This window comes from Amborella trichopoda, chromosome 4, assembly GCF_054954075.1.
Source record: "Amborella trichopoda isolate Santa Cruz 75 chromosome 4, AtrichopodaSantaCruz75HAP2 v2.0, whole genome shotgun sequence".
Classification (NCBI taxonomy): domain Eukaryota; kingdom Viridiplantae; phylum Streptophyta; class Magnoliopsida; order Amborellales; family Amborellaceae; genus Amborella; species Amborella trichopoda.
The window spans coordinates 4,781,514-4,853,602 of NC_142339.1; the positions used below are offsets into that span (position 1 = coordinate 4,781,514).

Here is a 72,089-nt window from a genome sequence, read left to right on the forward strand (position 1 = left end):
TCCTGCATGCCTTTGTGCAGTTTTCTTGTCACCACTGGTGAAAAACGCTGGGGTTAACCCAGCTGTGGCCGTATCGATCCCTAAACGTTGCAACATTAAGAACCGACCCGCCGGTCACAAATGCGGACGTAAGATGACCTTATTTTGATCTTTTTCTTTCTTTCTTTCTTTCTTCTTCTTCTTTTTCATTTTTTATTTATTTATTTATTTTTTTGTTCTTCTTCTTTTTCATTTTTTATTTATTTATTTATTTTTTTGTTGTTGGGTTAGCAACCATGTTTTGGAAATTCACACAATTGAGGGATGGTCGCCAGTAACAGGTGGGGATGGCTAATGTTACTACACATGTTTTGGGAGAATGAAAAATATTATGTGTAATACTAAAGGGTCATTTGGAAACCTTGGCACCCATACCCAACCGTTATCTTTACATGTTTTTATTGGAAGCCATGAAAAGAGAAACTCTTAGATGGTCATAATGTCAATTACCAATATCCAAGTTTTTCTTTATAGTATCAAAACATGTTTGTTTTCTTTTAGGGATTGTATACTACGATACTATTTATTTTAATATAAGGAGGTTGCGATCACTTTTCAACCTTAGATGTGGTATCCAATAGATGAAAGTGTATCACAATATTCGAAAAATTTTATTTTGGACTTTGTGCCCAAAACAATGATACATCTTTAACCAACCAATTTCATTTCCAACAATCAATGATAATTGTGACTTCCTTGTCGATGTGCTGGAATAATTTTTGGGTCTTTTTTCAGCCATGCGTAAAAAAGAATTGCATTTGGCACTTAAATTGCTGAACCAACTCCAGGCAATAACCCGAAATGTTGATTGAGAACTTTGTCCATGAAGGGCAATTTTGTTCTGGATGGCCATTAAATTTCATTGGGGGAATTGATGCAAAACGATACAGTGACAAGTATTGATGCAGAAAAAACTTTAAAAGGGGAGCCCATGCGTAGGATCTCTAAACGAGAAGGTTTACGTAATTTTCCCCTATTTATTCTTCTTGTCTAGGTGATATGCAAAATTGAGTGTATTTGCAAAGGATAATGGCTTGATAGGGCTGCAGCCCTATCAACATGAGTGAAGCCTCACCTTATAACTCACTGAAAATTATAGTTTTGTATTAAAAAACATTTAAATCGATCATCTCGGCTTGACCGTTATGGTTGTGAAAAAATTAGGATTTCAAACCTTAAAAATAACGTATATTATAACACATTATCTAAACCATCCGGTTTGCCCAAAAATTGAGTATATGTGAATCCGCAAGATTTGTACTATATTTTGAACTTTAAATTTCACTGTTGGTGATGGAAATTAAATTTAGAACCATCATGGAGATTTCTGATGCCCAAAATGTTTTTCAAATGAGGACTTGAGGCGAGGCCTTACTTTGTTTTCATAAAGCATAGCCTCATAGATACGGCACCGTAGTATAAAAAATGGGTTTCTTAACCCACTCTATATTAATTTGGTCTTGTTATTTGGATTTTTCAGGATACGTGCTGCCCTAAGAACTATATGGAGGCGAGGAGGATGAGCAATATAGCATTACTCAATGCAGCATGCAGATATTTATGATACCATATTATGAGAGCGTATGTAATAAATAAATGGATTAATAGCTATTACTTACCTTATAATTCCATTTGGACTCTTTATCTTCTTTATTTGCCTTGTGCATGTGACTCATGAAGTTTTAGAAATGGACTTTGACTCATGTAGTAGAAACATTATTCCAAGTTTGAGGAATCTAGATAAAAACAACATTTAAAGGAGAAGTTGTTTTAATTTTAAGGAACCTCAACTGAATTTAACTGTTGACCAAACAGTGGCTTAACTGTTTGGATTCAATAATCGACAATTACAATTTTTAATGGGAGAGGTTTAAATGAGGTTCTATTCAATTGGGTCCCTTTCTTAATATTCACGGGCCTAAGATCTGAAATACATCTCAAGTAACTCTAGATGGATTTTTGCTTAAGATCTATGATTTTACTGTTAGTAGTGAGAAAAGATATGAGGACTTATGGTCTCACTGAAGGTATGACCCTTAATAAAACAGAATGACAAATCACGATTTGTATAATCAACTCTAGTTAGTTGGAAAATTACTTTGATAATGATGATGATGGTGATACATGATTTTGCGGTTCAAACATGGTGAAGATTAGATGATATAGGAAGAATTAAACTGGATGTTGATGAATGGTCTAAGAACAAAGTTTAAAATAATATAGTTAGAATGTTCGAAATCCAATTTTTTTGCATTTATAATTGTGTTGATGGAGATTATTGACCCTTAAAATTTTAGGTCTAAAGTTTCTCTATGATCAATTGTTGAAGGAGATCACATTTGAATAGGAGCATGGGTTGTATTTGCTCAAAATGTAAATTTTAACTTAAAAATAAATTAAAAGGAAAATACATCCAACGGATTGCTCACCAAACCATTGGGCCAACAACGTTCAATTCAGCTGAGCACACCAAGTGCCAAACAACATTTTTATTTCCATTTTAATATGTGGGTAGGCCTACACTGAAACGTTAGCGTGTAGAAAGCATTCCAAATTTTCCCAACTCAAGAATATAATTTCATGAATATATTTGTTTTAAAAAAGAAAAAATGTCTCTCTAAATTTTATTTTTAGGTTTTATTTCTCAATAGGTCCAAAGGATCAAAATATATCTAACCTTATAGATTCCATTTATTATATCTTCTAACCATTGGACGCTACTTTGACCCATCTTTTTAGCCCAAACAAAGGTTAAAAACGCATCTTTCTAAACTTCCTTCCCTTTCTTTCCGACTTTCCCAAGTTCCCTATATGCCCAAAAGATAGAGAGAGAAAAAAGGTAGTTTGGGGAAAACACCGGAAGTTAGATTTGTTTGAGCTAAAAAGTTGATGAATGTATTTAAATTTGGTCTATAGATTAGAAGATATAATAGATAGAATCTTTATGCCGCCAGATATATTTTAAAACATTGGGTCCGTTCAGAAATGAAACCTAAAAATAGGATGTACAAAAATATTTTTTGTTAAAAAATAAGCTTGTTTAAAAATACTATCTTTATTCATTTTGTAAAATTCCGCAAGGAGACCATTTACTTTTAATACAATGCAGTCACAATAACTATTCTCGGTCAAATTTCAAATTGGATGGTTGTGAATGCATCATTGATTAGACCTAAAATTTAAAAAAATTTCTCGAACTTTATGACACACCCCAAGCCATCCAATATAATATCTAATGGCTAGTAACAATTGTAACCTCTTTGTACCAAAAATAAATAATATCATAGAATACAATCCCTTTTAAAATACCCATGTTTTTGTACCCAATCACCCCAATTCAACGCCACCCTCATTTTTAAGTCTCAAATCTTTTTTTATTAATGTTATTTAATTTTGGATATTAAGTCACCCTAGAAGTAGAGAAATCTAAGTTGAACTAAAAATATTATCTTTTATATCTTAATTTAAAAAACAAAAACTTTCGCACGCCCACGCACTTGCTGCTTGCTGCTTGCTGCTTGCTGCTTGCTGCTAAGTAACTATGCTAAAGTAAAGATATTCTATATCGCTCAAAACTTAGAGGTAAAACATGAGATATACATTAAGAACTAGATAATAAATAAATTTTTTAAAATTTATAGATCTCCTAGGAAAATTTGCATTTATATTGCAGTCCATGCTACGAAGAGAGACAAATAAATATAAACTAGGGGAATGGTGTAGGAATTTGTTTGGTATGTGATTTGGATGTTTTGGAAGAGTGAGTGTCGCCCTCGTTTTTATATTTTCCTCTATTTTTTGAAGTTTTAAAAGTGCACCCAACTATAACTTTTTTCTTTTTCTAGATCCATAGTTTTTCTTTATTTTAGTAAAGCTTATTTGGAATATTTGCTTTTAGTTTTAGTTTACTTGTACTACCTTCATCTTATTTTATTTTGTATTTTTAATTTTTTTTTTGGGGGGACTAGCACAAGACTCAAGCACTTTTGAATCAGGTACATCACCCCACTAATAGCTTCAAAACGTTAACTCCCTATCTACTTAGAAAAATGGATAGGTGTCTGTCATCCCCAATAAATTATCCACAAAAGAAAAGCTGATTGAGAAATTATTTTTAAATTAAAAATTTAGGGATCTGCTTTAGAATTATCAGCCACTTATTATAAAAATATAATATTGGATTTTGAGTCATAAGTTAAAGATAATAAATTTTAATTCTTTTAAGGAAAATTTTGAATTTCAAAAGTATAATAGAAATAATGAATTGTTTTAATGTTATTGCGTAGTTGCAATTTCATGCTATTTTAAATATTTTAATTGTTATATGAAATCAATAATAAACAAATTTGAAAACAAGATTAAAATGCCCACTTTAAACAAACATATTATGTATATAATATATTATTAAAGAGAAATAATCCTATAGGATCCTCTCCCACCCATGTGTGTAGGACCCTAAAGAATCACCATTAAATTTGGTATGGATCTCTAAAAAAGTCAAATCTCACACTCATGTGATAACTATTCTAATGATCCGTGCCAAATTTAAGGGCAATCATTTGGGGTCCTATACACATAGGTGGGAGAGAGTCCTACACGATCATTACTCATTATTAAATATAAGAATAATATTGTCTTTTGTTTCTTAGGTCCCTCCTAAACCCCACCCCACCATCCTTATTTTAATTTTTATTTATTTTATTCATATCTAAATATTTCTAATGATTCCATATAGATTTGTCCACCCCGGTGTTAGCAAAACCGGCCGATCTAACCACTAACTGGCCGATTAAATCGAAATCGATTTCGATTTTAATCGATTTTGGTGATCAACTGGTATTTTAAACTTTAAATAGGATAATACTTCACATGTACGTCACCTTTTGCTTAGTTTTAATAGGAATTAGGGTTCGAACCTCGCCGCCAACGTTGTTTACATGCATTGGTTCATCGTTTGCTTTTTAAGCGTTGGTTCAAATATACTTGTGCCCACTAGAAGAGTCGACCTAAAATCCTCTTTTAATGAAGTCTTTTATGACTTGGCCCACTAACCTAACCAATACACAATAGACCTATTGACCAATAAACCATTTATTACTAGACCCACTAACCTAACCAATACACCATAGATCTACTAACCAATAACCATTTATTCATAAAAATAAGGGCCTATATTATATATAACCATTTTTTTTATTTTCTTTTAAAAAAATGATCATTTTTTTTTTAAAAAAGGTTGGTCAAATTGATTTTTTTAACAGTATTTTAATATTCTTTACATTATGGTAAAGATTAAAAAAAAAATTGGTCATTGATACTCACTTTTATATTTTCTTATCTCTTTTAAAAAAATTTAAAAATACCCTTAGACACAAATCGATTCGTTAAAATATATTTATGCCCACTAGAAGAGTCGACTTAGAATCCTCTTTTAATGAAGTCTTTTATAACTAGACCCGCTAACCTTACCAGACGAATACACCATAGACCTACTAACCAATAAACCATTTATTCATAAAAATAAGAGCCTATATTATATATAACTTAATTTTTTTATTTTCTTTAAAAAAAAATGATCTTTTCTTTTAAAAAAAAGAGTTGGTCAATTCGAATTTTTTAACACTATTTTAATATTCTTTACATTATGGTAAAGATTAAAAAAAAAAAATGGTCATTGTTACTCACTTTTATATTTTCTTTTTTTTTTTAGAAAATTTTAAAAATACCCTTAAGCACAATTGATTCGTTAAAATCCATTTTTTCATTAATTTTCAACTTCATTTGAGTGTGTTTTATTTTAATCACATTCTTTATATGTTTTTCATATTTTAGTAAAAAATTTTGTAGCTTTTTTATTTTTTCAATACTTTTTTTTATCGTTCGGAACATGCTCGGTTAGAGCTGTTGAATCGGCCGGTTTACAGGTTAGGCCGGTTAAATCACTTCTAGGCTCATGTCCAGTTAACCATTTAGGTTTGATTTTACGAACACTAGTCCACCCTACATGTACAAGATTTAAAATACAAGAAAAAGAAAAGCATAAATCGCTTGACCTTTTTGAGATGAAGTATTATTTATCTTGAAAATATTTATCAAAACTGCTTTGTGGGGCGGTGTGGTTGAAGTTGTGGAACAAAATAGTTTAGTCGTCTCTCTCAAACTTTGCAAAGTTAGATTGTAAGTAGATTTTGTCATATGTTGAGTATCGTAGAGGACTGAGAGGCGTGTTTGCGCTTTCCATTGTACTTTTAGGGGGAAAAAAAATAGAAGGAAAAAGTTGCGTTATTTTTTTCATGTTTCAAATGGTAGGGGCCCAAATCCCCTTGAGATATCACTTTTTCGAATGGTTTGGCATCTTGGCAATAGTAACCTATGATGAAGTTTTTTACTTCATTCCCACCAAAAGTAGGGGCCAAATCTTTAATGGCTTACATTTTTTTGTTTACTTATAAAAAAAACAAATATCATGTGAGCCAAAAGCGTACGTGGCAAAATATATATATATATATATATATATATAAGGATTGTATATATTGAGACCATCTACCTTTGATACAAGGTAGTCACAATTACTTACAAGCATCCGATGTAAAATTTGATAGTTTGGATGTATCACAAAGTTAAATTCTTTTGAAGTTTAAGCTTAATCAATGGATAATTGCAATTACCCAATTTCACATCCAATAGTCAAGATTAATATGACCACCTTGAACGGAAGGTAATTGTCTCATTTTATACTTTTCCTTATATATATATGAGTAGTGATCCTATGAGACACTCTAACACCCATGTGTGTAAACCCCAAAGGATCACCATTAAATTTGACACAGATCTCTAGAAAAGTCAAGTCTCACACCCATGTGATAACTTTTCTAGAGATTTATACCAAATTTAATAGTGATCCTTTAGGGTCCAACACACATGGGTGTGTGAGGGTCTCATAAGATCATTATTCTCTCTCTCTCTTTATATATATATATATATATATATATATATATATACCCATGTGCGTACTGCTATAGTAAACACCTAACAGCTTAGATCGAATCTAGGCCGATCTGACGGTCACAATTGTCCGAGAGTGTTTGAATTTTTATTTTTTTTCTACGAATTGAAATGATCTGAAATTTGGAGCCTGCATACATCTTAGTGAGGTGAACGTAATAAAAATATATAAAAAAATAATTCATAAAACTAAATTGACCAAAATACCCTTAAAAGTTTTAGGGGTTATTTTGGTCAATTTATTTCATGTAAAATATGTTTTTATATTTTTTATAGATTCGCCTATTTTTTATGAATACAAACTCTAAATATCAAAATATTTCAATTTGTAAAAAAAATAAAAAATAAAACACTATCGGACATCCGTGATCGTCAAATCAGCCCATATTCGATCTAGGTCATTCGACGTTAACTGTAGCGGTACACGAATCGGCATACCGTAGCATCTTCCATATATATATATATATATATATATATATATATATATATATATATATATATATATATATATATATATATATATATATATATATATATATATATATATATATATATGTGTGTGTGTGTGTGTGTGTGTGTGTGTGTGTGTGTGTGTGTAGAGAGAGAGAGAGAGAAAAAAAAAAAAAAGTTGGGATTAGCCCACTAGCTCATATGAACATATGAGCTCAAAGGTCCAGATTGAGTTTGGGCCAATTTGATGATCACGGATGTCTGGTAGTACGTGAATTTTATTTATTTTTTTACAAATTAAAATCACTTAAAATTTTATGTGTGTTTTGTTCTCATTAAGATGCACCTAATAAAAATATAAAAAAAGTTATTCGTAAAATAAAAATGATCAAAATACTCTCCAAAACTTTTTTAGGGTATTTTGGTCAATTTATTTCATGCAAAATAAGTTTTTGATATTTTTCGAAGATTCACCTATTTTTTATGAACACACACTTAAAATTTCAAATAATTTGGATTTGTAGAAAAAAAAAAAATTCAAGCACTACCGAACATACGTGATCGTCAGATCGGCCCAGATTCAATCTGGGCTGTTGGGCTCATATGTTCATATGAACTAGTTGGCTAATCCCAGCTTTTGCAATATATATATATATATATATATATATATATATATATATATATATATATATATATATATATATATATATATATATATATATATATATAAAACACTACGTAATGCCTATAGGCGAAAGTGAACAGTGATTTCGCCTATGCTCATCACCATTCAAAGTTCTTCGTACAGTCACAATTATCTGGTAGTATTTTAGTTTTTATTTTTTTTCTACAAATCCGAATGATATGAAATTTAGACGGTGTATTTCATAAAAAATAGAAAACTCTAATAAAAATATAAAAACAATAATTCGTAAAATATAAATTAATCAAAATACCCCTAATAATTTACGGAGTTATTTTGGTCGATATATATTTTGCGAAATATGTTTTTCATATTTTTATTAAGTGTGCCTCACTAAGATGTACACATGCTCCAAATTTCAGGTCATTCCGATTTGTAGAAAAATAATAAAAATTGAAACATATATATAGAAAAGTCTTCCCAATGTCTATAGGCAAAAATGAACAGTGATTTTGCCTGTACTCATCGCTGTCCAAAGTTCATCGCGCGGTCACAATTGTTTGATAGTATTTCAATTTTCATTGTTTTGCTACAAATTGGAATGACCTGAAATTTGGAGCATGTGTACATCTTAGTGATGCACACCTAATAAAAATATGAAACAAATTATCTGTGAAAACAAAATGATCAACATACCCCCAAAATTGTTTAGGGCATTTTGGTCAATTATTTTCATGTAAAATATTTTTTTTATATATTTTTCGAAGATTTCCCTATTTTTGATGAATGCACGTTTCAATTTTCAGGTCATTCTGATTTGTAGAAAAAAAATGAAAAATAAAACACTATTGAACAATCGTGACCGCGCGATGAACTTTGGAAGTTGATGGAGGTAGGTGAAATCACTGTTCATTTTTGCCTATAGGTGTTGCGTAGTGTTTTCCATATATATATATATATATATATATATATATATATATATATATAGTCTGGGCCGATCTGACGATCATGATCTCATTTCGTGTTTGAATTTTAATATTTTTTTCTACAAATCCAAATCACTTAAAAGTTGGAGCGTTTATTCTCCAAAAATAGAATAATCTAATAAAAATACAAAAATAATAATTCACAAGATATAAATAGAAAAAACATTTCGGAGGTATTTTGGTCAATTTATGTTTCACGAATTATTTTTTTTATATTTTTGTTAGGTGCGTCTTGATGATAAGAATGAACTTCTAAAAGTTCAAGTGGTTTGGATTTATAGATAAAGAAATTAAAATTAAAATACGAAATGAGATTGTAACCGTCCGATCAGGCCAAATTGAATCTGGATCATTGGCTAAAGGAATATATTTATTAAATTGCCTATAATTAAAAGAAACTATAAAATTAACAAAACATCTTATTATTCTTAAAAAAGAATCTTATGGTCTTTTAACCTAAAGTTTGCTTTATGGTATTCATTCATAGTATAAATTTGAGAAGATATCTTCATATTCTTTATTTTAGGTTTCATTTCTTGATAAACCCAAAGGTTCAAAAGATATTTTGTAACCCCCCAACCATTTTAAACCTATTTTTTAGCCTGAACAAATGTGAGAAAGACATGTTCTTTCTAAACTCAATCATTTCTCTCTTTACTTATACACATTAAACTTTTCTTTTTCTCTCTCTTCCCGTCTCTCACCCTCTCTCTCCTCCTGTATTTCTCCATACACCTCTCTCTCCTCCTGATAACCTCTCACCTCCATGAAATCCAACACAATCATTTCTCACTCTTCATTTATATACCTCAAACTTCTCTCTTTCTCTCTCTTCCTACGTCTCTCACTCTCTCTGGAAATGTGAAAGACATAGTGGGAGGAGACAGTGATAGGAGAGAGTGGGAGGAGAGAATGACGGGAGAGAGATGGGAAAGATGTAGAGAGAGAAATTTGGGTGCATGGTTTTTAGAAAAGATATATCTTTTTAGATTTGGTCGGCCTAAAACTGAACATGTTTAAATTAGCTTTGGGGGTTAGTGGAAAAAAAATAAATAATTTTTATGTTTCAAGATATCTTTTAAAACCTTGGATCTATTGTGAAATGAAATCTAAAAATAAAAAGTATAGAGATATTTTTTCGATAAGTTTCCACGATTGAGTATAAGACTGATTGGGAAGTACCTTTTTAAATAAAAAATTTTGCTTTAGAGTTACCAGATACTTATCATAAAAATATAATACTAGATTTTGAGTTGTAAATTACAATTTTTATTATTAGAAAATTATAAATTTAAATTTTATTTTGAATTTTAAGTAAAATTTTGAATTTAAAAAATATAATAGAAATAATGAATGTTTTATTTTATTGCATAGTTACAATAATTAAATGCATAAGCATTTATTGTCGTTGCATGATGTGGCGGCTACAGGAAATGCCAAAAGTTAGCTTTATGTTTCTCAATTGAATAAAAGGGGGTAGGAAGTAGTGTTGTTTTTAAATGTTTGAATCATGTGATAGCCAACAACTTTCGTGACGATACTCGATCGCCATGTGCGCACGAGCTATGTCCACTAACGCTATATATATAGTTCTTGTTAGGATCCTTGCACTGCCACATATTCATGCCATCCTCCACCTCCAAATGGATAGCTTTAGTTGCTCTAATGGCCTCCAATTGGACTTCAACCCATTAGATTCAGAGGAATTGAGAGAGCAAGCCCATGTAGTTGTGGACTTCATAGCTGATTATTATAGAGAAGTGGAGAAATACCCAGTGAGAAGCCAAATGGAGCCCAATTATCTCCTGAATAAGTTGCCGGAAAATGCCCTTGATTTGCCGGAAAGCCTCGAAACCATCCTCGAAGATGTCAAGAGATACATCATCCCTGGCCTGACTCACTGGCAGAGCCCCAACTTCTTTGCGTACTATCCAGCGAGCAGCAGCACTGCAGGGTTCTTGGGCGAGATGCTATGTACGGCCTTCAATGTGGTTGGGTTTAGCTGGATCACCTCCCCTGCGGCCACAGAGTTGGAATTTGTGGTCACTGATTGGTTGGGGAGAATGTTGTCGTTGCCGAAATCCTTTTTGTTTTCCGGCACCGGGGGTGGTGTCATACATGGAAGTGCAAGCGAGGCCGTGCTCTGCGCGCTGGTTACCGCAAGAAACAAGGCTCTTGAAGAGCTTAACCCCCCAAATATAAACAAGCTAGTTGTCTATTGTTCTGACCAGACCCACTCAGCCCTCGAGAAGGCAGCCGGGCATCTCCCCGGAAAACCTCCGGGTGCTCCTAACTTCGGCAGCCTCTGACTTTGCCCTCTCCCCTGGAGCTTTTGATACCGCGCTAGTGGCAGATGTGGCAGCTGGGCTCACCCCTTTTTTCTTGTGCGCCACCGTTGGGACCACCTCTTCTGCTGCGGTGGACCCTTTGGAGGAACTCGGGCATGTGGCAAACAAGTACCGGGTGTGGGTCCATGTCGATGCGGCATACGCCGGCAACGCGGGCATATGTCCTGAGTTCCGACACTATCTCAACGGTGTAGAGCTCGCTGATTCTTTCAGCATGAGCCCACACAAGTGGCTCTTGACCTACATGGACTGCTGTTGTACATGGGTGCGGGACAATGGTGTAGTGGACTATAAGGACTGGCAGATAGCCCTGAATCGAAGGTTCAGGGCAATCCGACTGTGGCTGGTGCTGCGGAGGCATGGTGCGGTGAGGTTGCAGAGCCACATACGGAGCGATGTGGCATTGGCAAGGCGGTTTGAGATGTTGGTTCTAGGGGACATAAGGTTCGAGGTGGTTGCAAAGAGGATGTTCTCATTAGTGTGCTTTCGGTTGGTGAGCGGCGGATCGGAGCTCAATGCAACATTACTCGAGGCCGTTAATGCAACCGGCCACGCCTATATGTCCCACACTGTGATTGGGGAGGTCTATGTCCTACGATTTGTGGTCGGAGGTGCATTTACTCAAGAGCGGCATGTGGATGAAGCATGGAAGCTGATACAAGAGGAAGCTGATGCCCTGCTTATATGACATCGAAATATATATTTATGTCTGATATTTTAGAAACTATATGGCACACTTACAGTGGTTAAATATTCGCTTTTTATTGGTTAAATAATGGATTTGTTACTCAGATCCACACTATGATCGGGGTTCTATGTCCTACATTTGTGGTCGGAGTTGCACTTACCGAAGAGCGGCATGTGGATGAAGCATACAAGAGCAAGCTGATGCCTTACTTATGTGATTCAAAATATATATATTTGTATTTGATATTTTAGACACTATATGGACTAAATAAATAATGGATCTGTTGCTTAAATTAGTTATTGTTGTGATATATAGGTTTGAATCCTATACTTTCTATATCGTTAGTATAAAATTCTTATATTTGTGTTCATTTTTGTAGCAATTTTAAACTTTTAAAACAATACATGCGTTTCTCCACGTTTTTAAATATGGGGCTATTGTAAGGAACACCGTAGGAACTAGTTTCAAAATTCAAACTGGCTTGAAAAGGAACACATGGATGATTGACGAGTGAAAGCACCCTCCTAAGGGTTGCTACCAAAAGAAAAGAAATGAGTGGTCGCGATTGCATGTAATACTTTATGTTATTTTTTATGGAATTTTGATCAATTTTAAATTTTAGACGTCCAAAATTATCAACGTGGAGCGCATAAAATGTATATAAAATATAATTTACAAAAATTAAATTAAAAAAAATATTTCCCTCGAATAAATACCTTCAAATTTTCATATTAATCAATTAATAGAAATATAAACTAAAATTAGAATACCATATTACATCGTGGTCATTGATGTCGTCGCCTTCTTATATGAACTGTTAGGGGGCACTTGTGCATCATTTCATGGTGGACTTTGTACTATACCCCTTGAGAAACACTGGGACCAATGGGATACTAAATAATTTGTGGAGAAATTTATTTGACTATCACCCCCAAATATCCATTATTTAGAAAGTTGCCCCCAAAAATTTCATTTCAACATTTCCACTTCAATTATTTTAGTTTTCCCCAAATTTTTTACACTTCGGACCCATAGGGTCCAAAGTTTAGCTTTATAACTATAGCTTCAAATCTCAATATCCTGAAATTAGGGTCTTGAGATTTTACACCTTCAAAGTCCAAAGTTGATTTGATAACTTAACTATCTTGTACATCACCTTTAGACCTTGAAGCCTATAAGTTGGTGTATGTGAACAAAACCAATTAGTACTTTCAAGGTCCGATGTTGATGTTTAGAATAACTTTTGATTTTCAAGGTTCGAAATAAATTTATGAGTAAAAAAACAAAAAGATTGAAATTAGGACCTTCAAGGTCAAGAACACAAACACTCCGGGAAACAAAAGAATAAAATAGGTATATGAATTTAATATTGAACTTTTAAGGGGGTTTCATTAAATAATAGTAATTTATGGGGATATTGCGTAGATATCCATTTAGATATTTGTTATTTAAAATATTTCCATCAAATTTTCTTTTTTTTTATTCAAACCCCATTATTTCAATTCGTTTTATTTTTTTCCATATTGCCTCCTACTTTGGATCGTCATTGTCCGAAATTTACTCCAACAAATAGAGTCTTGAATCTTAAGATCTTAACTTTACCGAAACTTATTTTCGACCTTTGAGGTCAGAAGTATTTTGAGACATTAATTATCGTGTACATCAACTTCTAACATAAGTATTTTGAGACATTAATTATCGTGTACATCAACTTCTGACTCTGAAAGGTTCTGAAGTTGATATTTGGATCAACTTCAAACCTTTAAGCTTTAAAATAAGTTTATGAACTTATTTTCAATTACCTAATTTCACATTTGTCAACTAAAAATGATTGTTTCATAAATAGTATGAAAACGTGCCCTCATTTATTTTCTAAAAAGAAAAAAGAAAAGTGTTTCCCAATTTGTCTGCGTGGTATAGAAGGAAGACGGTTAGGAGGTGCAACCATTAAGGTTGATGAGTTGGATCCTCAAAATCTCAAATCATTCATATATCCACGAGACCATTTATTTATTTATTTTTGTACAAGTAGGTCACAACTTTTTTTAGGTATTGGATGTGAAATCTAACGTATTAAAATGTATTATAACTTTCGAAAAAAATTGTTTCGGATTTTGAGTTGTGCATCACTACTCATCTAATTTTACATCCAATGGTTGATAATGTTTGTGATCTTTTAGCATAAAAAATAAATGGCCTCATCACATACATTTTCTAACTTTATTCAAAAAAGAAAATATTTTGATAGGACTGCAGCACTACGACAATAGCACGGCCTGCAGCCTCCACACCATCCATTAATTTGGACGGTCCGTATGCTTTCGACCAATGAATGACAAATCCCAAGTTACTCCTACCTTTAAGTTTTTTTTTTTTTTTTGTCCTTTTATTATGTAAACCTTGTGCCCTCCCACTGAATCTCTCTCCCTCTATATTTGCTCCCTGGTTATCTCTATGCCTCTCTCCCCCTTTTAAATACCTCTCAATCTCTTTGACAAATTAGAAGATTCATTACATTTGTACTCTTGATTTTCTCTCTGCCTACTTCTCTCTCTCCTTCTGTCTTCCAACTGCCCAACTCCAATAAATAGGGCTGCAGCCCAATAGAAACTGCATCCTTTCAAAAAAGAAAAAAGAAAAAATAAAACATTAGGAGGTGGATATTTTGAAAAGTGGGGTTTCAATAAGGTTGCAGCCTTAAACAATTCAATTAAGGCATATTTTTAAATTTTATTATAAATATAATTTTGGTATAAAAAATCCTTAGGATAACTTGAAAATCTATTTTCATCTCTAATTATCAAACTTTAAACTCTAAAAATGGTTCAAATCAAGTAGATCTATAACCATATGAAAATCTAGTAAATGAACAGTCGAGATAATGTGTTGCAAGATACATTATTTCTAGGACTCGAAATATTTTTTCTTTTCATATTCATACATCTCGATGTCGAGATGATCAATGAGAGGGTTTTTCAACATTAAAACGATACTTTCGATAGATTTTTGAGGTGCACATGTAATTCTACATTTTAAGGTTGCAAGCTTATATAAACTTTTTCCTATTTTGAAAAATCTAAAATTAAGGGAACACAGAACTTAAAATATTCTTTTTCTAAAATCTTTAACAAGGTGAATCATGGATAATTTAAAGGGTGTGATTTGCATAAGGTTGCAACCTTAAACAATCCATTTAAGGCGCACTTCTAAATTTTGTCATAAATATAATTTTGATATAAAAGATTCTCAAGATGGATTTGAGAATCTATTTTCATCTCTAATTATAAATTTTAAAATTTTAAAAATGGTTCAAATCAAGTAGATCTATAACACATGAAAATCTTGAAAATTGATGGTCCAGATAATGTGTTGCACGATACACAATTTCCCCGATTCGAAATCTTTCTTTCTTTTTATATTCATACATCTCAATGTTGAGATGATTGATTAAACAATTTTCCAACATCCAAACAACTTTTTATGATGGATTTTCGATGTGCATCTTTAGATCTACATTTTAAGGTTGCAACCTTATTTAAAATTTTTTCTAATTTAAAATTTTTTAGGTCGTAAAAGTCCCAAACTACCATCATAACATATGCGTTTACGTTAAAGGGAAAAGATTTGGTGGCATGTAGAGACCATGTAAACATATGGTCCTCCCCCAAAAGATATGTAGGGATTATTTTTCAAGTAAGGATGATTACATCTTTACTTGCCAAGGATCAATTTTAGGTTGAGTTTGTTGGGTTGCTGATAACATTTTTACAATGTAAAAGTAAGGCATGCCTCAAAAGTCCATTGCCTCTACTTATCTTGACAAGCCCTTACCCATCATTAGTGGTTTTTTAATGCGTTAGGTGAGAATGGAAGTCTAGACCTTAACTGAGGCACAAGTGATGCTACCATTCCAACTCAAACCCCGTTTTTTCAATAGATTGGGGAGTTATATTTTGAAAGTGTCAATTGGAATTGTCAGTAGTAGGAATGGATATCAAGATGTGGTAACTGGGTGTGGAGACATTACCACCACGACCTCAACCCCTTTCCTAAATAAATAGTGTATCTTGTAGCACATTATTTACACTGTCTATTTTCAAGACTTTCAAATATTTATAAAAATGCTCGATCTTCTTCATTGCTGAAGTTTTAAATTTCATAATTAGATATGAAAATACATTGGATCTTTCAACAAAGTTTGGATGTACATCTTACTTTGATTGTTTAAGGTTGAGCCTTATACAAACCATACCCTTTTGTCAGTTTTTACTTTCAAACTCCCACGAGAAAATGCAAATTGTAGTGGTGGAAACTGTTGTAGCAAATTTAATTTCCCTTTTCACATAAAATTCAAGGTTCGAAAGATAGTACTGATTTGGCGAACCTTTGAACAATTAAAATGGACAGCGAAACACCTTTGTAAGACTTGGGTTCCAATTTGTTTTACATCAATGATTGTTGAGCCCGAGATGATTGATTTGCATATCACTCGGCACCAGAACTGCATTTTAGAGAGACATACAAGGCCCGACTTTATAAAATCATGATCCTATAATTTTACTTTCGTAGAAATGAGGGTGCGTCCTTAGTGTGAGGGAACACACAAATGGACCACACTCTCTTCATGTTTGACTTACAACATGAAGAGAGCTGGGGAAATGTTACATCTCTTCATGAGGGGGTTACACCTCTTCATGAGAGGGCATTTTCTCTCATTATAAGAAGGGGAGGGGCGGAGGTCTATAGATACACACAACACATATAAGAAAGGTGTGAGAGCTCCTCTTGAGAGATAGAGAAAAAGTGTAAGAGAGAGTACAATCCCCCTCCCATTTGAGATCTAAATAGAGATCCGACCCTGAGTGATAAAGAGTGGTGCGTGAGAGTCGAGTTTGGACTGTGCCTATCGCATCTGTTGGAGTATTCATTAGTTTCTACCTCACTCGAGATTTACGGTGTAGAATTGATTTGGGCAACTCTAGTTGTTATCGAAATTGCCTATGTGAGTTGATCACTCCTCTCAACATTTGCTCACCAAAATTGTTGTGCGAGCACTCAGGTATGATATACCCGATTTTCGGTTATTTTATTTTGCTTTCGCTTCGTCCGTTGGACCGTATTTTTTTCAACATTGGTATCAAAGTCATCGTGGAACCGGTTTCCCAATTATGCTCGCATAACCACTCTCGCCTTACTTGTGAAGGCTTGGCTATAGTTGGCCTATGATGTTGCAAAGCGCACATAATGGTTATATTAAAACCATAAGCATGTGCATTATGCAATCTTCATAGTCGTATTGGCCTTATGCATGGGTTATGCAAGCTGAGGCATCCTAGACCATGAGGATCATGGCTAACTAATCTTGATAAACCTTATATGCTAAGTCGTGCATGGTGGGCTTTACTGTTTTTTTTGGTAAAAATGGCACTAGAAAGGTATACCACTTGCAAATTGTGAGATATTTGAAATACTAGATCCAAGAAAGAAACTTGGTATTGATTGCTAGCAAGAGTTCAATGTGGCCACGTAAAATTTTCATAATAAGACTTTTAAAGGTCAAGTTTTTTTTCAAGTAGCTAGACAATTAGCAAGCATAAAAAATCATAATTTAAGTACCATCATGTATCAAACAAACCATGTGACATCTATATTAATTGGTGCAATTTTGTTGTTTTGACTTAGAATGACTTCTAAAAATGTGATTGCGGATCTCACTAAATGTGAAAAGTTGAATGAGAGCAATTTTCCTATATGGCATCAAAAAATGCATTACCTTCTAAATGAGCAATGTACACTTGAACACTTGACTACCATTAAGCAAAAACCTAAACAACGTACCGCTGAAGAACTTGTCTATGAATATGAGGCATGGGACAATACTGACTGTAGCACTCGCTTTACTTTGCTAAGTGCTATGTTGATGACCTCATTCATGAATTCGAGGGATTCACCACGGCAAAGGACATGTGGGATGCGCTTCAGCAGAAGTATGCTGACATTTCTGCTGCTCAGTTACGAGCCTTATCTATAGCTTTTGAGATATACAAAATGCCTTCAAATGTGTCGATGGCAGACCATGTTCGAAAAATGTCTTAAATGATACATGATCTAGAGGCAACTGAAAATAAACTCGATCACGAGCAATAGATGCTCGGATTGCTTAGGTCTCTCTCAGAATATTAGAAAAATATAAAGTCATTGATGCTGCATAATGAAGTTGCAACAACTTTTTTTCAACTTTCTCATCACCTTGAGATAGAGGCTGAATCCGCTCATCTTCTGGAGCTGGAACAGATCTAATTACCCAATCCAACAGGCCTCGAGGCCATAAACCTTGAGGTAAGTTTAGAATGGGACACATCAAAGGAATGAGCAACTTAAGAAAGAGGTTGAGGAAAAGAAAAAGGCCAGACATAAACGCAGGAGACGTATAAAGGACAAATCCAAAATAACTTGCTACAATTGCGAGAAGAATGGCCACTATGCACGTGAATGTCCCGAACCTAGAAAGATACAAATTAATTCCCCTGGTTATGCAAATGTTTCCACTCAAGTGCTTGTTGCTCATTCACAATTTATTAGGTGGATTGTGGATTCAGGAGCGATAAGGCATATAGCAAGGGATCGAGAAAGGTTCGTTGAGCTCCAAACTTTGGCAGTTGGAAGTCAGAACATCTTCATGGGGAATTGCACATCAGATGATGTGCTAGGGGCTGAAACTTACGAACTCCGATTCCAAAGTGGACGGCCCTTCTTCTCCATGACGTCCTTTATGCTCCCAGAATGAGAAAAAGTTTGCTTTCAGTTCTATATCTAGTTAGAGACGATTGCTTAATCGGTTTCATGCTTAATTATGTTACCATTACATTTTCAAATGGTTTTCACTGTTATGACCAGATTTTTAATGACTAATTTATTTTGGATAATAATGATATTAATTTCTCCCTTCCTTCTACCTAGATGACATCGTCATCCTTTTTCACATCTTCTATTACATACAACTCCATAATGTGGCATGCTAGACTTACTCATATAGGAAAAGATAAGATGATCCGATTAGCTAAAGAAGGATTGTTGCCTGTATCCAAAATCGACCTATTATGTATAGCTGGATATTCAACTAGAAAGCCTTTTCCTAAAGCAAAAAGAGCAATTGATCTTCTAGACATAATACATTCTGACATCTGTGGTCCATTTAATGAGATGGCTTGCGACGGTTCTCATTATTTTATCACTTTTATCGATGATTATTCTCGCTATGGATATGTATACCTAATCTCGCATAAATCGCAGGCAATAGATTACTTTCGTCATTTTATGCTAGAGGTTGAAAATCAGTTTAACAAAAGAATTAAGGTTCTTCGTACTGATCGAGGACGAGAATACTTATTTGATCAATTTAAGAAGCTTTGTAAGAATAAGGGAATCCAAAGACAAGAGACGATGTCCTACACACCGCAACAAAATGGTGTTGCAAAAAGAATGAGTCGTACTCTGTTGGACATGATGAGGTCTATGATGGCTCACATCAACCTCCCAATATCATTTTGGGGAGATGCACTCCTCACTGCGATATATGTCTTAAACAAAGTGTCATCAAAATCTATTTCCAATACCCCTTATGAGTTATGGACAGTTAGAAAGTCAGATATTTAGCTGCACATGTTCACATCCCTTCTCAATTTATAGAGAAACTAGACAGACGGTCTCTTGAATGCATTTTTATCAGATATTCCACGCTCTCAAAGGGATAGGTATTATGTCAAGAACATGATGGTGGTGGGATGAAAGTAATAGAATCTCGCAATGTAGATTTTATAGAGAGATTCCTAATAGGAACCGGTCTCGTATGTTTGAAGAGCCTGAATCTCATACAGACGTTGAGATAGTTCTTTCATTGAAGGTAATAGTGGGAGTCTTCCCATGATTGCCAATGATAGTGGGAGTGAGCCACTGATTGAGAATGAGCATATGACCCATATTGAGTCACCGACTATGCTAGAGATACCCATTGAGAGTGGATCGCGAGTTGAACTTCGAAAAAGCCAACGTGAAAAAGTTCCTCGTAGACACTTCAAAGTAGAGGGTCTCACGTGCATTTTACTTGATGCTGATGAGCCTAGCTCATTCCAAGCGGCCTTGAATTCTCCTACTATGGACCAGTGGATATCTGTTATGAAAGATGACCTTAGTGCTATAGAGCATAATCAAGTCTGGGAACTTGTGGATCTGCCGCCCAATAGAAGATCAATTGGAAACAAGTGGGTCTTGAAAATCAAGATGAAGGCAGATGGAACTATAGATAAGTATAAAGCCCGTTTAGTGGCGAAAGGGTTCACCCAAGTTGAGAGAGTGAACTAGGATGAGACATTCTCCCCGGTGGTGAGAATGACCTCGATTCGCCTAATCCTAGCAATCGTTACACATGTGGACCTAGAACTCTTCCAAATGGATGTAAAGACTGCTTTTAAAATGATGACTTGATGGAAGAGATCTATATAGAGCAACGTAAAGGTTTTGTAGCCTCTGGCCTTGAGCTCAAAGTGTGTAAGCTCAGGAAGTCCATATATGGTCTTAAACAGTCATCTAGACAAATGTATATCAAATTTCATAGGGCTATAATGACTTATGGTTTTGAAATGCTTCAAAAATACCATTGTGTATACATTAAGAAGTATAAGAAAAACATCCAGATATTGTCTTTGTATGTTGACGATATTTTATTAGCTGGGAATGATCTGGAGCAACTTGTTGCTACGAAGGAGTGGTTGTTCTCCAAATTTGAGATGACGGACATGCCTGAGGCGAGTTACATACTTGGTGTTAAGATACATCGAAATCGCTCTCAAAGGTTTCTTATTATGTCATAAAAAACACATATCCAAAGGATTCTTGAGCGATTTCGTATGCAACAGTCAAAACCTATATATACTCCAGTTGAGAAAGGGCATACTATAAGTCTTGACATGTGTCCACAGATAGAAGTTGAGAGGAGCAAAATGTCATGTGTTCCATATGCAAGTGCAGTTGGCAGTTTGATATACATGATGCTCTGCATACGTCCAGATATTGCCTATGCAGTGGGTCTTGTTAACTAATACCAGAGTAACAAAGGATAAGGTCATTGGCAAGCAGTAAAGAGGATTTTTCAATACCTTCGAGGAACCTCAAGTCAGATGTTATGTTTTCAAGTAACGATTTGCAATTACAGGGATATAGTGATGCTGATTGGGCACTACACCTAGATGAGCATAAATTGATTTCAGGTTATATCTTCTTGCTAGGAAGTGGTATAGTCTCTTGGTATAGCACGAAGCAGTCCTATATCACTCTCTCTACTATGGAGTCTGAATATATTGCTTGTAGTTGAGCAGTACAAGAAGCCATAGGGTTGAGAAGATTCCTAAGGAACTTAGGCGTCATTGCAACTAGTAATGAGCATGTCACTGTATTTTGTGATAATACAACAACACTTGCTTTGGCAAAAGATCCAAAATACCACAAAAAATCAAAACATATTGATGTTAGATATCATTATATTTGAGATATTATTACACATGGACATGTGGTACTAACTCATATTCCTACAACTAAAATGGTAGCGGATCCTATGACTAAGGCAATTGTCAGGACCGCACATCAGACTCATGTAAGAACTATGGGACTCACGACCCTATGAGTTTATGTTACACTTAGTACCCTGTTATAATTAAATATGGAAGTTATTTTATGGATAGTCTATGCACTTTAATACACACATGACCACAATAGTGTGAGATTATCATTTAATTTGTTAGCAGGCTAAAGCTCACTACTCGCATGAGCTACCCTCAATTTCTAAGATATTGGAGGATGAGATATACACATGGTGTATTTATCGCTTCAACCAAGGGTTTGATGTGAGAGTCTATAAGGGAATTGACATGATCAGTTCAAATTGACATCTTGAATATCATGTAGCCTGTAAGTAGCCAGGGATGAACATCCAATATGTTCAAGTTGACACATGGATGTGATTGTGGGGTGCTAGGTGACGACCAGTTGCATGGCTATGAAAAGACTATAACCTGCATGGTATTGATTCTGACACACATTTGATGTGATCCACCATGACGTGTGATTCATACCACATGTGTTATATAAGTGACCAAAACATCTACTCGTGTCGAAAAAGAAGATCATGTTCCTTTTTTTGCCACTGTGCGAGACTAATAAGTAGGTGCCTCGTGATGCCCTTATGGATCTTAGACTGCATTAGGAAACTTTACTTCGATCATTCACTTTGACATGTATTCCTTAGGGTCAAGTATGAGACTCGTTTGGGACATTGCTGAGACAATAGTCGGGGTCAGAGTAAAATAATATATGTTGTAAGGGAAGACCATTTGATATCACACTCTATTTTCGTACCACAAGAAAACAGTACACATTACGCGCGCATTAACAGTGATCGTGTACGAATGTGCTAAATAACCTTTCGAGCTGGGCTCATGCGGGATTCGTTGAGAACTTAGTCCGGTGTGGCCAAATCGGGTCTAGGGCAAGTGGAGCAGTTTTTTGTTTTGCAAGTATTTGAGAGATGAGGTGTTCCATGCCAGTTGATTGAAAATTTGGTATGGTTCTCTCTGACAGAAAGTTCGCTCCAGTAGGTCGCACACCACATTTTTCCCTTTGTATAAAAGAATACTCATGATGCGATAATGAGCGACAACTCTTGTTTGGGCATATAACCCTCTCACATATAGGATGAGTGGAAGATGTAGACATGAAGATGCATCCCTAATGTGAGGGAATGCACAAGTGGACTACACTCCCTTCATGTTTGACTTGCAACATGAAGGGAGGTGGGGAAAGGCTACACCTCTTCATGAGGGCGTTATACATCTTCATGAGGGAATTACACCTCTTCATGAGAGGGCACTTCTTTCATTATAAAAAAGGGAGGGGTGAAGGTCTATAAATACACACAACACATACAAGAAATGTGTGAGAGCTATTCTTGAGAGATAAAAAAAAAGGGTGTGAGAGAGTACAATCCCCTTCCCATTTGAGATCTAAGTACCTGAGTGATAAAGAGTTGTGCGTGATAATCGAGTTTGGACTGCTCCTATCGCATCTGTTGGAGTGGTAGTGAGTTTTTACCTCACTCGAGATTTAAGGCGTTGAATTGATTTTGGCAACTCTAGTAGTTATCGAACGTGCTTACATGAGTTGATCATTCCTCTCCACATTTATTAACCAAAATTGTTGTGCGAGCACTCAAGTATGATACTCGATTTCTGGTTTTTTTTTTTTGCTTCCGCTTTGGCCGTTGGACCATATTTTTTTCAACAAGTTTTCAATTTATTATGTTTTTTTAGACAAATGTTAAAAACTTTTAAAAGAGATTACATCACAACTTTGCCTTTCAAATGTGACTACGAACTAATATCAAATCTAATAAACGCCTACATGATCATAAATGCTGCCACGTGTTGAATTGATGGATGGATGGTGATGGGAAAGGCTTGAGACCCATCACTTACCTCATGTTCTACAATGTGTAAACACCCTATACATCACCCTCTATGCATTGATTAGGCGATACCTACTAGGGAATCTTGGTAGTCCAGATTTGGCTCATTTGCTTGGCCGTGTTGCTCTTGTTAAATATTTAAATGCCAAGTATATCAACATTTTATATACTAGGGGCATGGTCCGCATGTGTTTTGAGTTAATGCTCTTATTTCCATTTGTGCTCAATAAATTTGTTTTCCTTTTTATTCTTTATGCTCAATAAATTTTGTAGCAATTCTTATTGTTAACTCATAAATTTTACTTAAGTCTCTTTGATATAAATTATGTCTTTAATAACATAATCAAGTGAAATGACCTAATAAGTATAAATAAGAAAAGGAAAAAGTTTATATAAGGTTGCAACCTTAAAATGTAGAACTATGGATGCACCTAAAAAATCCATCGGAAATAGTTATTTTAATGAAAAACCCTACTATTGATCATCTCGACATCAAGATGTATGACTATGAAAAATAAAACGATTTTAAGTCTACAAAATAGTGCATCTTACAACATATTATCTACACCGTCCATTTTCAAGATTTTCATATACATCTACTTGATTTTAACTATTTTTTAAATTTAAAATTTTATAATTAGATATAAAAATAGATTTTGAGATAATCCTAAGAGCATTTACATCAAAATTATATATTATGATAAAATTTGAAGGTGCACCTTAGTTGGATTGTTTAAGGTTGCAATTGCAACCTTACGGAAGCCACACGCATAAGAAAATCAAATTTTCTATTTCTTTTTGTTCAAATGGTATGTATCGAATAGATGATTCTTCAAAGGCTCAGCTAAAAAGTTTTGAATTATAATGCTACTGCAAATGCCTAGACTTCTTCCTCTCGTGACATTCAAATTTGTTCCTGTGGCATAAGCATCGCTTACTTTTTTATCTTTTCCAAAACAAAATGGTATCAACCTTATAATTGAAGAAAGATTCACCCAAAAAATACATTCGAAAAAATTGTTCTTATATTGAAAAGGTCTACAATTGATCATTCTAACCTTGGCCATTGGAAGAACCATTTGGAATTTTATACAATGAGATCATTTATCTCTAGTACAAGAAGGTCACAATTACTGATAACCACACGATATCAAACTTTATAGCTTGGGTGTGTCACAAAGTTCAAGAAAATTTCTTTCGAATTTTGAGCTTGGTCAATAATAAATGAAACCAGCCAATTTCACATGAAATGGTCAAGATTAACGTTGACTATTAGTCCCAATGAAAATAATAATAAATAAATAAAATTGAAATCGATAAACAACTTACTCAAATCTGTCCTTAAATCACACGAGGGACCTAAAGTTCCATACCAAATCCTATATATCAAGCCATCTAGTGACAGGTTACCTTGAGAGTCCTCTTGGTGAATCTCCTTCACCTCTTTTCTATCCTACTCTTTTTTAGAGGAGTTAACCTCATTTTATAGAGAACACATTTATTTCGTAACTCTCACAATCATGGTCTATAGGAGTTGAGATCCAAGTGCAACTCCCGCCTTAATTCCCTTAAGGGCAGCTAATTAGGATTAACAAGTTGTCACCAAACTGTTAATCCTATGTAATGAACTAAACCTGTCATTAATCCAATAATGACTTATGTAATAGGATGTCATCCAAGCATTCCCACAATTTACAAGGAATCCAAATGCACATTTGGGTTTTCCCTCCAGTGATACCTATTAAAGCTCAAAAATGGATCAATGTATATGCCATTGCCTCATGTTAACCACATGAGATTTCACAATATGGCTTTTGTACCATTATTGAAAAAATTAATTTTTGGGAGAAAAAAGGCTTGGTATGCCACATTTTCAGCAACTCTCACTTGGTCTGGAGGCTTTTTAACATCTTGTATATGACATTGTCTCATGCTACCTGCATGAGATTTCACATATACCCTACCAATATGGTCAAACACCACACTTAGACTTCTTTGCCTCAATGGTTTTGTATATGACATTGCAGCTACTACCTATATAAAATTTCTCATATACCTTACCAATGTGGTCATAGATCATACTTAGATTTCCTAGCCTCAATAACTCTGTATATGACATTGCCTCATGCTACCTGCATGGGATTTCTTATATACCTTACTAGAGTGGTCATACACCACACTTAGATTTTATGGCTTCAATAATCTTGTATAAGGCATTGCCTCATGCTACTTGCATAGAATCTCACATATATCCAGCCAATGTGGTCAAACACCACACTTGGATTTCTTGGCCTCAATGGTTTTGTATATGGCATTGCCTCATACTACCTATATGGGATTTGACATATAACCAGCTAATGTGGTCAAACACCATACTTAGATTTCTTGGCCTCAATGATTTTGTATATGGCATTGCCTTATGCTACCTGCATTGGATTTCTCAAATACCTTACCATTGTGGCCATACACCATACTTAGATTCCTTAGCCTCAATGATTTTGTATATGACATTGTCGCATGCTACCTGCATGGGATTTCTCATATACCTTACCAATTATTCACCAACACGTTGAATTTTACTTACATCTATCTTTTATCCAAGAGAAATAAAAAAAGACTTTTGCTTTCACTTATTTCTTAAACGTGTCGTCTAGAATTGGTTTTTAAGTCCAAAGCTCAGATTTGGATCATAGGTCAAAATAATAAAAAACAATAATAATTTGACAAAGCTGTTGGTATTATTATATACGTAAAGAAATCTTTAAGTGGTCTCAACCGTAACAATAATAAAAGAAAGAAATATAATATCATTTCTTTTTGACATGTTCAATAAGTTTCAGATCGATGATGTTATCAAACTATTCAATAAATGGCTCCCACTATTCTCAATATGTGGTTGTCATCATAAAAATTAGTCCAATATAGTCTAGCATGCTACATCAGTAATTGTTCTTTCTTAATGTATGTTTGCAATTATAAAGCTAACAAATTTAATTCTAATTTGGTAAATGATGATTTACTCCTACTATCTAATGAAGAGTAACTTAAATTTCAAAAAAAAGGACTGGACATTGATTTGCATTCATTTCAACAAAATTATAATTTAAGGCAATAAAGAATTTACCGCAAAAGCTTTGTAATTGAAACCTACCAAATTCTAATTTAAGGCAATAAAGAACTTACCACAAGTGCTTTATAATTGAAACCCACCAAATTCTAATTTAAGGCAATAAAGAACTGACCACAAATGCTTTATAATTGAAACCTGGCAAAATCTAACTTAAGGCAATATAGAACTTACCACAAATATTTCATAATTGAAACCTGTCAAATTCTAATTTAAGGCAATAAAGAACTTACCACAAATGCATTATAATTGAAACTTGCGAAATTCTAATTTAAGGCAATAAAGAACTTACCACAAATGCTTTATAATTGAAACCTGCCAAAATTTAATTCAATGCATAAAGAAGATTTATAATTGAAGCCTGCTAAATTCTAATTTAAGGCAATAAAGAACTTACCACAAATGCTTTATAATTGAAACATGCCAAATTCTAATTTAACGCAATAAAGAACTTACCAAAAATGCTTTATAATTGAAACTTGCCAAATTCTAATATAAGGTAATAGAGAACTTACCACAAATACTTTATAATTGAAACCTGTCAAATACTAATTTAATGCAATAAAGGACTTACTACAAATGCTTTATAATTGAAACCTGTCAAATACCAATTTAAGACAATAAAGGCCTTACTACAAGTGCTTTATAATTAAAACCTGTCAAATTCTAATCTAAGGCTATAGAGAACTTACCACAAATGCTTTATAATTGAAACCTGCCAAATTTTAATCTAAGGCCATAAAAAACTTACCACAAATGCTTTATAATTGAAACTTGTCAAATTCTAATTTAAGGCAATAAAAAACTTACCACAAATGTTTTATAATTGAAACCGGCCAAAAGATTCCCACGAAGCACATTTAAGCAAATATGAAGTTCCAGCCAGCTACAAAACATATCCAGGAATCGGACTTGGCTGACCACCAAAGTAAAATGCATCATAATTGGTTTTTGCTCCATTTTCTGATGACATAATGGATGGAAATTCTGATTTTTGTAGACTGTTCAGGCATCAGCCAGAAATGAGTTCCCATGTGAGCCAAATTCACGAAGTAGATAAGAACTTAATCTCAATTCCTTGCAAACTTCGATTGGACATGATCTCAGCTTGATAGGTGGTTTAAGACCAAAAGAAACCAATGATCTCTTAACATGCTTAAGATCAAATTTTGCCAATGCAAGGCTATAAAAGGCCACAAGCCGTGTTAGTTTCAAACTATCTGCACTCTTTAGAGAATTCTTCAGAAGCACCAGCAATTGTTGTTGGGTAGACAAGGAAGAACCCCTACCAATATGACCCCCAGGTGAATACGTGGAGCCAATCATTCCAATGTAGTTGAGACTCCTTTATCAAATAAAAGGTGACAAACAACTGCCATGGAGTATGCAAGGCAGGAATCCTCATGATTCTGTCGGATCTATATTGCTTCAGTTACTGCCTCTATGGCTTGATTAGGATGCCCAAAATGACTATGCATGCTGCCCAAGCACAAAAGGCTCGTCTCATATCGCAAATAGTATGCACGATGCAACTCTGAGCCAGCTTCTGAAGCTCCTTTAGGATGGCTTCAAAAGCATTCATTGGAAACAAGTTGGGATGCCTCTCAATGAGATCAGTTTGGTCTTTCAAGTAACCTTGCTCCGATACCATTGTTAGTCCCAATGAAAATAATAATAAATAAATAAAATTGAAATAATAAACAACTTACTCGGATCTATCATTAAATCACACTAGGGACCTAAGGTTCCATATCAAATCTTATAGGCCAAGCCATTCGGTGACAGGCTACCTTGATAGTCTTCTTAGTGAATCTTCTTCACCTCTTTTCTATCGTACTCTTTTCTAGTGGGGTTAACCTCTTTCTATAGAGAATACATTTATTTAGTAACTCTCACATTAATGGACTATAGGAGTTGGGATCCAAGTGTAAATCCTGGCATAATTCTCTTAAGTGAAACTAATTAGGATTAACAAGTTGTCACCAAACTGTTAATCCTATGTAATGAGCTCAACCTGTCAATAGTCTACTAATGACTCATATAATAGGATGTCATCCAAACATTTCCACAATTTATAAAGAATCCAAACACACCCCTGGGTTTTCCCTCTAGTGATACTGGGTTTTTTCCTCCAGTGATACATCCTATTAAAGCTCAAAAATTGATCATGTATATTGCATTGCCTCATTTTAACTACATAGGATTTCACATATGCTCTAATATGGCTTTTGTATCATTATTAAAAATAAATAAAATGTCAAGAGAAAAAGAACTTGATAGACTACATTTCCAACAGTGACTACTTTGGACCAAAGGTAAATAATCTTGTTGTATACTTTTCCTATTATGTTCAATTATAGAATACTTTTAAAAAGTACTCCTTCCTCTCCATGTTGTCACGAATGGGGCCTTTTTCTCCCCCGCTAGTTTCTGAAACACAGCACAAGACTTTGGCCTTACTATTACTACTACTGCTACTACTTGAAAAAGAAGTGCCCCGTACATATTAGTCTTCATTTCCTAATACGGGAAATAGAACTATGCAGGTTGTGATATTGACATTGTCTTTACACAAAAAAAATTGGGGAACTTTCTTTTATGTGATTTTATATTTTTCATTTTGTTTCGGACATTTTTTCTACCAATCTTCTTGAGGTTAAACTATTGAAGGAAAAATTGGGGGTTCTAAAAGTAACCACCGGATTAGATCATAACCGGCTACTTTTGTTGACCAACCAAGTATTTTTAAAAACAAATTTAAAAAATATATAAAATCCCATAAGATAGGAAATTTTGTTTGTAATACATTTTCATAATGTTTTTCATCATTATATCAAATATAGGAAACTATTTTGGCCATTAATACTTATTTTTATATTTTTCTTATTTTGGAAAATCTCAAAAGTACCTCTAGGCACAAATCGATTCTTGAAAATCTTTTTTTTTTCTTTTCATTACTTTTTCATCTTCATTTGGATGTGCTTTGTTTAATCATTATTTAAATATAGCTTTTATATTTTATTATAATTTTTTATATTTTTTTAATATTTTTTTGACCACATGGGACTAGCCCAATTAGAACAGTTAAACCCGCCGGTTTACTGATTAGGCCTGTTGAACAACGTCCAAGCCTATGTCCATTGACCGTTTTGTTCGATTTTTCCTGCAATGGGTTAAACATTATCTCTTTCATTTAAACTGGATGTTTTCTAACTAGGCAAAAGGCGAAGAGTAATGACTGGTCACTTTTTTTTTTTTTTGAGAAATAGTCACCAACTTTTTTATTCCACAAATCAAATTCAAATTACAACATTTGAAAAATAAAATACAAAGGAAAAACAGAAACAGAAAGCAATAAAAGACGTCTCCAACCATACCACCAATTAATCACAGCAAAACAATCCATTTTACAGCATTCGCACTTCTCTTAGCTAAACCATCTGCTTCTATATTACTTTCCCCAAACACATGAACAAATCTGCACCTCAAATTCTCACAACAATCCAGCAATTCAGTTATAAAACTGTGAAGTCTCCATTGGTACTCAGCTTTACCCATAGTCCAATTAATAATATTCAATGAATCCCCTTCAATAATAATAGGTTTTTTGGCCCCAAATTCAGGGCCCTCGTCCGCTTGCTTTCAAGACCAGTAGAGGGAGGAAGCAAGAGCTAGCTCGACCAGCCCTTGATCGTAACCCGCCTCTGTCCCAACTACTGGTACAGGACCTACTACGGTTACAGGAAGTTTGCCACACCACACGGATGTTTTCTCAGATGCCTATGCCGCTTATGTTCAAGCGGATACAATTGTATCTACCGGCTTGGTCAAATGTACTCCACACCTCTGCGACTTGTAGCTGGAAACCCCCAATTAATCTACTCGATTTCCAACTAGTGCACCAGGACAAAAATGTGTCCCTCCTTTCCTACCTCAAACCTTCTAATCAATTTAACACCAGCTAGAACAGCCTGCAGCTCAGCTTCATTAGAAGCTGTAAATCCAATAGGGCCGGAAAATTTCAGTAAAACCACATCATGTTCATCTCACACAATACCTCAAATACCTGCTAAACCAAGATTACCAAGTGAGCTTCCATCAAAATTTAGTTTAATCCACTCCTCATCTAGTTTAATTCTAATCTTCCTTTGTGACTTTCCTTTAATTAGCTCATAAAGATTATACAGTAAATCCACCCTAGAAACACCCCTCCATTCCTTTCTAATGGATAACCAATCCGCAACCACATTCCTAATAAAATCAATTAATTCAGTCTATGTTTTTCTAATGCCCTCAAAAGTCTTTCCATTTCTTTCCTTCCAAACTTCCCAAATAAACTTAACCCACCTCCTAACAAATCACCACATAAATCATCTATCTGCTATCTGCGTAGGGACTGAATTACAAAATCCAATTTCCTCCATCGTCCATCTCCATACAACTTGTACATAGACACAATCAAAACACAGATGTACAATAGTTTCCTCCTCACATTTACAGATAATACAAAAATTTACCACATTAACTCCTTTTTTCCTTAACATATTCAGAGTAAGAATTCTACGCAATTTAAGGAACCACAAAAAATCTCTAACCTTAATTGGAATTGGCCATTTCCATATCTTACGTGCTTGTCTATCAGACCAAGTATTATTACCGATCACAATCGAATGATAAGCAGATTTCACAGAATATTTACCAGATTTTTCCAACTCCCAAATCGCTTTATCCTCCAAAGATGGGCAGTAATACAACTGTTGATACATTGAATATACTCTTCTATCATCAAATTTGAAACTCTTCTATAGGATCTACAAATATTCCAATCTGCAGAAAAACCTTTTCCTAGAAACAAGATCACCAACCATTTTGCTTTTAGAATTAACTTTTGCAAAAAGATTTGGATACATTTCTAAGAAATAACTGGTCACTTAGGCACTAAAATAGCGTTGAGGTAGGGCTAGGATGGTTGTCCAAAACAGCCTAGCCCTTTCTAATAGGGTTCATGCCAAAGATCTTGATTCTTAATTAGGCAAGGCCTGGGCAAAAGAGGCTCAGCCCATCAGGCTACACAATTTACATGATTTTAAGATAAATAAGAAAAAAATGGGTTGAGGCCTATGACAGGCTTGGGCTGGTCCAGCCCGATTAATGTAATGGGGGCCAAGACTGGCCAACTTCTAGCTAGTCAGTCCAGGCTCGGAACCCACCAGTTTTCCCAACCATAATTGGTTTGGGCTTGGTTGGGCATTGTCCGAGCCTCACCCTATGATAACTTGTGCCATAGCTACAACTTATCCATGGTTCAGGTTGAACTTTCGTGGGTCCCAAGGAATACTACAAAGGGTGGGTGAGGTTTATATGTGCCTTATACTGTTGAAGTTAGGTGTACATCTAAATTTTTTCTGGAGAATAGTTCCTCGATTAAATATCCATTTTAGGAAAAGTTTTTATGCTTCTCCTACAACATAGCAGTTCTATCTTCCCATATCCATTTTGGAAAAGGTTTCTATGTTTTCTCTGCAACATAGAAGTTCTATCCTCCCCCTACAATCCAGCCGTCCAATTTTGATCAAGAGAGCCACTCACCGTTTGATCTTAGATCTGATGTCTCAAGTATTTTATTTTTAGTTTTTTTAATACAAATTGTATGAATATGAAATTTGGAAATGCTATATTCTCATTGGGGCGCACCTATAAAAAATATTAAAAATAATTTTACAATAAAATATAATGATCAAAATACCCCTTGAAATTTTAGGGGTATTTTGGTCATTTTATTTTATTTAAAATATTTCTTTTTATATTTTTCGCTAGTGCGAGTTTAATAGAAAAATGGACGTCCAAAATTTTGTGTCAAAATAGTTTATAGAAAAAAATCAAAATTAAAATCGTATAGTGACGTGACATTGTGATTGGGGCAATCTTAGCCCTCCATTCAGAATGGACGGTTGGATAAGGGGGAGGATAGAACTTCTATGCTGTAGGGAAAGTATAGAAAGCTTTCCCATCTATTTTTATCCCCATTTTTAAAACTTAAAATACTAAAAATGGCATAGACATAAACAGATCTATAAACATTTGAAAATCTTGAAAATAGATAATCCTGATAACTTGTTACAAGATGCACCGTTTTTTAGGATATCAAATCTTTTTTTCTTTTTAGCCATAACTCTTGAGGTCGAGATTATTAATTTGAGGATTTCACAATATCGGAACACTAGTCTAGAGGATGTTTTAAATACATCTTAATCTTACATCAATAGTATAAGGTTGAGCACCTTAAATATATTTTTCCACAATAAGATAATATATAATTACATACCTCAACTATAACTTTTGAGGAGGATGACGGACCCAATAAAGTTCCAAATAATTATCCTCCATGTATTTTCAAGGGGATTATCCTCCATGTATTATCAAAATACCCCTTGAAAAATTCATAGAAAGTTTTGACAAAGTTTAATGCCTAACACAACCTACTTCCTTACCCCATATCAGAATGGATAATCTAGAGTTAATTTCTAAGTGACAATAGATTTGCAACATTATTGATGCTTTAAGCCTTTCATTTTTTATCTTTTTTTTAACATTTTTTTTTTAGGAGATTATTTTTGGAGTGATTTCGCCAAAATTGATTTGACTTGGAACTCCAAAAATGATATGCATCGCTTAGGTCCATAGCCAATTGAAATGGATGGCCCAAATTTAAGTTTGACAGTTACAATTGATTTAGAGCTCCAAGCGTCCTTTTTTTTCTTTCTTTATTTTGCAGAGTTCTATAAAGCCTTCTCCAAACGATACTTAATCAAAGCTTGAAAATGTTTTGAATGCGTTGGATCAAATCAAATGGATGTCCAAGATTTGAGTTTGGTGCTGGCAACAGGAGTGGAGCATGTTTGAGCTCCAAGGTTTTCTTAAGATATTGTGAGGAGAAGACCATATGGAACTCTTTTTTGTGCTCTCAACCACCTCAAAAATAATTTTGAGATGAAAATTATGGTCTGATGTTCACAGAAAAAGTTTTTACTAGAGCACACCATGTGCTGTATCATTTCCCTAGTGCACTATAATTCTATCCTCTTAACATATTGATGAAGTTCGACCATTGAAGGACCTCTTAATTTTCTTCGCATGAAAAACCCATGCATTCATATGTTTATGCTAAAGCATTCACCAAATATATTTGTGTTCCTGGAGTTTGGCCCGAATCACTGAGCTTCGATGACAGGGGCATTGGTCCCATCCCGCTACGATGGAAGGGATTCTGCGAGTCAGGCAGGCAATTCAATGCATCTCATTGCAGTCGCAAGCTCATCGGTGAGCGTTACTTTGTCGAAGGGCTCGAAGCCAAGTTAGGACAAGCCCAAACTTCGACCCTTATGAGATATTGTCTCCTTGTGATGCAGAGGGCCATGGTGCGCACACTTTCTCCATTGCAGCGGGCTCTCCAGTAGCATCTGCCACATTTGGCAGGTTTGCTATTGGGGTGGCCCGCGGTGGTGTACCTCTTGCCCGACTTGCCGTGTACAAGGCCTCTTGGATGAAGGGCGGGATGCAGACATACTAGCGTCTTTTGACTGTGCAATCCATGACGGCATTGATTTGTTCTCCATTTTCCTTGGCTTTGCTGCCCCACTTAAATCCGGTGCAGAAAAACCTTGTGATGACCTACAAACCTGTTTTTACCCCGACCATGAAATTTGAAGGTCCAATGATGGTGCAGATCTCGCCGATTAGTAATGCTTTAAAATTGACTGTCCAAGTAAAACATGGCAAGATGGACCATTTTTTTAAGTCTTGAAATCTATTTCTCTTTTCAGATCCATGTTTGTCGAGGTGAAAATGATCGATTTGCAAGTTTTGTGGCACCAAAGTTGCATTTTACCAATAGATTTGAAGTGCAGGTGAAGAAAACCATAGTTTTACAATAGGTCAAGAAAAATGCTTTCCTTGTTCTCAACCTTGCTTTTCTTACACTTTTTTTGGTTGGGGTGAGAACAAATCAAGCCAACAAGGCGCAATCTAGCTATAACATAGGAGTAGATTGTTACAAAAATATGAAAAGTGAACCTTGGGGCCAAGGTATTTGGTTTTAAATTTATAGGGCCTGACTTTAACCCCTGATTTTAATAATCCAACTATTATATTTTGACCTAGCCACTCAAAACATGGGTGGATTATTACTTCAAACTAATTGGCATACTTAGATAGGCTGGACCAAGCATGCTAAAACGTAAGGGATCCGTTGATCATAATTAGCATCATCATCATCTGGATCTTATTCCAATTATTTGGAATCAGCTACATGATTTCTGTTCCCCTATTGATCATGGCTATATTGCAGGTCACAAATTGAAGTTTACCTTAGCCCAAAGGGTCCCATGAGGGTACCAACATCTAGCTTGTATTGGACTTCCTTATGTAGAGTTCCACCGTGAAAGGAAACACATACCAACTACGATCTCGTAATTGCGCACCACAACCACTTGCTCATTAACAGGACACACAAAACGACAACCTTGTATAGACGACCTGTCAACATGATATACCACTGTACCAATCACTGTATAACGGTTCACTGCAGAATTTTTAATACAAAATTGTGGAAGATGGAACTTGTCTTCCATTGGTGATGGTTATACATATCGTCAATGATTTCTTTGCTCAATGAATGAAAAAAGGGCTTCTCAGACAGTCAATGAATCTTTAAAAGAATTGTAGATTCTCACGACAAATGGCCTCTTAATCAATGTTAATTATTTTATCGATTTACGTATCTGTTCACAACAGATGCCTTCTTAAGCTATCCTAAATTAATGATACCAAAATAGCCATGTGTGTGGTGCTTAAATTCACTTGCCCTGTCTATTTTAGATCATTACAAAGCCAAAACTTTTTCCAATAGTTGAATTACATATTACAATTTAAATACCTTTTATAGAAGCTTCAAACTGCAGATGTTTAGCAGAATGCATAAAGAGAGTCTCACCCTAAGATAGGAGCAGTCTACTCCACCAAAAATTCATGGGGTATTTAGTTTATCTTCCAAAAGGAAAAAACATTGCGAATAGTCACTCTTTATAGTTAGAGTCAGAGAACATAAGGAGGCTTTCAAGCTAACCACATAAGTCAGGAAAAGTAGATGAATATGGTTCTTTCAAAAGCCAATTTGTCAACAAATAAAGTCATACCTAAATTATTGAATATTTGGTTACAAATTAATTGAATTTAGCAGTTTTTGTTAATTCCTCATTCAACTTTCAGAACTGGAACTACGATATCAATGGCATGTAGTTCTCCCATGGTGAAGATAAGTCATTCAAAGACATTGATGGGGAGCATTGTAGCACCCAAAGTGGCCCACTTTTCCTTCCGAGGACCTAATTCCTTCCCCAGCAATTTTGAAGGTACATAATGTTTTCCTTTCATTTGAAAGAGATGTGCATAGTTCAGAGACAGGTGCATGAGCATCTTCTATGATGCTTTTCCAGTCCATTCTCCTGTACATGTGTGTCTCATTAAGGTGCTTCAAAACAAAAACAACAAAAAAGAGAAAAAAAGCACCAAAAGTCACCAAAATAATTGCCCAAATGTGTCGGTCATGTTCAGTGAATGTTGGCCATCCAGGTTGCCTCCTATCGTTCACTCTAACACATCCGGCTTTACTGATCCATTGGCTGGGTGGCTTACATAATCAATATCTTTAACTTTAATACATGATGATTATTTGCATTTCTAAGCACAAAACATGCCAACAGTTGCATAGTACAAAACTGCAAAACGAATAGGCTATGCAACCCATTGGCCTAGTTGCCATTCCAATCCAAGTTGAATTTGTAAGCTTTGGTGGAGATTCACTTGAATTTGGGATAAAGGTTGAAGGCACAGTGAATCATATGAAATCAATAGCATACAATACTATAGAGTAAGCTCCTTTTACACGTCATGAGATCTGTTTCTTTTGCTTTATGGAGCAGCCAGATATAGGTGCACCTGGGGTCAACATTTTAGCCGCAGCACCTACGCCAGGCTTGACGCATGACAAGTTTGTATTTATGTTCGGAACCTCAATGGCATATCCCATGTGGATGGTATGGTGGCGTTGCTCAAGTCTCTCCATTGGTCACTTGCTGCAATAAAATCGGCCCTCGTAACCACTGGTGAGTCTGTATTTGGTTTTTTTAAATCCCCTTGGGTTGATGTTATTTTATTTTTGACCATCTATGTTAGGTATATTGTTTATATTTTTTCAAGGAAAATATAGAATAGATGTAGAATACAAGTTGAATATGGAATGTAACCTCTATTGACTGTATTCAGTTATGGGCAATCGAGGTGAACCTTTTCAATGCTCCGGTCCGCAAACCTCCGTGTGCGACGAAAGGGGTTCTCAATGGAGGTAAGAAGTATTTAGGGAAAAAGATGTATTACCCCAATCCTAAGTAAATCCTCAGGTCTATGGAAAGCCCATGGACCCCGCATCTAAAAGATAATGACATTTAACCTCATTCCTGCCATTTTCATTATTCAAATTTATGATATTTATCCTTTTACATTTTTCTATTGACCCCGTAATCCAAATGAGTTTAGGAAATCACATTTAGACTACATGTGAGGTTCATGAGATAAGAGACAGAGAGAGAGGGAGAGAGAAGGGGGTATCTTTTCTAGGGCTGGGAAGATGGGGTCATTAGAAAAATAAAAAATGTCAAATACTGTAATTTGGACAAGATTAAAGGTAAAGAGAAGGTTAAAGGTCATTTTCTTTTAAATTAGAGGGGTCCATGGGCTCTCCATGGACTCGAGGGTTTACATGAAGTCAGTTATATGTCTTTCCCAAAATACTTATGTCTTGCTCAAAGCCCCAAAGAAGTGGGGCTTGCAACCAGGCCAGGTTTGCAACCAGGCCAGGTTAAGGCTGACCCGTCCCAGCCTAGTTACAAAGGCCCTGACCCAGCCTTGGCCATGATCAGGCCCCAAACAATAAGGCCAGGGATTAGCCCAGCTATTACAGTATATATTACATTAGTATGTAAATTAAATGAATCATATTATTTAATGTGTATTACAATTATGCCTATTTATAGTATAATTTACTTATATAAGGGCCTGTAGGGCCTTAAAACTAGGGCTCAGACCGATCCTGGCGTGATGGGCTCCATGGAGGGTCTCGAAGCCAGCCCATGGTGTGCTAGGCCTGCAAGACATGGCCAACCCTGCCCGCTTGCACCCCATAAAGGAAATGAACATTAACAAACATTATGCATGTGAAACCTTCACTTATGATATGATCTCAAGGGGGATAATAGTTTAATCCAATGCTCCTTATCACAAAGAAGGGGGAAATTGAAATGCATAAAAATCCATTCAAGCGAGTTTGTAAAGTTCCTTATATATCTGATCTTTTGAAAATCAGACATGGGCAAGTAGTTATTACTAGGAAGATGATCCGTACAGGTAATAACTTGATGTTGTTGATGATTTCTCTCAAATCCACCATAAGAGAGCCTCATACTCTATTAATACAGCCCTTGATACTCAATTAATTTCTGGTATCTTTCAAAACATGTCATAGCACATGATTCCTTAGCTATCATTTTGAATATAACCTGCAATTGACTGAAAATAATATCAATTTGAAGCCTAACAATGCATGAAAATGGTGAGCCAATGCTAGCCGATGGGGACTCCCACAAGGTGGCGGATCCTTTCGACTATGGTGGTGGCCATGTAAACCCTGACCAGGCTGCAGATCCTGGTTTCATTTACGACATGGATATCTTCGATCACCTCCTCTTCCTCTGTGCCATGGGCTACAACAATTCTGTTATCTCACTTGTTGCCTCGGAAAAGGCCTCCTGGCCTAAGACTCCCATATCAATACCAAACCTGAACCTACCCTGTATTTTTATTCCTGACCTTAAAACTTCAGGGACCATTGCAAGAAAGGTTACCAATGTGGGGAGGTCCACTCAGTCTACAAATCTCTGGTTGACTCTCCTCCTGGTGTGAAAGTGGTAATGGAACCTCCAGTTTTAAACTTCAGTAACACAACTGACGTGCTTCCCTTCAAGGTGACCTTCATGGAAAAACATCAATTGCAAGGGGACTATACCTTTGGGAGCCTGACTTGGAGCGATGGGAAGCACTTTGCTCGTAGCCAGATTGTGGATATATGATGCATATGCAGATATCTATTGGAGCTCCAAAAGCAGGGAATGTTTAGAAACTATGTAATTTTTAGTAGGTTTGTAATTGCTGTCGAACTTGTATTTAAGTAGTCCAGCATTCGGTAAAATTAATTATCGGGAAACCATGAACTCTGAACCTCCCTCCCCTGACATTCCTTCTTCTTGTAGTTTGTACCATTTCTATCATCAACGTGAATGTGAGCATGTTTCTCATTTTCTCTAGTACAGTTCATGACCATAACAGAGTCACAAAAAGGGGGTGGAACACAGAGAGAGGTTCATGACCATAACAGAGTCACAAAAAGGGGGTGGAACAGAGAGAGAGAGAGAGAGAGGGTCTTAAAGTTACTGTAAAGGTTATTCAATGAATATTTGGTGAGAATATTGTAAAATATTTGAACATGCAGCTTGTATGTAAATTTTCCATTGAAAATAATGGTAAGGAAGAACTGAAAGGCACTGTTGATTTTCACCTAAAAACCATCACCAATATCATGGCAATAATTAATCGCAGTAAGTCTGTGCTTCATCCTCCAAAATTCCACAAATTGGAATCACAATCTTAACCAGTGGTTTGAAACTCCACCCAGTCCACTCTGACTCAACCAAGTTACTCGGCCTAGGCTTCTTGCCTAGCCGAGTACTCGGTTGCAATTCACTCCATTTAAAAAAATATATATAACACAATGGTATCAATGTAATATTATATATGTATCTTGGATGTCTTTTTACAGCCATTTATGAGTTTGCCCTATTTTTATATCTTATGTTTTTTATAGATTTTTCTAAAATATCTCCAGCCATAGATCAATTTTTCTAAATACATATTTTATGTATATTTTTAGTTTTTTTGGAATTTTTATTTTATATTCGATTGTTTTTCACTTTTACAATTTTTATTTTATTTTTAAAGAATTTATTATTTCCTCTTTATTCCTATGACCTTTTCGGCCCTCTACACTACTCAGCAAAGTCCAATTGGACTCAGCCAATTTACTCATCCTGGGCCATGGCAGAGTACGAGGCCTGGGGTCAGTTAAAAAACATTGATCTTAGCTAAATGCACAAGAAAATTGGGTGAAGTTTTATATGCCATGAAAATGGGCATGCTGATGAAATCTTCATCCTTTATTATACCTTTAGATTCAATCCTATGGTTACCCAATCATTGAAATTAGAAGATGAAGCAAAAATGACACTTTGGGTGCTTGGTTTCTCAAAGCAAACAAGAAATCTATAAGTTTAATGGAGTTTGTCCATGTGATTCCTTTGCCTCACTGCAGCAGCAACTTGGGTGTGGCAATGTGCAAGTAATGATCTTATTTTGTGTCATGGTGTTGTCAAATCTGCTATGCCAGGTTTCCATTTGATTAAATCGCACATAGCAGATTTGACAACACCATGACACAAAATAAGATCATTACTTGCACATTGTCACACCAGAGTGTGTGTGCGTGTGTGTATGTGTTTGTCACCTTCCCTCAACTTTATGCTTTCTTCCTGCCACTGAGGAAGCTAATTGAAAGGCACCATTTGGGTGTGTGGAGCTTCATTTGGGCTATTTAAAACCAGATTTATTCCTATTTTATTGGTTGAACAACTGAGTCAATGAGCTTAATTTGTACAAAGTCTTTTAGAAAAAAGCTTTATGAAGACCACCTCAGGCAAACTTCAGTCCATCATGGCTGAAAATGCAAATTAATTTGCTTTTGCATAAATTTGGATGTATTAACTTCAGGGCCCTATTTTTCTCTCTGCTACTCAAACCAAAATTGTTATGAAATTCAAAACCTTTTGAGCCTTTGATGGGATTGCATGGTGCTCTTTTTATCAACATCTGTTCTTTGCTCCATTTTTAACAGGCATATCCTTGGTGGGTACTAGCACTGAGGTATGCCCAAATTGGTGCAGAGTAAAACATAGCAAACTGCCTCTGTTCTAGAGGGATACATAAGGATCTGTAAATCGGTTCTTCAATAGAATAGAATTCTTTTGGGGGCTGATTTCTAAATTGGATCTCAGTTGGATGAATACTGAGGGTGAGTACATGGCTCCTAGAGCAGGTTTAGCTATTTTTAAGTGCTTTAATGCATGAGATTGCCTGATCCCGTGGCACTAGGTTCAGGTTTGGAAGCCTTAGAGATTTTCAAAAGGCCATTTCACATTGCTATTGATGACAAAACATTCCCACATTCTAAGCATGTCATCATCATCATCGTCATCATACATCCGAGCCTAATCCCAAATATTTGGGGTCAATTAAACCATAAGTTCAAGATTCATGAAAAAATAAGGCTGAGTTTTACGCTAGCCGCCCTACCTAACACAACGCTCCTCCTTTATCCGGGCTTGGGACTGGCATGACTGGCTTGGTATTGGCCATGGCGGAGTTATTCTAGGACTAGCCATTCTAGGCATGCCATGTGACATTAGAACTCCATATTTGGGTGATTTCAATAGAAACTATAGAAGGATATTTTTTTCCTTGAGTTTGAATGTTGCTGGCCCAACTCTTTTCTTTCTTATCAGGGAACCAAATCAAGGCACAAAATATTAGTTTTTACTCAAAAGATTAAAGCATAAATAGAAATTATACAAGTACAATTGAATTTGCAAAATATAAAATAGAGGTGGAATAGTATTACACATAATTCATCAAAAAACCAGAAGTATAAAGATGTTCAATTTGGATTTGGAAAGGATGAAATTTAACCAAGTGTTTGCCAAAATTAATTTACGGACTGGTGGTTGATAGTTCATATTAGAAGTTACATGGATTAGGGAAAGACAATTGTCACAATAACCATGCAATTTTAGATTTACTTTTTTGGTCATCCATTTGCTTTAATAAAAAACCCTTTGTCGTAACATGAGAAACAATGTGTGTGTGTGTGTGTGTTTGTATTTTGTGAATATCTATGTATGTATTTGTGTGTTTCTATGAGTTATTTTCTCTACAATGTGCATGTATATATATATATTCACAAAATATACCCAGAATACACTATAGCATATCACACACGCACACACATGTGCTCACATGCTAGTGCATTTTAGACGATGTCAGGGATCTAAGTCTCATGATAAACGACTGCATTACTGTTAGCTGACATACTAAGTGATTACCAACCCCAACAAGATATCCTTTGGAGATAATAATTTTCTTTTCTTTTTTTTATGTGTAAATAGTATAAGAATTTTCATACTTGATCAGTGCAATAACTCTATCTAGGACACATGAAATTTAATCTGATTCCTCAAATTATTTCCTGGCTCTGGGGTGATATACTTTCTAGGATTCCACAATAAATGTAATCACCATTCTTACGATCTACATTGATATACAATCTATGACTCATTCGTGTGCTTTATTCGAGAAAAACGACAAATTGATCAGTCGATCTATGTCTTTGCTTCTACCGTAAAACTCCGCAAACATGTTGGAGAAACAGTCAGCACTCACTATAATATGCCCCTAATCATAGCAATTTCTTGAGTAAATCCGAAGGCTTCCCCTTTTCCTGTTTGAGCACTCACAGTATAAGCGAAGATCTCGCGTTCCTCTTTTATAGATGTGGCTTTTGACTAGAATTACCTCTTTCAAGTTTCTTCTTCTATGATGTATTGAAAGTTATATGATTCCACTCATATATTCTGTGAGACTTTCATAATTCTGGTCTATTCTTGTTCTAAAAGCATGGACTTGCTTCGGATCCACGACATTAACTTGAAATGTTAGACACTGATTTTCCTATGGCCGATGAGCGAATGTACACCCCCTATTGCCAAAAGTCATAGATGTAATGAAGTAGTATCAGACAATTCTTTAAGATGATGTCACCAAATTAGTTAGTTTAATTGAGGAGAAAAAGGCACGGTATCGCATTATCTGAAAGAGACATCACACTCTGTGAAATTGCGACAGCAACTTATCTAACACAAATAGAAATCATAGTCCACCTATAGTTTTCTTGTAAGAAATCTACCATTGATGTGCGCAAGCTCCTCATCTCGTGTTCAGTCTTACTGTGCTAGTCTTCTAATCCTGAATTTACAATATGTTTGGCCATGATCACAGCTTAAGAATTCAGTTTAAAATCAAACTACTTCTCTCTCTCTTGTCCCAAGCATGATATTATGGTGTTCAATCCCATTAAAACATAGAAAAATGACCTCCTACTCCTATTCCCTTCTCAAAACAAAATTTCAAAATCAATGCTTATCTGAGACCTAGATTCTAGCACAAAACAACAATGTAGCCTACTTTTTTAGCACTTGGCTCCTATTTTTCCCTTTTTTGGTAGCATACCAATTGTGTGCGCAAATTGTGAGACAGTGAGGGGTTGAAGCCATGGTTGTTGGTGTTTAGGGATTCCTCATTCTCCCCTCAAGAGAGAGAAACTAAGCAAGCAATGGAGAGAGGAATTAAGCAAGCAAAAGGGGAGAGAGAGAGAGAGAGAGAAACTAAGCAAGCAAAGGTGTACATGGTTAGGTACGGTAGGTCTACCGTTGGGGTGGCCATTTTGAAGCCAATTCGGACTTAAGAATGCATTCCCTTTCGTCAGTTCCAATGTGAGCATCTCCACCGTTTTAAGCTGCCTTGTTCAAATAGCTTGTATTTTCAGAAACCCTAACCCTAAAATGGTTCCAACAAAGATTAATTGTGCTGGGTTTTATTCATTTGATATGGGTTTTTGATAATTTAGTAGGTAGGACCTTGTTTCAGCCCTAAATCTATGGGGTATGCAACAATTTCAGGGAAAATATAAAGAAATTTAGGAATTAGGGTTATAAAATTCTCCCAAATGATTGTATGGCATGGAGCATTAACCCTTTTAGGGTTTACAGGTTATACCAATCCAGAAGAGATTCGCTATTTATGGGCGAACTAGTCGCTTCTCTCAAGCATAAGCAAATAATAACAATAAGGAAAAAGTAATTGGTGCGTGAATGGTCATCCCTTATGCATCTACCGTCCATTTACAGTGTAAAATGGACTTGTATCTCGAGATTTTTGAGATTTGGGAGCAAGTTCAACCATCCATTTTAAATACATGGTGTACGCAATAGGCGACATGGATGACGCAATAAATGCATCCACTAACACATAAAAAACAAAAATTAACAATAATGATCATAAAATAGAAAAAAGTTTATATAAGGTTGGAATCTTAATAGGAAAAAGTTTATATAAGGATGCAACCTTATAATGTAGAACTATGGATGCCTCTCAAAAATCCATAGGAAAAAGTAGTTTTAATGTTGAAAAACCCTTTGATTGATCATCTTGACATCAAGATGTATGACTATGAAAAATAAAAAGAGTTTAAGTCTCAAAAATAGTGCATTTTTACAATATATTATTTACACCGTCCATTTTCAAGATTTTCATATGTTTATAGATCTACTTGATTTTAGCCATTTTTTACATTTAAAATTTTATAATTAGATATAAAAATATATTTTGAGATAATCCTAATAACATTTTACATCAAAATTATATACCACTGTAAAATTTGAAGGTGCACCTTACCTCTACACCTACGGATGTATCCATATGCCAACTGCACCCATCTTAATATAATACGCACCTCAAAAATCTAGTAGAAAAGAGTATTTCGAAGTTGAAAAACTATAAAATTAATCATTTCGATCTCAAGATGAATGGATATAAAGAAAAATGAATTCTACGCTCTAAAAATAGTACATCACGTAATAAGTTATCTCAACTGCCTATTTTCAAGATTTTCAAATGTTTATAGATCTGAAATTTAAATTTCATAATTAGACCTGAATATAGATTTTGTAGCCATCACAAGGTTTTTGATGCTGAAACTACATCTTTTGACAATATTTAGAGGTGTTCTTTATATAGTGTACGCACCTTATACAAACCTATAATTGATGATAAATAAATAAATAAAGAATAAAGTATGAGAGAGAGAAAGAGAGGCGCTCAAATTTAGAAATAAATAAAATAAAAAAGCAAGGAATAAAATATCAAACCAAATTACCAGACAAAACAATGTTTTGTTTATTTTAGAAATCTGAATTAGTCAAATATTCCAAGAAAATGATGGGAAACCCATTGATCTTTAGAATAGAAGAGAATTAGTTTGGGGTCATTTTATAAAATTTGATGTTAATAAAAAAAGCCACCGACTCTTAAAAAGGGTGCAGTTTGCATAGAGCCGAGGCTCCAAACAATCACATTAGAGCCTACTTTCAAATAGTGTCGAGAAATGTAGTTTCAATACTGGAAAGTTTTGTGATAGCCTTAAATTATATTGGAAAGTATAGAATGAGACCGTTTACCTTTGGTATAAAGTGGTCACATTAATCTTGACTATTGGATGTGAATTTGGACCAAGCTCAAACTTCAAAAGAAATTTTCTAGAACTTTTTGATACATCCAAACTATCAAATTTCACATCCGATGGTTGTGAGTAATTGTGGCCACTTCGTATCAAAGGTAAATGATCTCATTATATACAATCCCAATTATATTTGCGTCTTTAGTTATAAAATTTAAAGCTTCAAAAATAGTGTAGATCAAGCAGATCTATGAAAACTTGAAAATCTTGAAAATTGATGGCCCAAAAATGTGTTACAAGATGCATTATTTTTAAAACTTGAAATCTATTTTTCTTTTCATGTCCATGCATCTTGATGTCCAGATAATAAATTTGATGATATTTGGGCATCAAAACAACCTCTTGTAGTGAAAGTTTTGAGGCAAGCTCTAATTTGATTGTTTAGAGCCTAGGCTCTATATAAACTTTTCTTTTTTTTAACCACAAAATTTTCTACAGTGGTTAATGGACGGTTAAGATTTAACTTTTAACAGTGAAGAGCTCAAAATCTTTTAAGCAGTCTATCTTACTTAGTGTAATGTATGTTTTCTCAAAAATAATAATACTATTCGTGATTTAATTAGAATTCAAACACCCAATAATACTATCCTTAATTCCATACGATTCTCACTATATTATATAAAAGAGATCATTTTTAAAAATGGATGGTTCTGATTTCCCTTGCTGCACATATTCTGTTAACTGCAACCGTCCATTTGGTTTTGATAAGAACACAATACCGCAGCGAGAGAGAGAGACTTTGCGTGGAGAGCCACAGGTAGAGAAGAAAGAAGAATTCATGTGAGCGAAAGAGAGAAAGAGGAAAAGTAAGGTTTGTGAGACTGGTTTCTATCCTGCTATGTATACATAGAGTGAGAGAGATAGAGAGAGAGAGAGGGTGGGGGAAGGAATTAGGGTTTGTGAAGCCGATTTCTATCCCTCTGTGTATAGATGGCAGGCCCGATGTAACTACCTGAAAGTCTATCGCTACCAGACTCTTTTGAGCACTCTCCAAGGATTGACCTTTCTCTCTCTCACACACACACATGCACACATACCGAGGAAGATTGGGGTCTTTATCGCTATATTCGCACACACATGCAAAGAAAAATCTCTCTCTCACGCACACATACACACACATGCACACATACAAGGGAAGAAGATTGGGTCTCTCTCCTTATATTCTCGCACACATGAAAAGGAGAATCTATCTCTCTCTCTCTCTCATGCACAAATACAAGGGAAAATTGGGGTCTCTCTCCATAAACTCTCACACACATGCAAAAGAGAATCCCTCTTCCTCTCTCTCTCTCTCTCTCTCTCAGAAACACAAACACACACACACAAATATTGGTGGGTTGGGTCTCCCTCTGATTGAGGCTAGGGTTTGGGGTTTCAATTGTTGCATAAGCAAGCAAAAAGTGTGCGTGAAAGAGTTTAGTTGGGTTTATACGCAAGCAAAAGCATCCCCCAACTGCAACTGTCTCAGAGCCTTAGTAGGCCAACGGTCAAGGAAGCACATTGGATTTTATTAGAGACCGGTGAATTCTCATTGACTAACACCCCTCATCTCCACGTGCTTAGGGTTTGGTTTAGGGCAAACCAACGGTTAGGTCATGCTCAGACCTTCAAGTTTTATCACTCTGAAAGGGACCCCTCCCTTCGTTTTAGAGAGAGAAACCTTTTCTTTCTTTTGATTCGAAAGCAGGATTTGGAAGCAACTAATGGATGGAGATAGAGAGAGGTAGTAGTGGCGTGTTAGAGAGAGAAAGAAAGTCTTTTAGAGAGAGAAAGAAAGTATTTTAGAGAGAGAAAGAGAGAGGTGTTGTAGGTTGGAACTTGGAGGGACGTTGAAAGGTAGTGGAAGAGGCAAATGTGGGGGGCCCCTTGAATCGATGTCTAACCGGAATTATACAACCATTTTCACTCTCCAAAGCAACCTTTTTCCTTCCTACACATTTGTTAGGGTTTGTCTTTCAGTCTTTTTCTTTTTTTTCCTCTTAAAAAATTGGCATTAGATTGAAGAATTCTACTGTTTGGGCTTTATTTAGGTTTCACTCACATTACCTAGACTCTATCTACAGAGAGTGTGTGGTTTTTATTACTTTGAGATTGAGAGGCTCTTTTCATTAGTTAGAGAGAGAAAGTCTATGTTTTACTCTTTTCATTAGTTAGAGAGAGAAATTCGTTAGAGAGAGAAAGTCCATGTTTACTCTTTTCATTTGTTAGAGAGAGAAAGTCTGTTTTTTTTTTTGTTAGTTAGAGAAGCAGATGTTAAAAGTACCTCAAGTACCTAATTCAAAAGAAATGAATAAGATGTCAATTTCCCTCGGAGAGAGAAGTGCTTCTTAGGTCTTTTTAATCTAGGAAATTATAGGTTACTTAAACGACTTGCCAATATAATTCTTACACAGAGAGAAGAGAGAGAGAGATTGGGGACCAGTTTCTTTGGTTTATGCTACTGGAAATTGGGTTCTCATATAATTTAGAGAGAGAAAGAAATATGTACAAGGTTCTTTTGTTGATGTCACATAAGTGGCCACAAAATTGGAAATTGAGTTCTTACATAACTTGGTGCTTGCCTTCATTTATTGAGGTTGTATAATATAATCCTATTATTAAATTTCCTCTCAAACCCTTTGATGAGTGAGAAAATAAACCATAGGAAGACAAAAAAAATGGTTTGTTAGGGCTGCAGCCCTATCAAAATAAGAAAATGGTTTGTTAGGGCTGCAGCCCTATCAAAACAAGTAAAGCCTCACCTCATAACTCATTGAATTTTAGCAATTCAAGTATTGAAAAACCTTTGTATCCATCATCTCAGCTTGAACATTATGGTTGTAAAAAAAATTAGGATTTGATGCTTTTAAATTAGTGCATATTGAAACAGATTATCTAAACTGCCCATTTTTTCCTAAAAAAAAGTGTTCACGAATCCACAAGATCTATATCATTTTTTTAGTTTCAAATTTCAATTATGGTGCCAGAAATTGATTTTAGAGCCATTATGAAGATTTTCATCAACGAAATCAAAAGATTTGAGGTGAGGATTTTTTTTGTTTTCATAAAGCCTAGGCCTTATAAAAACTTATTCCTAAAAAGAAAAATATTACACAGGCGTTATCCTAGCCCGCCCGCCACTCAGCAACCTCAGATCTCTCTCTCTCTCTAACCTTTGATATCTCTCTCTTATTTTAATGGGTAAAAAGGCCATGGTTAGAGGAGACGTATCCATCGCAGGTGCAAGCACCTTCAACTCCTGTAACGGAAAAATACAATCTGTATTTTCTGTCTCATCTACCTTTTCTTCTTTAATAACCAACAAAACTACATATCAGCTTCTTAAATATATACGTACTCCAGAACCCCATTCACATCGACCCTGGGTCCCTTTTGAGTTCGAGAGAGCATAAACGGTCCCTCCTCACTTTCAAGAGAGAGAAAGTGGTTGAAGCTTTTCCTTGTGAGGCTCAGATGTGCACCAGAGGCCATTGGAGGCCTTCAGAAGACGATAAGCTCAAAGAGCTTGTGGACAAATACGGCCCCCATAACTGGAACGCCATAGCTGAGAAGCTTCAAGGAAGATCAGGTATAGAATTGAAAAAATTGGGCTAAGAATTAAGATGGAAGAGAGAGAAACCAAAAAAGCTTGGATCTGTTCATGCTTAGCAGCAGATAATTAGGGTTTTGGAAATTAGGATCGGTCCGTAATCCGGATCTTTTATTTCGTGATCACCAATTGTACACCTGCAACAGATTCTGCTAAAACTCAGTTTATCTACTATGCTATCTCTCTCTCTTATCACTTCCCTTACAAAGTTAAGAATTCCAACGCTTATTGTTAGAGAACCAATTGAAAATAATTAAGGTTTTCGGGTTTGGATTGTTTATGGTCTTTGTTTGCATCTTCCATGCATTCTAGAGAACCAATTGAAAATAATTAAGGTTTTCGGGTTTGGATTGTTTATGATATTTGTTTGCATCTTCCATGCATTCTGCTTCTGTTATTCCTTAACACCAAACATTTAGAAAGGGAAAGTAGAGAGAGAGAGAGAGAGAGAGAGAAACCCTAGCACTATTTTTCTGAATCAGGTGATTCTCATTTACATGAATTTGTTAATGCACTAGTTTAGTATACCAGGCCTCAAGAACTCAAGAAAGCATGTCTCATAAGTTCGGATACTAATCCATTCCATGGATTACCAGGTAAGAGTTGCAGATTAAGATGGTTTAACCAGTTGGACCCGAGGATCAATCGTAGCCCATTTACCGAAGAAGAAGAGGAGCGCCTTCTCGCTTCTCATCGTTTACATGGGAACCGATGGGCGATTATCGCCCGGCTTTTCCCTGGCCGGACGGATAATGCGGTAAAGAATCACTGGCATGTGATCATGGCGCGGAAATGCAGAGAGAGATCGAGGTTTCTGGCTAAGAAAGCAGCTCAAAATCTTGTGAAAGAAGCGAGACAACCCGAAATCATGGGGAGAGAGAGAGAAAACTTCAATGGCTTATTAGGAAACTACTATAGGAGATATGGGGGACCTTTTATTCACACTCCCCATCCTCACAACTACACACAACTGTACCCTAGTGAGTTTATCTCATGAAATTCCCCTTTCCTCTCTAATTTCCTCTTTCTTAAGATAAATTATCTCTAATTTCATTCTTATAACTATGATTTATGAGCTAATCTCATTCAATTCCTCTTACTTGGTTTTTTCTCTCCTATGTTGTATTTTTCTTATTTTTACCCTGTAATTCTTGCAGACAAGGAAACCCCAATCGAGTTCTACAACTTCTTAAGCGTGAAGACCGATAACAATGGAGTGGAGACAAAAAGTGAGGAAGAGGATCTGGATTCGTGTACGACTTCGAGCGTCCCATTTGTGGATTTCTTATCAGTGGGTAGTGTGAAGTGAAATATCAGCTCAGTGATCTTCCTAACCCCATGACAACACTATACAGTATATCGGGTCTGCAATCTCATAGATGTTGATACATAGAGTGGTAACCTAAATCATGTTCTCCATGTGTATAGATTTTATGTGGTCGACAATCTTAAGACTGCATGCTACATGGTCTCTAGAGAGCATGCTTAGTGCAGGCTTGTAGGATTTTCTTAAGATAAATGAGAATTAATATGATAGAAAGATGGTATCATTTTGTCTTTGGAATGCCCTTTGATGAAATGGCTTAGTTCTTGATAAATGCATTATTGAGTTCATGCATCAAGACCCAATGGATTCTACATGTTATATATGCATATTATTTATGAAACAGAAGTCTCTTGCCTTTGATTTCAACCTTATTCGTTTACGATAAGATACACAGTTTGAGGCTTTGCACATATTAGCCCTGGCTATCTGGTTTCACATCTTTGGGGTGATTAGGACCTTTTTGTACCGAAAATAAATTGTTTTAGTATATATTTTGTTCTACTTATATCTACAACTCTATATATGATATTCTATTTTGGGCATTGCATTGTGTTCATGTGATCCAAGTGCCTTCTTCTATGTCTCTGTAATGAATAGTTTCTGATACCAACATATCAAGATTCACTTGTTTTGATCCTATACTGAATGAATCAAAACTTGGGAATCCGGAGTTAATCGGATTCAGCACCTGCTGAGTTTGTAACAAAAATTGTGGAAATTTGCAGAGTCTTCCCGGTTCTCAATATTATGAGCTTTTAGAACTCGGTCGAGTCTAACATGCTTATTAGAGTCTGAGCTTCCTAAATCTAGCTTCGGGACTAAGCGAGTTCCTATTCGAGTCATTGTTTAAACCACTGTTTTTATTTGTTTGGCAGTAGGTGTTGTATCCATGTATGTTTGCATTAATATAGAAGGCATTAATTAACAATAATAGAAAAAAGCTTTACTAATGGCATAGTCCTTGAATTAGAAGCTTAGAAGTTTTCTTCCATGGTCATGGTCAAGACCTCCAGTCTGGTTTGTGCCAAAAACTAAAAATGTCTCCTTTAATATTGGTATCGTTAACTCTCGTCTCTTCCACCCATTCTCTCTCTCGCTCTCTCTCTTTTAATATTATCCTTCAGTGCTCCATGCATGAAGATAGTTTGATTTTCCCATCAAATTAAAGGAAAATAGATGAAAGGAGGATAACAAGAATCATTAAATTGAATTAAGCTCCGGGCCTTGGAAACATATTGTGACTTTAAGTTAGGGGTGGCAACGGTCGTAAATTTTTGGGACCTAAACCCACAGGACCCGAAGTTAGGACCCGGACCCATACTTGATTGGACCCGGACCCAACCGAACCTGACCTGAAAATCAAAAAGTATATATTTTTAAGTATATTTAAATATTGTGTTAAATATATAATATATAGTTATTCTTATTTAAATATTATATATTGAATACTATTTAAATATTAACGGGTTGGGTCTATATGGATAATCAGGTCAAGTTCCATTGCTACCCCTGCTTTAAATAGGTAGGTTTCCACCATTAAGCATATGAAATAGTTTGAGTACATTGATTTTCTACTAATAAATTATTTAAAAGAAATTTACATGTGGACCCAACCAATTGACGGCATGGTCCATATTTAGGGTCTTTTACTTTGAGGTCCAAAATTTTTGAGTTTTTTTTTTCCTTGAATTTGACCTCTAATTCGAATATTCGAATCATGAATTGATTTTCTTTACCTAATTATAAACCAATCCAAAGATGCAATCCATTCAAGGAATTTTTTTTTTTGTGAACTAACTAGTTCGAAAAGGTTGAACTTCCAAAGCACTTTGCATACCTTAACTACTTAAGCACTTTGGATTTTTTTGTTTTTTTTGTGGGGTGGCAGTTTGGTATTTAGAGGAGTTCGACGGTCCAACTTTAGAACCACCATGCATATCCCAAAACAATGTAAAAATTGTATCTTCAAACTGCAACCATTTCACTTTTATTTTTTCCTTTTTGATTTTTTTTCACACCTTGAGGAGTTGCAGAGGTGTGGGGAGGTTAGAGTAGTTTTCAAGTCCAACTTGATGTGCTCTGATACCACTTGCTGTGCTTGGAAGCTTTAAATCCGATGGGTTAATATATGCACATGAGACTCTATCTCCTTCTCTCTCTAGAGGAATCACCATTCACATATGGTGACCCAAATAGAGCACACTAATTCTCTGTACTATCATCCCATATATATAAGATTAGAAGTCCAACTAAATAGAAAACTTCTTATTAATGTTACATATATCTCAAAAGACAAGAGATATATCTAAGAGTCCTAATCTTTTGGAACTTCTATTTTATTGACATATGGGAATATCTCAATCCCACATAATATGAAATTTCTTTATATTAGTGATTTTGGGAGTTTCCTTCTCTCTTTCTAGAAGAACCACCATTCCCATATGGTGACCCAAATAGGGCACACCAATTCTCTGAACTTTTATCTCATATATATAAGATTAGAAGTCTAACTAAATAGGAAACTTCTTAGTGATGTTACATATATCTCAAAAGACCAAGAGATATACCAAAGAGTCCTAATCTTTTTGGATTTTTATTTCATTAACTTATGGGAATATCTCAATCCCACATAATATGAAATTTTATTATGTTGGTGATTTTGAATAGCACCAAATCCAACACAACTTTCACACCACTTAACATTAAAATCGATTCAAAGGTTGCACCTTAAAATCACTGGACTTTGCCAATTACAAAGTATGGTGGGCAGTTCAAAACTTCCACCTTCAAACATCTCCAACAGAGTCATTTTTTGGCCTAAAGACGTTTCAAACAGCTTACCCCTCTCTCTCTCTATGTGTGTTTTTTGTTTTTTTTTTAAGCACAAGCAAGCGGCTGAAGGTTGGACCTTTTGAACCGCCCTAAAAAAAATTTAAAAAAGAAAAAATTAAATGCACACCACAAAATAAATGTTGAATTATAGTACGGTCCTTATTTTCCCAAATTTAACACCGAAGCCCTTTTTTTCTTTTATTCAAATTTAACCCTTGGTCCATGTTGCTAACATAAAAATGTTTTTTTTTTTATATGCTGCCCCCAAACTCAAATTGCCTCATTTCTGTATCGATTTGACAATTAGCAACATCGAACCACCTTACTCACTATGACCCCAAGTGTTGGGTGGCTTTATATTGCCTATATTCAACAACTCTAAACATAGAATTTTTCTTAAGTATAGGGTTCTTCAATGTTAGCAACATCAAACCCATGCCTAAAAAAAATTCTAAGAATGAAGTCCTTCACTATCACTTATACCACACCACCTCAAATATGGAATTTTTGGGATATTGTACCATCGCAGAGGTCGAAAAAATTTAAAATTTGAGAAAAAGAAAAAACAGAAGTTATATGTTAGCAACATCGAACTAGAGGCCGAACTGAAATACAAAGAAAAATACATAAAATAAGACTTCAGCATAAAGTTCAAGAAAATATGGACCACGCAGTAATTCAACACTTGCTTTATGGTCCATACATAATTTTTCCTAATAAATAAAAAACTAAAAGTGTGTACACAGTTTTAAGGGCGAGTTCTTTAAATGCCATTTGTAACGCCCGAAGTCAAGCAGTTTGACAGTACAACCATTGAAATGGACCTTCGAACCACTCCAAAAAAAAATGAGAGAGGGAACCAAACTGTTTGCCATTTCAATCCTTGAACTTTCACCGGCCTTTTGTAATAAAGTTATTCAGAGGTTGCCTCTTGAATTATTTGCTATTATAAAAGGTATATAAGTAAATAGTTTGAAGTTTGGATTTGTAAGTCATCAGACCCCTCAAAAAAATGTGATTCAAGAGTTCAAAAGTCTAACATTCGAATCGTTCACCACAATTTATTGTGGGGTATGCAAGGCTATTCAAAATTTTGACTTTCGAACTGTCCTACCATTAGAATGGCAAAATTTGGATCTCCAATATGTAAAACGAAAGTATATTGTCCACCAGGTTAATATGACAGATGTATATTATAATCAGTGTATATAAAAAGGGTAGGTACAATATCTTTTATTTTATGGTACAGTACAAGTGTTTGTGATTTATTTCTATCATTGTCATATATATATTTATTTATATAAAACAAGCTTGTATATTCGTATTGATTAATCGACATTGAGTCTCTTCAGAGCAACTTGAGACTCTTCACATGGTATTAAATCCTTATTCATCTTTGCCATGTCCATTCCTATAAAGCCGAGTCTGTTTTTTTTAATGGAATATACAGTCGAGTCTGCTACTTTGTTATTACTCGATCACATCCCGATTCAACCTTTAAACTCACCGAAAACTACAAGAACCTTAAATCTCTAAAAGGTGACCGTCTATCCATCATTGTTTACATTCTCTTATTTTGTCTAAGTTATACACGATTCCTGCTCCAATTTGCTGTTGGGGAAGGTCAGTCTCAGAAGTTATCCGTTGTTGTGTGTTGAGCACTTTGCTGATCTCCTTGATCAGTTTACCTTTATTTTGCTTTTTCTCCCATTCGGCTTCGTTACCTTGTGGCTTCCGTTTTATCCTGCAACAAGTAAAAGAAGTTACAACGCCAGGGAGGTTGAGGATTCCAAGGGCCCTACCATTGCCTTGCTTGCTGGTTCCTTCCATATTTTGGGTTTTCTTGCCTCGACCATTTGTTCCTGAGAGAAGCCATATGCGCTTGAAAGCCCCTCTGCCACCGACACAAATCTTCCCTAGCCAAACCTCTAAAATTGACTATCAGAAACCCCATCTAAAAAACCCTCTTGAAAAACCAGCCCAAAAAAAAATAATTCACGTGTTTTGCTCTTCTGAAGAATAATAATCTTGCCTTTGAAAAAATTTGTGTGTCCTATCCTTCTGAAGAACAACCCTTTTTCTTTTGAAAAATCAATTATTTACCCAATCTCAACCAGATCTGCCAGTAAACCCCCTATGAAAATCGTAAAAAAAAGAAAAAAGAAAAATTATGTTATGTTCTTGAAATATTTTTGCTCTGTTATGTTTATGTATGATTGAGTATGTTGTTTTATTACTCAATCCTATCTGTTTTGGTCTACAAGCCGTTGAGATCTGCGAGTTATCGAATCTGTCTCGGATATGTACCAAGTTCTGTTGGCTCTTCCAAGTTTCATTTGTATTTTTTCAGCTGACTCCACTGCTTCTCTGTCTCTGGAGAAGATATGAAGGTTTTACCTGCTGTTTAAGCCTGCTCTATTTGAATCTTCTGTTTCTAAAGCTTGTTGAACTATGGTTGCCTAAGTCTGCCATGTTATGTTCGTTCCTCTATGCTTGATGATCACGCAATTTGAGTGTGGCAACCACTGCTTCTACTTGTCACACTATGCACCTAAAGATCCAACTGCTTGTTTTCGCAACTTAGCATTCAAACTCCAAGCTGCTCCCTTTCTCATAACATCTTGAGTTTGACAAGGAGTGTGAAAGGAAAGTATATATTGTCAACTAGATTAATATGAAAGGTGAATATTATTATTAATATATACATGAAGGATAAGTACAATATCTTGTATTTTATGATAACTCCTCAAGTCCCAATTATAGAACTAGAGGTAAAATGGGAGTAAAAAGTGCGATGTAAAATGGGAAGAAAGAAGCTCGATAAATTTCTACCTCCTATAATTTTCCATAAAAAGACCATTCTTTACATCCGTAATTTAAGTAGAACCCCATAATTACATGGTGTGGTGGGAAATACCAGTAGAAGGAGCATTACTAGAATCGGCCTCCTTGTAGGCCCTTGTATTGCACCACGCTAACATGTAAATTGAGGAGTTGTTTTAAAATAATTACAAATGTGCACATGGTGCAGTTTGACGTTAGTCACATTTGTTTGTGATCATGGAAATCGCTGAACTGATCTCCATGTTATCATAATAAGGGTGTATGTTATCATAATAAGGGTGTCGTTTCTATAAGGTTGCAACCTTAAACAATCCAAGTAAGGTGCACCTCCAAATTTTATCATAACATGTAATTTTAGTGTAAGAAATTGTTAGGATTATCTGAAAATCTATTTTCATATCTAATTATAAAATTATAAACTCTAAAAATAGTTAAAATTAAGTGGATCTATAAACATATGAAATCTTGAAAATAGTTGGTCTAGACAATGTGTTGTAAAATGCACTATTTATGGGACTCAAAATCTTTTTTTTTTGTCATATTCATACATCTCTTTGTCGAGATGATCAACTAGAGGCTTTTTTCACATTAAGCGATCTTTTTCGATGGATTTTTTAGGTGCATCCGTATTTGTACATTTTAAGGATGCCACCTTATATAAATTCTATTTTATAATAATAATAACAATAACAATAATAATAATAAACTATTAAAAAATAGTGATACTCAACTAGTTCTCATGATTTTGGTTCCAAACCATGCCGCATGTCAAATCGAAATAATTGGGGTGAGTCGAATCAAACTCGTCGAGTTTTCATTCACTTGTCTAAAGAGATAAATACCTTGGTCTACATATAAAATGTATATATATCTAGAGATATTCTGAAAGAAAGACCTCTGTGATCTTTTACCGGAGAAATTTTTTTTTTTCTTTTTTTTTTTGTATCACACCTTTTGTTTTGGCAAAAGATCACTTACAGGTGATCTTATTACAACAACATATGCTTCAAAATAAAATCAACATGACGATAAAACCAAGATCTTAAAACTTGATGTCATTGAAATAACTATGCACTATGCTTGAGAATAAAAAATAAAATTGCAAGAAATAAAAGAGAAGAGTGCTGGAGATTACCTCAATTGGGCTTATTACACTCCACACCGAGTCACCACCTTCTGATGGCGCGAGATTAACGATCTTGCTTCACTGACACCCTTCATTGTTGAGTCCATAACTCTCAATTCCAATAGGATCTCCCTCTAAAATTTTGCAAGTAGATCTTACTCTTAAAGATACAAAATATCATTGAGGTATGTAATAGAAAAATATGCCATTATCTTCTTCATATCACTACTCCAAAATAACCTAGAATATTCATTATGCAGAGTACCTTTTCGGTGTTGGAATATTTCAATAATTCTTAACCGTGAGTGTATTTCTTGACCACAAAGGTCATTATTTTTCTTATATATTATTCCCAAGCTTGATATAAACTCAATAAAGAGAAAAGAAAAGGCAACTAATGGCATCAAGTTTCAATAGCTCTCGTATCAATGAAAAAAAAACATATGTGATCGTTTACTGGGGAATAATATTTTTTTTTTTTTGTATCACCGCCTTTGTTTTGGCAAAAAATCACTTACAAGTGGTCTTACTACAACCACATATACTTCAAAATAAATTCAACATGGTAATAAAATCAAGATCTTAAAACTTGATGTCATTGAAATAACTATGTACTATGCTTGAGAATAAAAAATAAGATTACAAGAAATAAAAGAGAAGAGTGTTGGAGATTACCTCAACCGCGCTTATTACACCCCACACCGAGTCACCACCATCCGATGGCGTGGGATCAACGATCTTGCTTCAATCTCAAACTGGGAAAGTAAGTTTAGGCCAAGCCATATCAATAGAACATGAACACATTTGATCATAAACTCAAACCCTTGGTGAATTCCTTTAACAACCTAGTTTGAGAGAGATTGATTCTCTTTTTGCTAAACCTTAAAACTTTTAACTATAAATTCATAGTTGAGAGATAGGGGAGAGAAGAACTCCATAACCTAAACCTTTAGGTTCTTACACAATGTGGGAGAGAAAAAACTTTTCTTAAGAGAGAGAGAGAGAGAGAAATTCTAAGTGAGATATGAGAGATAAATATGGAATTAGGTATGAGAGATAAGGTGTAGAGATTTTTTGGTAGAGACAATCATTTTTTACAAGCTTTGAACAAGATTAGGGTTTTTTAGGGTTTTTCTTGACTTGCCTCTTATTGTGAGATTGAACATGGACCGTCGATCAAGGGTGACTTGTGGGGTGAGATATCTGAGTTATCCATTCCATAGATGGTTTATCAACATTATGGAAGGAACATGAACCCTTATCCCTTTTCTTAAACTATTTTCCCATCAATAGAAAAATAAATTAAATTAATTTTAATTAAATATTGTGGATTTCATAAAATAACACATCTCTACACATATTTTCCATAAAAACTATCAAAAATATATCAAGTCAGTATCTACTTTCATATTAAGTCAATATATGGTCAATACATACGCAATCCATAATTTGACCATATGTCACAATTTAAAGTTACCAAAACAAAAAGACACTTGGACCTCAAAATAAAACTTTCCATAAAATAGAAAGTAGTAAGTGGAGGGGCGTGCCACCCATGGAGGCACATGTAGGCCCCACCTTTTAGAAATACGGTGGCCCCATATGCACAATGGGCCCCCATAATTATTTTTTTTATGCATTTAAAATTAACAAAATAATTTCTAATGAATATTTAAACATTGTAAAATCAATATCTTTAATTTTATAAATCCAAAAATTATAAATAAAATATCTAAAAGATCATAGAAATTCAAATAATAATTCTAAAATAATATTTATCATAAAACAAATACATTTAAATTAATTTAATGGGAAATTGATCCATATGGTTTAAGAATTGAATCAACAATCATGGGCACTCCACTTTCAACTGTAGACTACGGACCACACTCGCTTTATCAAACCGACCAAGTGTTTCTCATGACCCATTGTCCAAGCAGGAGCTCATTAGTGGGTCGCCAAAGTCTGGCCGTTGAGCCAAAGGGTCGCAATCCCAATTTATGGATTACAGGTCCTCCCCTATAGACGAGTCCAAGTCACCAAGACCTGATGCAACCACAGCTCTATGGTGCACAGGAGTATCTCTCGTACATGCATACGCTTCTTCCTAAAAGGTGGATTTCTGGCTTTTTCGAACGATCTATCGATATGCATGTTGTGTGATGGTACATGGATGATGTTTTGGTCCCCTTCTCTATAGGCCACAATCACACATAAGGGTCGCACAATCCCTCGACTCACTCATCCGAACATGTTCTCCGATCTCATCAAGGGCTAACCCATTAACCCTCCTCGATTTGTTCTTCATGCCCAGGTAAGATGGGTTTTTCCCAACCGACTAACCTAGTTCGTCAAGCATAGTCAGGTATCTGCAAACATCGTTTGTATGATATGGTCCACGAGGGACCACACTCTCATTGAGTTCATGTTCCACTATATCATTTTATTTTACAAGCATTCATAATGCCTTTAAAGGCCACATAAACCCAACATATTCAACTAAGAGATTTTGATTGGCCACTTAGGAGTAAGATGTCAATAATATAATATATTAATTTAACTTAACAAATGCAATTGGCACCATCCTATAATAATGTTTTTGGCTTATTCTTAGTCATCCAATTAAAGTTAAATGATTTCATATATTCAAATATATAAATTATATACGGGTGGAGACGTTATAAAGGTTCACATATGTTTCACCTTTAGAAAAAAACTACCTAAGAAAATACCACTACAATGTATCTCTAGAAGAAAACTAGGATGCAGCTCTTATATGACACATTTTTTGTAAAATCGTGTACACCCATAAGATTGGAGGTATGAGATTTGGAGAGAGAGAGAGCGCCAATGTTTTAAAGCCGTTATTTCTGATTCGGATTGTTGATTCGAATAGGAATTATTCAAGACCAAACCGGTTTCAAGATAGTTTGAATCTCTTATATCCCCTCTAAATCCCCACCCTATGAACCTCTAGTTTAATTGTATATTATTTTATTTATTTTTAGATATTTTTTTAGATTACCAACTGAAACCAATCTAGACGCTATCTGGATTGTTGAACTAGCGATCTAACACAGATCTATGGGTGAAGAATCTTCCCCACTATCTGGCCTTGAGAGGCATAAAATATGAGCCTAGTCTAGCATTTAATAAACGTTTTCACATCTCATAATGAAGAATATGCATTCACGTGTGAGTAAATCCGGATTTCAATATAAAAAGTTCTATTCAAATTCATCAACATGAGAAAAAGGAGGTTGACAATATTCTTGATGCAAGACCGCATAATTAGAGTGGGATAAAAAGCTGAGGGTGTTGGGATGAAAAGGAGAAGGAAGCAAGGTCTAGTATATATTTTTAATTTTATTCAGATTCATCCACATAAGCAAAAGGAGGTTGACAATATTCTTGATGCAAGACCGCATAATTAGAGTTGGATAAAAAGCTGAGGGTTGGGATGAAATGGAGAAGAAAATAAGGTCTAGCATATATTTTAAATTTTATGTTTTGAATGCATATTTTCTTAATTTAGGGACTTAGTAAAATGAGATTATACTTTTGGTACAATCTCATGCCACACAAGTTCATATATGAGGGCTAGGGGTAATTGTGACTTTCTTGCACCATATGTACTTCCTTTAATATAATTCTATTGAGTCCCGTTTTTTAGTAATGACCCATAAATGCTCATTGTTATTTGATAGAATTTCATAATATTGTAAAGAACTCTTTGTATCTTGATTGATAAAGAATATACAAGATCCATATAAATATACGGCTAATAACAGTTCTGGATAGAAACCAAATCATTATTAACTAATCTTATCATAATCAAGAGATGCCTAGACACAATTTTATCAAGATATATATACCCATATACATATCCATACTTATATGTATCCATAATGATGGATATCCATACTAATACTAATATGTATCCACTATTCGATCCCATTTCTTTGTAGTGATATGTACAAAAAAAAAAAAGCTGTCTCTGTTTCGCATAAAGAATACACTAATTTTCTCACTTATTTAATTGTGACCCAAAATTTTTATGAGGGTTTAACCTCTATTACTAGTTCTAGCTTTTGAATGACGGATGAAGTCCCATTATATTGGAAATTTAAAAATAAGTCCAACCAAAGTCTAAGTAACATGTCATTTCAAAGAATATTTCCATTTTATATTCGGATGGATGAAATATGGAAAACAGGATAGATGAGTATTGTAGTCCAAAAACCTTAGAAGCGCGCTCTTATCATGCCTTTAAGCGTGTGGTTTTCAGTGGGCCCTGACTTCGTGATATTGGGTAAAGCTGCACTTCAAAACCTTGCCGTAAAATGGAGTTTTGAAGGCAAAAACCCTTAAGATGGTATGAAAATCAATCGATAAATTTTAAAATTTCAAAAATGATACAGATTTGGTAGATCCATAGGCACTCAAAAGATGGTCGAAAGATTGTATTACGATATTGCTCATTTTAGGGCTTGAAATTTACATTTTTCATATCCTGGATTGTTGAGATCAGGATGATCAATTTAAGCATTGAAACTAAACTTTTACAACAAGCTTTATTAGCGGTGGCCCACAAAAGATATTTCCACATAAGGAAATCACATATTATGTGGGATTGGGTAGAAATCCAAAAATATTAAGACTTTTGGGTACGTCTCTTAGTTTTTGAGATATATGTAGTATGCATGGAAAGTTTTTTATTTAGGGTGGATTTTTTACCTTATACATATATATGGGATGAAAGTAAAAAGAATAGGTATGCCTTATTTTGGGTCACCATATGGGAGATGTGGCCTCCTCTAGAGAGAAGGAGGTAAGGGCTCAGTGAATGAGAGGCAAGGCCTTCCCTCATATAGAAGAGATCTTCCTATGGATATCTAGAGAGGTAGGGGCTCCTGTGAATAAGAGACAAGGCCTTCCCTCATATAGAAAAGAGCTTCTTAGGGAGAGAAACACTATGATGTGCCTCCCACATAATCAAAAGGGTTCCTATTGAGATTATAGGTGGTTTTTTTTTTAGTAAGAGAAAGTCTCGGTTGCTCTCAAGTTCTCTTCCTAGATAGTGGTTTAGTTGTAGAATAGATTCTTTCTAGAATAGTAGGTTAGTTGTGGAATAGATATGGATCGGCAGGCCAGTCGTGAGAGCGGTTCTAGGGGTTCTAAAGAGGTTTGATCGACTGGGCTCGTCGAGGGTTGAAGAGGTACCCAAAATCTACGGTGTAACTTTCATTGATATAATGGATTTCAATTTGACATGCCCAATGGATGTAGCCCTTTTGGGTAAACCACGTAAATCTTTGTATTCTTGTGTGGTGTGTATTTTATGTTTTATGTCTTGTACTATGGTTCATACCTCTCTTATTTTGTTTCTAGTCGGTTAAGTACATGATTGTGGTAGAATCCAACTTTTTAGAATTTATGTTTGCGCATTTGTGAGGATTCTTGAATCCTAGAATATTATACAAATAGAACATAGATTTTTTTCCTCTTAGCAGGGTTTTGTTGGGACATGGAGCTTAAATCAAGAGATATTTACGACCTTATGCCATGAGCAAGAAAAGAAATGCACTCCCTTTCTATATTGGAAAAAAGTGCATCTCTTTTTGTCGACTGATGTTTTTTTTGTGTTTTAGTTGTTGTCATGCTCTAATAATATGTAAATATGGAATAACCTCACGAACACTTTTTCAAAATTTTATTGGAAGTTCATCACATTGAAACACTCAAGGGTTCCTCAGAACTTCATTTGTTTGATTCTAATCTTGTCAAAGACATTCACCCACAAAAAATCTTGTCAAAGGGGGTCGTTGCAGTTGCTTTTGAGGTCCATTGTGACTCCCAGAAGATACTCATTTAACCCAATGTTTTTCTCGTTTTGTCTGGGGCCATTAGTGATGTCTTGTCATGGCAACCATGTTGAGTGCTCGTCCTCATTCGTAATGCTCTCAATAAGTGTTTTAAAAACCGAAATTGTGCTCGGACTCGGATCTAGGTCAATTCCCCCCCGTTCTACATGATTCCCCAGTTGAATCACGCTACATATCAACAAAAAAGTTCTATATGTATGTGTGTATGTATATATGTGCAGGTTAGAAAACTAGGAGAAGGATGATACCAGAATCCCTAGCTTCAAAGTTTTGTTTGGACAGTCAACCAATTTTGAGTCAAATCGACAATTTTTTTTAAAGTGATTCTTACAACTATATAATATGGGGGAATTTATCAAAATTCAAACGAGAGATCGACTATTTGACAATTTTTGCATATCTTTTGATTGAATTTCAAAATACTCATCAAACTAAACATGACAATATAGCTCGAATAGTTGAAAAAGGTCAACCAGTAATTTGTTGAAAAGTTAAGTGTATTTCTCTAAACATAGACTAACAGCTATATAAATCTCATTTGTGCAACATGCATCCTATACTCAAACAAATATTGAGCAAGGGACTATTTTGTAGGTTGTACCATGAGGTTTTTTTGAAAAAGACCATAGATTTTTTCTTTTTCTTTTTTTTTTACTAAATCATCAAGAAAAAGGTCTCCTACCCAAGATAAAAACAAAATTCAAGATGTCATATTGTGGCACCCCACCATTCTGACCACTTAAGCTTAAAATTCATTCTAAAAAAAAGGATCATGTATTTAGATTAAGAGAAGATCAATTCTAAACACATGAAAATTTCTGGTCCTCTTATTGGAGGATCATAACAGAGTATTCATATCCAGTCCCCTTCACCCCTTCATTTGATAATCGGAGATCAAAGAAACACCAAAAATTTAAAATTAAAATGACCAGGAGGCCTCAAAATGAAGGTCTCGCAATAATATTTTCCATCAAAGTTTTTCACCGTCAAATGTTGTTTTGTGCAAAATAACTAGAAAATGGGACAAAAGGAAACTGTTTTGGTGTTCCTTAACGGGGACCAAAATTTCCCCTTTTGCATTATTAACTTGGTGGGTTTTGCTCCCCTAGTCAAACATGTTCGTAATACTTGCCTAAGAACACAAAGCATACCTTACCTTTAGTGCATTTTGATGTGCCAACACTTTGTAAGGCCCCCTTTGGCTGGACAAAGATAGCGTTGGTTCCTGTTGGAGTATATTGCGTACTTAGACCTACTTATGAGTAGTTTTTTGGGTCAAAAACATTGGGACTTACTATCAAATTATAAGATGAGCATCTAAAAGAAATTGGATTTTGAGTTTCTAAGTACGTTGGTTTATTTAATCTTAGAACATCATCTTTTTCAGGGACATAAAAAATATACGTGATTTTTCCTTCTCTATCTATCTATCTAGCTCTCTCTCTCCCTCCAAAAAAAAATGTGGGGTTTGGCTTTTCCCACACCCATGGAAAGCTTAATATACATCCCCACACATATAGATATTTTCCTACTCATCTCCCAACCATCTGATCGGAATGGATGACTGGGATAGCTTCAGTCATAGTATCACAAATGAGCCACTGACTATTTGATCTAGATCTAATGTCATAAAATATTTTATTTTTTGTTTTTTTCAAATAGTATGAACATAAATTGCTATTTTCATCATCTCAAAGGGGGGCACATAAAAGAATATAAAAAATATTTCCAAAAAATAAATTAACCATACTACCCCTTGAAATTTCAGGGATATTTAGGTCACTTTATTCAGAAAATTTTTTGTATTTTTCAAAGGTGCAAGTTTAAGAGAGTATTGCACACTCAAATTTTAGTATCAATATCATCTCTAGAAAAAAATTAAAAATAAAACAGCGGTTAGTGTTTAGGCATGACTTCAACCATCCAATCAAACCAAACAGCTTGAAGATGAGGAGAATAGATAAAAGACATATACATGGCAAGCTTGCACTTTACACGTGTCACGAAATCTTTTGGCTTGGGGAGAAATAACTCCCTAATAATTGCTTTTACAAATTATGGGGACATGTCACAACCATTGGCTGTTACTTGGGATGCAAGTTGTTCTTGGTGTATTTTGAGTGCCCTTTATTCCAGCTTTAATACATCTACAAATAAGGGATATATTTTTCCTTTTTGTCCTCTTCTTATTTTTCACAAGATGTGATTTGTCTAGATACAAAAGTTGTAACAAGTTTGGTATCAGCATAGATCAACTGGGGTCCTTGTTAGAATCAAGAATTGGTCTAATTCTGATAAACTCATCAAGTTCTACAAAATAATGAGACAAGTCTCTAAGGGAATCAAGCGATCTGGATAGGCGGGATCGCTTGGTTTCTATCTATTATGCTTTTAATTTTTTTTTAAAAAAATTAAAATTATCATTTAAACTTGTTTGGACTAATTTTCATATCGGAGACTGATATGGTCTAGGTCGGATCGACAATTTAGGTTGCTCCAGCGGACCAATACAGCCTCTCGAATCTGGGTTTTAAAACCAACATTTTAAAACCCATTTTCTTATTAGCGGGACACAACCATATATTGTAATGAATATTTTCATTCTTAACCTCTCTCGTTTTTCTTTTCTTTTTGCTATGATGCCTAGAATTAGAACAATATGTATGCCGGTCCATTCGGCCATAGGTTGAGCTAAGAGACCAAATATCAAAAAGCATCAATAACTTTTCTTGGTACATGTCTCAATCTTCTTACCAAACATGGCAAATTCCACAATAATATGCATATGTGGCACTTGGGGAAGAAACAAATGATATTGGAGCATCATTAGCTGTTCCCTATAGAGAGACCATGGGGCAAATTTTGAATTTTGAAGAGTCATGATTTTTTTTTATTTTTTCCTTGAAAATCTTGAAAAGATAATGCCTTTTTCTTTTTCGTTTTCTAATTTTGAAAGGATAATGCTTTTTTGCATTACCTTTTCTCTTTTTATAGTAGCTAAGCAATAGGATTTGAACTTGGTGCATAATGATGTGATTATCAACATCTTGACCATTTAAGCACATTGAGATATGACACTAATAGATAAAATTAATCAAGTACAAGCCTAGTCTAGCAGAAGTGAACCGCACTGATAAGTGCACTCATATCAAATTACAAAATCTAAAGGCATGGTCAGGTAGTTATGATATTTCTCAGTTGGGAAAGTAATGCATTTTACATTTGGAAAAATTTCCAAAACTAATATAATATTTGCATTCATATTCAAGTAAGGGAAATGTAAAGGGTGCAGTTTACATAAAACTACAAATGTTAAGTAATTAAAGTAAAGCACACTTCAAAATTCAGCCATTCGGTACCAGAAACCCTTATCGGTACCAGAAACCCTTAGGTTACCCTGAAAAATCTATTTTTACCCCTAATTATGAAACTTAAAGCTCCAAAACTAGTGCAAAAAGCGTAGATTCGTAAATGGTTGAAACTTCTGAAAATAAATGATTCAGGTGGCGTTAACAAGATCAAATATTTTTAGGAATTGAAATTTGATCTCGAGGTTGAGATGATTAATTAGAAGGTTTACTAATTTATTTAAAAAAAAAGACTTAGAATTTTGTTATCCATCATAAATTGCATCATTTGAATTTCTTCTTTTTGAATATTACCATCCAAAATATTAGTCAATACTCAATACTATGAGATCATTTATTTTTTGTACAAGAGCGTCACAACTTTTTTTAGCCAATGGATGTGAAATCTGACGTATTAAAATGTATTACAACTTTCGAAAAAATTTGTTTATGACTTTGTGCTCAATTAGAGATACATCACGACCCATCCAATTTCACATCCCATGGTTGACAATTTTTATAACCCCCTTGTATAAAAAAATAAATGGTTTTACACACATCTCCAATTTATATACACGTGCAATTTACTGTTGAAAATATCAATGGGCCAAAAACTACTACGAGATAGTCTTTCCCAACTCCTTTATCAGGGACTTGGCTTCCGGATTCATCATAAAGATACCTAATTTCTTCCAAAATTTAGAAAGGGTGCCATGGAAATGATTGCTCTTCTTTCCTCCATCTGATAACGCTAATGAACGTGTATAGCATGCTCCTATGGGAGCACACTATATAACAACTCCCTCTGGCAAAATAGTCATTTAGGATTATTTTTTAATTTTGGGTTCTATCTAAGTATTGCTAGATTATTATTTAGAAAAAAAAAATTGGATTTTGAGTTCTTGAACATCTAAATCACTCCCTCTAAAAATTTGATGATTCCCATCAATCTTGGGATATCAATTTTTTCTAGGCACATAGAGAGTGTCACAATCCTTAACTTTCAAAAAAAAAAGAAAATAAACTTTTAATAAGTGATGGTCTATATAAGCATTGATGGTCCTTAGGGACCATCACCACTTTTGATTAACCTTTCTTTTCTTTACCACGTCCTTTAGTGGACGTGGGCTTTAAACGTTCAGGTGTAATATAATTGTTACACCTCATGTATGAGGTGTAACTTAATAAGATAAAATAATAAGGTGTCTTAAGAATTTAAATAGGAGAGGCGAGGACTCCCACCCTAGAAAATTTTTGAGATCTTTCTCTCTCTAGTCGAAACACAGTGAGCTCTTTCTCTTTTTAGCCGAATTTTTATCGGAAGCTCCATCTCAAATATTTTAGGTAAGTGACTTCATTATCTTGAAAAATAATCTGTTCTTTTTAAAAATGAAATGAAATAATTACTTATACTTATTATCATGAATTTTAGGCGCGATAAATTTTATGCGCAAGCGATCTCATTATTTTGAAAAATAATATTTTTAATAAAATTGTGATATTTTATCTATGTTAAAAATTTTAAATGCTCTAAATTCTTAGAAATAAATTTATTTATTTTTCTTGCCTATTGTTATAAAATTTTAGATACGGTAAAATTATTAGAAATAAATGTGATATTTCTGCTTTTAATAAAATTGTGAGATTTCTTTCTACTGTTTTTTAATATTTAGACATTGTAAATTCCATGTGCAAATGACTGCCTTATTATTTGAAAACTGATATTTTGCAATTGATTATAGCATTGTCTGTGAAATGTTTATTTGCGAATTAACATCCCATAAATTGTGATAATTCCATTTCTTGAATTTCTATAAGAATTTTTCCATACATATTAGATTGGCAATTATGCTAAAATGTCTTTACGAACTGCTACCTTTCTAAATTTGAGCCCAAAATATTTCACTGGTTATTTTTTAAATATTATTGGAAGTGATTGTTATTAATGGTTTCAGTGAAATTCATATTAATAATTTCATTGATATGTTGAGTACATGATATTGCTGCTTTCGAATGTTTAAAGAGATTTAGCAATACTTTAAGTATGCAAGTGGACTCATCCGGTTCGCCGGTGAGGTATAAGTGGACCTATCCGGTACGACGGTAGGGATTAAATGGACTCATCGGTATGTCGGTGAGGTATAAGTGGACTTGCAGGGATTAAGTGGACCTATCTGGGACGCCGATAGGGATTAAGTGGACCCATCAGGACGCTGATGGGGTATATAGGTGACCTACTTGGGACGCTAGTAGGGTAATTTGTAAAATCCTTTGAATTATGCACTGTCGTTAAAACGTTATATGCACTTCAATTATTCGGATTATACTTAATTATGCATTTTTTAAAGTGAAATTGTTAATGCATTTCTGTTAATAGGTCTCCTTTTTGAAAATATTGTTATCTTTCAATCATGATTATGTTTAGGATTATGATGACCACTTACTGAGTAGTCAAACTCATCCAACTATAGTAAACATTTTTTTCCAGGATAACTGCGGTTTCATTTTGAGTGCTTGTCAGGATAAACTTTGGAAGATATTGTAGTTGTGCTTAAACTTTCTTTTGTTACTTTGTAAGAATTCGCCACTGTAAATTTGTCCTATCAAGAGATGTATATATGTTTTGACTGTCACATCTATTGTAAATTATTAGGGCGTGACAATATGGTATCAGAGCAATAGGTTTAAGATTCTTAAGAAATTTAAAAAGAATGTACTTAAAATCACATTTATTGTGTGTATAGACTGGGACGAAGTCAAAATCCAGAATAGCTGAAGCTAATATGGAAGGAATTCACAAAGCCTTGAAAAATATGGTTGTTCTAATGCAATATCAGATGGAAAACAATAATTCACCCAAGCAGTCAGTTACGGGAAATGGTGGGAGTAATATCGAACAATTTTAGAAATTGAACTCACCTTCTATTAAGGGTGCTATAAACCCACTGGAAGTCGAGGGATGGATTATGCAATTAGAGAAAATATTTGAGGTAATGGAATGTCCTGATGATAGGAAGGTGACCTTGGCAGTTTTTATGTTAGAAGGTGAAGCACAACACTGGTGGCGAACGCCAAAAGGAGTATTGGTCAAAGAAAATAAACCCTTGACTTGGGAAGTATTTCTAGAGGCATTTAATGAAAAGTATTTCCCAGATTTTATTCGAGACCAAAAAGAAATAGAATTTCTAGAATTAATCCAAGGAAACCGGACAACAGCACAGTTCGATGCCAAGTTTACTGAATTGGCCAGGTTTGTACCACATACGATTAACAATGAGGCAAGAAAGGGGAAAAAATTTGAAAGGGTTCTCAGACCAGCTATTAGAAGCAGAATATCAGTCTTAAAATTGAGAACTTATGCTGAAATAGTGGATCGAGCCCAAATTATCGAAAAAGATTTCGAAGATTACCAAAAGATGAAAAATCAGAAAAGTCAAGTTAGACCCACGTCATCTAATCGACAACAGTTTGAAAGGGCAAACAAGAAGCCAATGCTCTTACCACTTCAAAACCCAATAGAACTATGTAAAAAATATGGGAAAAACCATGGATCGAGCCCTTGTTATTGGAATACTGGAGCCTGTTTTAAATGTGAAAAATTGGGGCACCAGATTAGAGAATGTCCTAGCTTACAGAGGCAACAGCTTCCAAAGCAATGAGAGATAGCTCAAAAGCCTCAGATGAAGGGAAGAGTATTTGCGATCACCCAACAAGACGTTCAAGCCTCAAAATCAGTGATTCAAGGTATTCTTACTATCTTCCAAAAAATAGCTTATGTTTTGATTGATCTTTGATCTACTCATTCATTTGTGTCACCACACTTTGCATGCCACTTAAAGGTAGAATCAGAACAATTAGAATACATTTTAGAGGTAGCCACACCGATGAGAAATTCAAATGACACCAACATAATATACAAATCCTGTGTAATGAAGATAGAAGAAAAGGAACTGTTGCTTGATTTAATACTCCTAGAAATTCAAGATTTTGATGTAATCTTAGGCATGGATTGGCTTTCTATATACCATGCAAGTATTGATTGTTACAAGAAAATAGTTACCTTTAGTATTCCGGATCAACCAGCATTTTACTTCAATGGTATCAAAAAAGACTCCCCATCATATTTAATCTCCTGTATTCGAGCTAATCGCCTCCTTCGAAAACGGTGTCAAGGCTTTCTTGCTTATATCAAAGAAGATAGGAAGGAAGAGATAAATTTGGATACCACTCCGGTTAGCCTAGAATTTCCCTACGTTTTTCCTAAATAATTGCCAGGATTACCGCCTGACAGGGAAATTGAATTCTCTATTGAATTATTGCCAAGGGTAGCCCCAATTTCTAAGGCACCTTATAGAATGGCACCTGCAGAACTTAAGGAACTTAAACAACAATTGGAAGAATTATTAGATAAAGGTTTTATCAGGCCCAGTGTGTCACTTTGGGGTGCTCCGGTATCGATTATAGACAGTTGAACCAAGTGACAGTGAAAAATAAGTATCCATTACCGAGAATTGATGATTTATTTGATCAATTACAAGGATCACAAGTGTTTTAAAAAATTGATCTTAGATCTGGATACCATCAGCTTAAGATTAAAAGTGAAGATGTTCCCAAGACAGCTTTCAGAACAAGGTATGGCCATTATGAATTTTTAGTCATGCCTTTTGGATTAACCAATGCACCGGCTGCATTTATGGATTTGATGAATCGGGTCTTTAAGCCCTTTTTGGATAAATTTATTGTGGTATTCATCGATGATATTTTAATTTATTCCAAGAATCAGAAGGAACATGAGCAGCATGTAAGAATGGTACTGCAAATATTACGAGAAAAGAAATTGTATGCCAAACTTAGTAAATGTGAATTTTGGCTTGAACAAGTGACATTTTTAGGACATGTCATATCAAAGGAAGGTCTATCAGTTGATCCTTAAAAGGTTGAATCCGTTGTTAACTGGAAACAACTAAGTAATGTGACTGAAGTTCGAAGCTTTTTGGGATTGACATGATATTACAGGAAATTTGTAGAAGGACTTTCTTGAATTGCAACTCCATTAACTCGAGTGACATAGATAAATGTCAAATTTGAGTGGACAAGTGAATGTGAGGAGAGTTTTCAAGAACTAAAAGTTTGATTAACTTCAGCACCTATTTTAACTATTCCTGAGGGGAGTGGGAGATTTGTGATTTATAGTGATGCTTCACATAAAGGCTTGGGCTGTGTATTAATGCAATATGGAAAAGTAGTGGCATATGCATTTAGACAGTTGAAATAATATGAGAAAAAATATCCAATTCATGACTTGGAGCTGGCTACAATAGTATTCGCTTTGAAAATATGGAGACATTAACTATATGGTGAGCAATTCGAAATATACACGAATCATAAGAGCTTGAAATACTTCTTCTCTCAGAAGGATTTAAATATGTGGCAGATAAGATGGATGAATTTCTTAAAAGATTATGATTGTATAATCTATTATTATTCAGGAAAAGCTAACGTTGTGGTCGACGCTCTAAGTAGAAAATCTACGGGAGTCTTAGCTCATCTAATGATCCAAGAAATGAGATTGTTAGAGGAAATAGTGGATTGGCATCCGGTTCCGTCCATTAATGGTGTGATAAGTATGATTGCCAACATTAAGGTAAAACCCCAATTAATCCAACAGATTCGATCGACACAAAAGAAATACCGTCAGCTTATAACAATTGTGGAAGAGGTGAAGCTGGGAAATAGAGAAAAATTCTCTATATGTAGTGAGGATTTGCTA

The 72,089-nt window shown here is 34.9% G+C and overlaps 2 protein-coding genes and 2 pseudogenes across 2 annotated transcripts in view; all 4 read left to right on the forward strand.

Moving 5' to 3' along the window:
• Positions 1-1,603, forward strand: part of LOC18439276 (uncharacterized) — a 1,824-nt gene extending 221 nt beyond the window's left edge. Inside the window, exons 1-3 of the mRNA XM_088863673.1 lie at positions 1-128; positions 775-827; positions 1,520-1,603. The exon at positions 1-128 is cut by the window's left edge and continues 221 nt beyond it. Coding sequence (XP_088719799.1) covers positions 1-128; positions 775-827; positions 1,520-1,603 — 265 coding nt within the window. The remainder of the gene's footprint in view (positions 129-774; positions 828-1,519) is intronic.
• Positions 1,604-10,709: 9,106 nt separating this feature from the next.
• Positions 10,710-12,451, forward strand: LOC18439275 (tyrosine decarboxylase 4-like; annotated as a pseudogene).
• Positions 12,452-33,586: 21,135 nt separating this feature from the next.
• LOC18439272 (subtilisin-like protease SBT3.9) lies at positions 33,587-39,181 on the forward strand (annotated as a pseudogene).
• A 9,516-nt stretch (positions 39,182-48,697) lies between these two features.
• On the forward strand, positions 48,698-50,498 carry LOC18439271 (transcription factor MYB54). Its single transcript, XM_006849440.4, has 3 exons — positions 48,698-48,937; positions 49,555-49,938; positions 50,116-50,498. The coding sequence occupies exons 1-3, from the start codon at positions 48,823-48,825 to the stop codon at positions 50,265-50,267; spliced, it is 651 nt and encodes a 216-aa protein (XP_006849503.1). The 5' UTR covers positions 48,698-48,822; the 3' UTR covers positions 50,268-50,498.
• The last annotated feature ends 21,591 nt before the right edge of the window (positions 50,499-72,089 follow it).

What these genes read in the sequence shown, in the direction of transcription:
- LOC18439271 (XM_006849440.4), top strand. Translation starts at nt 48,823, where the DNA reads ATGTGCACCAGAGGCCATTGGAGGCCTTCAGAAGACGATAAGCTCAAA. An exon ending in GAAGCTTCAAGGAAGATCAG is followed by an intron (nt 48,938 to 49,554) that starts GTATAGAATTGA and finishes ATGGATTACCAG; the next exon opens with GTAAGAGTTGCAGATTAAGA. An exon ending in CTACACACAACTGTACCCTA is followed by an intron (nt 49,939 to 50,115) that starts GTGAGTTTATCT and finishes TAATTCTTGCAG; the next exon opens with ACAAGGAAACCCCAATCGAG.